The 72,089-nt window shown below is 35.5% G+C and overlaps 1 protein-coding gene across 1 annotated transcript; it reads left to right on the top strand.

Moving 5' to 3' along the window:
* The first annotated feature begins 26,451 nt into the window (after window positions 1–26,451).
* USP38 (ubiquitin specific peptidase 38) lies at window positions 26,452–58,806 on the top strand. The gene is made up of 10 exons (XM_039248217.1): window positions 26,452–27,646; window positions 29,219–29,354; window positions 35,752–35,881; window positions 37,853–37,954; window positions 41,517–41,675; window positions 43,827–44,020; window positions 46,604–46,697; window positions 49,752–49,858; window positions 51,049–52,405; window positions 57,707–58,806. Exons 1-10 carry the CDS (start codon window positions 26,965–26,967, stop codon window positions 57,866–57,868), a joined length of 3,123 nt encoding a protein of 1,040 aa, XP_039104148.1. The 5' UTR covers window positions 26,452–26,964; the 3' UTR covers window positions 57,869–58,806.
* Window positions 58,807–72,089: the final 13,283 nt, after the last annotated feature.

Raw genomic sequence — 72,089 nt, 5'->3', positions numbered from 1 at the left:
CTTCTCTTCCTTCTCCTCCTTCTCTTCCTTCTCCTTCTCCTCTACTCCCTCCTCTTCCTCCTTTTATTCCTTCTCCTCCTCCTCTTCTCTCTCTCTCTCTCTCTCTCTATCATTTAATCCAACAAATATTCATTGAGAATTATACAATGTCAGACATCATGTCAAGCATCATGCCAGGCCCTCTGGCCCAGATTACTGCCAGAGCTCCAGATCCACATAGTCTATTTGACTTCTCTCTATGTGCTTCAAAGGCATCTTACATTCAAGATGTCCAGAACTAAACATATTGCTCTCTAATCCACCAAACATGTTCCTCATTCTGTATTCCTTGGCCCAGAGACAAGCATTATCATTCACCAGGGTGCCCAATCCAGAATCCTAAAATCACACCTGAGCTCCCTGGCATTATACTCTCTGCTTCTAATCAGTTGCTAAATTCTACCTCTTAAATATTTCAGTCTGTTGTATGGTGGTTGTGTGCCTATGTTCTAGAGTCAAATCTCAGGAATACTACTTCCTAATTGCATAACATTAAACATAAATTGCTTAATGTCTCTAGATCTCATTCTTTACTCTATAAAATGGGGATGGATGGAGCCTACTTCATAGAGACATGAGTATTACATGAAACAATCCATGTACACTACATAGCACTATACCCAGCACATAGAAAGTATTCAATAAATAAAAATCATCTTATTAATATCATCCCTATTAACATTATGTTAGTTCAAACCTCTGTCCTTTCTTGGCTAACATCATGACTGGTTTGCAATAACATACTAACTGGTCTCCTTGTATCTTATCTTGTCCTTCATTAGCCCATTCTTCATATTGCTACCCAAAAATCCGATCTAAAAAGAATTAGCATAAAATAGAAATAGAGCAAACTATAAAGTGAACAGTTCATAGTCTCTTAATTAATGATATATGGAGAACAAAAGTCTCCCCATATTGGATCTACCTGAAAATCAGCAAGTAGACTTATAATCAACTTTCAGACAGAAAACACATTCCAAAATATTAGTAAAGTTTCCTCCACAGCAAATATTATTAAATCCATTAAGCTTGCTCTAACCAAAACACGTATGTAAGCTCATTTATTACAAGACTCTAGTTCTTGGTTCTTTGTTGATTGTTTAAAACATAAAGGAAATGAATGTTTATAATTATCTTTAATACCAAGAGAAGTCCACCAATAAGAGTAGCTGGGTAGTACTGAATTCTTGAAAAATAGTGTTAAAACTCTTGTCTTTAAAAATTGTTTTAAATACATAAATGAATAAAACTTAATTTTCAACAACCTGAAGAACTTTGGGAATTGAAAGAAATGCAGGGTGAAAAGATTTACTCAAAACTTATTAGTTTAATGTAAGAATTTAATCATAAAAAGTCTGGGCAATGTTAAATCATATTAGTAAAATAGTTATCATTTGATATATCATGGAAATCTTGTTAAAGAGAAAAATTATACCACTGAATTTTGTGTTCCAATTCTAAAGTGGGAGAGACGTTACAGCAAAAGTTGAAAGAATTCCTCTTAACCTGATAGGCTGGAACAGGCTAATATCATTTGTATCCATTAATACTGATATTAGCCTACCTCTTATTATCTATGATCAATAACATTTTGTCTTGTCTTTATTGGAATATAATAAACTTGTCTCATCTATATCTAATTCTCCTTAAGAAAGGTTTGGTTTGGTTTGGTTTGGTTGGGCTTGGTTTAACAAAGCAAAAGAATTAATCTGAAAGTGTGCAGATAACTAGGAAAATTTAATTAATCTTTTTACCATGTTTTGGAAAAAAATTGCATAAAATGACATTTTCTCTATTATTTATTTAATCATATGTTTAGTCAAACACACACAAATTTAATATTGTTCACTCTTTAAATAAACAAGTCATTGTTACAATCTTGATTCTCAACTCAAAACCGACAGAGAAAGAAATATTCAGAGCACCTTATTTTTCATTGTTGAATCAGCTCTGCTTTGAAAAGATTTTGTAGCATACGTAACTTTACAGAATAAGTAATATCTTCATTACTGCTTTCTTTGGGAATAATTTCAACTGTCATATAATCCCATCTCGAGGTATGTCATTAAGAAGTTATAAAAGGTAGAGATTGGAAGATCAAGATTAGTTTCTTCACAGATGAAACCACAAAATCAATGAAGCAGCATTATTCACACAAAGAAAAGGGAAATGAACTTTTACTGCTATTAGGAAAAAAAAAAAGTTAAAAGGCCGTTTCCATATCATCACACAATAAATCTTGGTCACAAATTAAAGTCATTGTGTGTATACGCATTTGAAGAGTTGGGAAGGGAAATTGTTCAGAGATTTTTTTTAATGGCTAAAGAGCAGAGGCAACTCTAAAGAGAAAAGCATTTTTCAAAATCCTGCCTTACTCCAGTATACAAAAATATTATTTCAAAAAATTATTGGTAAATAATGCAGTGGATTCTTTCTAAAATATTTGGAGCCCAAATTTATATCTTCCTTAGTTCTCTCTAGAATAAATAAATGCACAAATCTAAACATGTAGTGTGTTTGCTTTTAGTACATAGGAAAAAAACTGGTATTTAACTCAAATTAATTTAAACGTGAATATGACTAATAATATACTTAACTTCTGGCTTAACAACAGCAGTTCCCATAAGTGATAACAGAGGAAAAATAGTGGACATAATATGATGAAAGAAATATACATGCATCCATTCCAGATTCCTCTATAGAAGTTGATGAAATTAACAATTCCCTACAAGGCCAACTAAAACTGCTGTTGAAGCTCCCTGAAAGCTTCATAAACCATTCTGAACATTTCAGTTTTGGTCTATCACTATTACATTCTTAAAATCTTTAGGAATAATCGACATTTTCATCTTACTGAGAAAAGAAACTGCAAGAACAGTTCATCTTTCATTTGATATATCAAGTCTATTTCAAATGTACATTCAATCTCTAGAGATAAATTCAATGACATGTCCTCAAGAATAGCCTCTCAGTCAATCTTATCTTCAAACCAAAGATAGCTGTGTTGCCAATATATTGTTGCTATGTTTTGATAAATGGCTATGGTAACATATCATTCCAGTTAAACAGGCTCAACTCACCACATCATCTAACTTTTTGTACCAGTCACCAACATTCACTTCTTAGATTAAACTTTGTATCCTTCACATTCTATACAATATGCACTTGAGAATGAACATTCAATTTTCAACACCATGATTATCATTCCTACCTAACAATATCCTACCAGGGTAGTGTGGTACAGAAGAAATTAGATGACTGTGAAATAAGACAGAACTTGGTTAGAATCCCAAGATCACCCACTCAATATAGGACCTTGAGAAAATTACTTTGAGTCTGTTTCATTATCCATAAAATAGGAAGAATAATACTTCATTTGCAAATTTATTTAGACTTTATTGCATACTTATTTATTGTAAAAATTAGATGTAGTACATATAGAAAGTACCTTTCCTCATCAAATATAAAGGCTTACATTAAAGCAACTAGTTCTCATTCTCTCTTTTTGATCTCCATCTGTCTACACAGCAAGATAATGCTTTTATTAGTATTGCTATTTAATAATGCTAAGAAGGCCTCCATGAATTATTTAATCTCATTCCTCACTCTCCATATTATCATTGACACATTTTCCACCTCTGTTGTTTTCATTCTCACCCAGGTGATCCTATGAGAACTGGAGTCAGATCTAGAATTTTGATATGAAAGGGACTTGGAACAATGATCTGGTAAGGAGACCTCAGAAAAATTGTCTTAAAGTTCAATTGGTACAGTAAGGACATTATTTTAGTTCCAGTGGTGTAAACAGAGGTATTTTTGCATTGATGCTTTGCTTACAAGGAAGGACCCTATTTTCATATAAGTTCAATTTGTACAGCAAGAATATTATTTTAGTTCCAATGTAAATAGAGGGATTTTTTTTTAATGTTTTATTTACTTCTAGGAGAGAGAGAGAGAGAGACAGCGTGAGCAGGGGAGGGGCAGAGAGAGAGGGAGTCACAGACTCTGAAACAGGCTCCAGGCTCTGAGCTGGCAGTCAGCACAGAGACCGACGTGGGGCTCGAACCCACGAACCGCGAGACCATGACCTAAGCGAAAGTCGGACGCTTAACCGACTAAGCCACCCAGGTGCCCCTAAATAGAGGGATTTTTGCATTGATGCTTTGCTTACAAGCAAGGGCCCTGTTTTCACATATGTTATATGTTTCAGGGGTAGTTTTTCAGGGTGCTGGTATAGATACACAAGACCGAGAAATCCCCTTCCACTCACTGTGCCACGCCATCATTTAGCCTATCATCCATTAGCTTCCATGAATACTTTTCAAAATTGCATTCTTAGATCACATTTATATATATATCCAGAACACTTCTTTTCTCATAGCCTATTTCCTCTTCTGTGTCCATGCCTATCCTAAGAGATATTCAAAGTCATAAACTGTTCATTTCCTACCACCTAATTTTTTTAAATGTATATTTATTTTGAGAAAGAGAGTACAAGCAGGGTAGGGGCAGAAAAAGAGAGAGGAAGAGAATCCTAAGCAGGCTCTGCACTGTCAGTGCGGGGCCCGACACAGGGCTCAATCTCACAAACCCCATGAGGTCATGACCTGAACCAAATTCAAGAGTTGAACCAACTGAATCACTCAGGCACCTCTCACCTTCCTAAAGTTTGGAAGTTAATGAATATATAAAGGTTAGCTATTATTAACTTTTATCTAAGTTAAAATGGTACCATCTTATATACATGCAGCATTCATGTAGGCACTTAACCTATATGCAACTGCCACGTAATCAGGCCCTTCAGATATTTAGTAATTAAGTCCCACTGAGTGGTGACCCAAATCCATTCTTTTTCCATTTTTTTATCTGTGTTATTTTTTTCATTAATTCTACATATATTTATTGAGTACTAACCATGTGGCACACACTGCGTGGGAAGCTGAGAATATAACAGTGAATAAAAACAGATTATTGCCCCTTGTGTTGCTTTTGTACAGTGGGGGAGAGCACCACCATTCCAATAATCATAAACCAATAGAAAACATTAACTAGTAAAAATGGTACAATGTGAGGAACATGATGCTGTAAGGCAGCCAATTTGCCAAAAATCAATTTGCAGAAAGTCAATTTGCCAAAAGTCAATTTTCCAAATGACTGATTCACTGAATTCCCTAACAGACAATTCACTGAAAGCAAGTTCGCCAAAAGCCAATTTCTAGAAAATCAATTTGATGAAAAGTAGTCTGCCAAATCATCATTTTACCAAATGATCAATTTGCTGAATTACTGAGGATTTTCTGAAGTCTTCATTTTGCAGAACTTTCAATGCAGTCCTTTCATGACAGTTCTTCAGCCCCAAATTTGACAGACTATCTGGGCTGAATATCAATTTCATGTTTTCACATTTCAAATGCCAACCCCTTCTCTAATGCCCAATGACCTACTGTAAGCAAATGGTGGGCTTCTCTTTAAATGCAGTTTACTGTCTTCATACTTAAGCTTCTGCCTGTCTCTACCTCTTCCAGAAAGACAGCTGCAGAGAACCATCCTAGACCAGGATGATGAACTTGTCATCTGCAGATTGGCTTTTTGCCAAATTTGTTCATTCACAGAATTGAATCTCCCTTAACTGTTTCTCAATGAAATTACCTAAAGTCCATGACTTGAGAGGCTATAAACTGAGGAATTTGACCTTGTCAGACAGGTGGAGGAAGGCTTCATTGAGCAAAAAATAACTGATATCAGAAGGATAACTTTAAAAACATCCCAACAACAGGGAGAGGAACAAATGGAACAGCACATGCAAAAACTATTTGGAAGGAGAAATCATCAAAATTACAAGAGTTTGCAAAATGGCCAGAGTGGCTGGACTACAGAGAACAAGAAGGAGTACAGTGTGAATTAGAAATATAGTTGGGAACTAGCCCAGGTTGTGCCTTACAGACCATAATAAAGACTTCTGTTAGTATGTTAAGATTGAGAATTCTTAATATATTTTAAATAGAGAATGACATGATAAGGTTTTCATTTTGAAAGATCATTTTGCAAGTGGTGTAGAGACTATATTTTAAGAGTGTGCTGGCATTTTTACCTGGAAATGTATAATTGCAATAGTTCAGGAGAGTGAAGATAGTGCTTAGACGAGGGGGCACAGGAAAAGTGGAGTAAAGCAAATCACAGAAGTTTTTTAAACATAGTAGCAAAAGAATATTGGATATGGGGATGAAGAAGAGAAGAGTACCACGGACAACCCCTAGATTTCTGATTTGCAAATGCAGATGGTATTGCCATTCCTGAGAAAGAAAAAACTAGACTAGGTTTGTGTAGTATTCTCTCTCAATGTATTGCTATACATGTTTATAGTTTATGTATTTGTAAGAATATCTTCTTTCAAATTTTAAGTTATTGAGAAGTTAAATGTGAATTTGGTTAAGTATTTATATGCAATTTAGTATTTATATGTAGGTATTTAATAAACCACAATCTTTATGATCCAGGCTCCTTTGTTTACTAGCTGGTTGTCTTTATGCCTAATTTAAAGTCACTGTACCCCAATTCTTCAATCTTCAAATAGGAATAATACTAGTGCCTGCCTGGGAAGAAACTAGCTGGCAATATTCAATCCATTCTCTGCCTTTACTACAGGAAGGCCTCTAGAAAAGCAGGAAGTTGATCAAGTTTAATCTCCTTATGAACATGCTACTGATAAATGTTGCAAACACATTAATTATGCCAAATCATCATTTTACCAAATGATGCTAGTGAGATAGTCCTTGTTATGGACTGGATTGTGTCCCCGCACAAATTCATTTAGGTTAAGCCCTAACCTCTAATATGACTATATTTGGAGACAAGACCTATAAAAAAGTAATAAAGATTAAGTCAGGTTGTTAAGGGTGGGCCTTAATCCAATAGAACTATTGTCATTATAAGAAGAGGAGGAGAGGGGTACCTAGGTGGCTCAATCCATAAAGTGTCTGACTTTGGTTCAGATCATGATCTTATGGTTCATGGGTTCAAGCCCCACATTGGGCTCTACGCTGACAGCATGGAGCCTGCTCAGCATCATCTCTCTCCCTTCTGCCTGTTCCTCCCTGACATGTACTCTCTCTCTCTCAAAATAAATTCCTTGTTGATTAGTGATGTTGAGCACCTTTCTTGTTCTTGTTGGCCATTTGTATGTCTTCTTTTGAAAAATGTCTATTAAAGTCCTCTGCCTAATTTTAATTAGATTTTTTGTTCTCTTCTATTAAGTTGTATGAATTCCATACATATTTTCAATATTAATCCCTTATCAGATATACAGTTCGCAAATATTTTCTCCTAATCCATAGGATGTCTTTTTATTTGGTTGATTGTTTCTTTTAGTATTCAGAAGCTTTTCGGTTTAATGTAGTCTCACTTGTTGTTTTTGCTTTATTGCCTATGTTTTTAGTATCATATCCAAAAAAAAAAATCATTGCCAAGACCAATGTCAAGGGGCTCTTTCCCTATGTTTTCTTCTAAGAGTTTTACAATTTCTGGTCTTACATTGAAATCTTTCATCCATTTTGAGTTCATTTTTGTAAGTAGTATAAGACATTGAAAAATATTCACTTTTGCACATGAATATCCAGTTTTCCCAGCATCATTTACTGAAGAAATTATCCTTTCCTTATTGAGTATTCTTGACCCTCTTGACAAAGATCAGTTGATCATATATACACGGGTTTATTTCTGGGCTCTCAATTCTGTTCCATTTGGTCTATGTGTCTGTTTTATGCTGTATCATACTGTTTTTATTATTAGCTGTTTTTTAAAGTATTGTGGTTTTGTTTGTTTGTTTGAGGGGAGGGAGGAGAGAGAGGGAGAAAGAGAGAGGAGAGAGAGAGAGAGAGAGAGAGAGAGAGAGAGAGAGAGAATCCCAAGCAGGCTCCCTGCTCAGCCCAGAGCCCAATATAGGGCTCAATCCCACAACCCTGGGATCATGACCTGAGCCAAAATCAAGAGTCAGGTGTTCAACTGACTGAGCCACCCATGCGCCCCATTTATTATTAGCTTTGTAACATAGTTTAAAATCAAGAAGTGTAATATCTCCAGTTTTCTCAATATTGCTTGGGTATTTGGGGTCTTTTGTGATTCCAATAAAATTCTAGGATAGTTATTTTTATTTCTGTGGAATATGTCATTGGAATTTCAGTAGAGATTGTATTGAATCTATAGATGGTCTTGAGGAGTAGGGACATTTTAATAATATTAACTCTTCTGATCCATGAACACAAGCTATCTTTCCATTTATCTGTCTTCTGCAGTTTCTTCCATCAATGCTATAGTTTTTGGTGTTCAGATATTTTACTTCCTTGATTAAAATTATTTCTAAGTATTTTATTGTTTCTATTGTATCTAAGTATCTATTATAATTTTCTTTTAATGTTTATTTATTTCTGAGAGAAAGAGAGACACAGTGTGAGCAGGGGAGGGTCAGAGAGAGAGGGAAATACAGAATCTGAAACAGGCTCCAGCCTCTGAGCTAGCTGTCAGCACAGAACCCAGTGCGGGGCTCGAACCCACGAACAGCGAGATCATGACCTGAGCTGAGGTCGGACACTTAACCGACTGAGCCACCCAGGCACCCCTCTAAGTATCTATTGTAAACGGGGTTGTTTTCTTTATTCCTTTTCAGATAAATTATAGTGTATGAAAATGCAACTAATTTTTGTATGTTGATTTTGTATATTGAAACTTTACTGAATTTGTTTAGTAATTCTAACTGTATTTTGTCACCAGCAAACAGGCAGTTTCATTTCTTTCTTTCCAATTTGGCCTTTTATTTCTTTTTCTTGCCTAATTGCTCTGGCTTGGACTTCCAGTACTATGCTGAATAGGAATAGGAATAGTAGGCATTCTTGTCTTGTTCCTAATCTTAGAGGAAAAGCTTTGAATATTTTGAGAATTATGTTAGGTGTGGGCCAGTTATATACAGCCTTTGCTATGTTCTAACATGTTACTTCTAAACTTAATTTATTGAGAGTTTTTTTATCATTAAAGGATGTTGAATTCTGTCAAATGCTCTTTCTACATCTGTTATCATATGATTTTTGTCTTTCATACTTTTAATGTGCTATCTCACATTTACTAATTTGTGTATGTTGTGCCATCCTTTTATCACAGATATAAAGTCCACTTGATCATAGTATATGATCCATTTAATGTGTGGTTGAATTCAGTTTGCTAGTATTTTTTTTTAAATTTTTGCATCTATATTCATCAAGGATACTGTCCCATACTTTTCTTTACTTGAAGTATCAGTGTAATACTGGCTTCATAAAATGAGTTGAGAGTGTTCCCTCCTCTTCAATTCTTTTGGAAGAATTTGAGGAGTACTAGCATTGATTCTTTAAATGTTTGATAAAATTCACCTCTGAAGACATCTGGTCCTGGGCTTTTCTTTGTTGGGAGGTTTTTGATTACTTATTCAATCACCTTACTTGTTATTGGTCTGTTCAATTTTTTTTCTTCATGATTCAGACTTGGTAGGTTGTATTTCTGTCATTTTGCCATTTGTTTTTGTATACCTTATAGCTTTTTTTGTCCCTTATTCCTGCATCACTATTCTCTTCTTTAGTATTTAATTGATTTTTTTTTTCGTAGTGATATATTTAAATTCCTTTCTCATCTCCTTTTGTGTATATTCTGTAGCTATTTTCTTTGTAGTTACCATAGGAATTACATTTAATGACATTAAAAGGGGACATGCTTTGGCTTTGGAAGAACATACTTCTAGATTACATTAAAAGTTCTTATTACAAGCTTAGAAAAAAAAAAGTGCATCACTATCCTTCTTATCTCAAACAAACCAATAAACAAACAAAACAAACAAAAAACGATTTCTAGTCTGCCCACCAATCCTACCACTCTCTTTGCATGGGTCCCTTTGTTATATTGAAACTCTGTAATTAGTACTTGCACCTATATTATAGTCATGAATAATAAATATATTTAACAATCTATTAATTGTTTTCCTCAATGCTTTTATTAAATATTTTCTTCCCAATAAACTTACCAGAACTCCTCAGTTTTCTGAGCTTTCTAAACCAATCCAAGATCCAGATGTGGATAACTAAGAATATATCCCTCATTATTCTCATCCCCTAGTGACTTTCCTCATAAAAACAACTCAAACCACAACCTTTACTTTTCTGATAGAAGGGGGAGAGAAGGAAGGGAGGGAGAGGGGAGAATGGAAGGGAAGGGAGAGAAGGAGGAGACCTGGTCTAAGTGTCAAAGGATATGGCTCAGTAAAATCCTACATCAGTGTTTTTTCTCAGCCAAACCACCAACTAATAGAACAGAGGAAAGAAATATTTGTCATGTGCTATTATGTGTTAAACACTTTATGAACACTGGATTATTTAATCCATAAAACATTCCTAGGAATAAGGTAGTACTACCCTCATTTTGCAGATGAGGAAGCTGAGGTCCAAGTATGTAACTTACCCAAGGCCACACCATAAAAGAGAGGGTAGAGTTGATCCATTTTGGTATGTTTTGAAAAACAGTAATAGTTTTTCTTTACTAATCTGCAACTGAAAGTGGAAAAATACACAACATATTAAAAAACAGAAAGATACTGTGCCCTGCTTTGTTCCTAAGTCTCTGGTGCTTTGTTTGCTACCACTCAGACCTAGAAGGGATACTTCAAGTAAACACTCTGGATTGCCCCTCACATGAAAGTGCATTATAGCTAAACCTGACTCAAGTACCATTTTCCTAAAATACAGATATTTTCTTCTACATTGGAGCCTGTAACAGACTATCACATCTTGGTTTAGCTAAGAAATAAAACTAGCTGGTGATACATCTTTCAGAAAAAGTATGCATTAAGCCTCAGAAATAAGACAATGAAACACTATTTTAAATATTTAATAACCTACAGACTGACAATGTCCACATTCTCTTAAGAAAACTAATATATACATATATGTACCTATATATACATATATACGTATATATACACATATGTGTATGTATGCTCATGTACGTGAATACATATATATTACATATATATATATTCCAGTTACAGCAAAGTTAAAATGCATAATTCCTAAAGATTCCTAATACCACTGAAGAACTTATTTCCTGTCAAATCTCTCTTTAAAAATATTTATTTTTGCCAAATGGCCGTATCCCCAAATGGATCTTGACTAAAACCAAGATTCATTATTTAATAATTGAGTGCCAAGTCCTAGGACATTATTTAATAATTGAGTGCTGGGTGGTGGGTAAGGAGTAGGAATCAAGATAAATATGACCCCTGTCCTCGTGGGACTAAACTCCCAGTGTTGAAGAAAAATATTCAAGAATTACAGAAAAAAATAATTATAATTGTGTTGAGTACTAGAGAGAGATACAGGATGCTCTATTTTACAGTACAACATTAAAGACCTTATCTAAATAATAGAGAAGTTTATTGCAGCCAGAAGACATTATTTTGTTTCTATAACACATTTAAAAATGAATAGGATAATTTCTCAGGAAATTTTTAAGAAAGAAAGTTCCACTTAAGCCAAGCATCAGGCTACGTATCTTGCATATTTTATTTAATTTACTTTTATAAAACTATGAGATACCTATTGACAGACTCTCATTTTATTCTTTCTAAAATTTGCCATGCCAAAGTGTGTCTTGCACACTAATTGTCAAGGCAGAAACTTAAAAAAAAACAAGCAAAAAAAAAAAAAAAAAAACCCCTAGACAGGGAGTGAAAAAATTCTGTCTTGCTCTTCATCTAAATCTTCAAAACCTGTACACAAGCACTGTCCAATTATCCATTCCAGCTCTCTCCTTCTCTTAACAGAAATGTTCAGACTATGCAAAGACCCCAATCACAAAATAAAACTACAACCATGCCATGGCTCCCCACTTTTTTGCTCACTGTTTAATTCCTACTTGTACCATCCTGTGGTCACATGCCTCTATCCAAGCAAGGCAATATCTTGGTTGTTCCTAACCAGAATATTGCTCCCCTTTCAACATTCAACAGTAACAATGGTACTTCTGAGTTCCCATTATAAATAAGTGAAGAGGTGACACAGAGGTCTAGTCTTAGGGAAGGTAAGTGGGTTGACCCAAACAAGAAATACACAAAGCTTAATAGTCCCCCCACCCCACTGTTTTTTCTTGTATTACTTGTGGATGATTCTAGGCAGCATAGGGGGGAAATGTAATAGTTTTTTTTTTTTAATGTACCTATAAACATTTCCGTCCAATTTATAGGGCCATTTTTGGAGTCCCCCTATCATTTCTTTATTTTGAATTTATGTTTAGCCAGTTATAACTGCTTGAATCTTCTGGGATTTTTTAAAATCAAATTTCAAGTTTAAAATTTTGTTTGTGGGGTGCCTAGGTGGCTCACTCGGTTGAACATCCAACTTTGGCTCAGGTCACGATGTGGGTTCAAGCCCCGCATCAGGCTTTGTGCTGACAACTCAGAGCCTGGAGCCTGCTTCAGATTCTGTGTCTCCCTCTCTCTCTTCCTCTCTGACCTGCCCCCCTCCTTGTTCAAACACTCCCCCACTTTCTCTCTTTCTCTCTCAAAAATAAACATTAAAAAATTTTTTTTAACTTTGTTTGAATTTAATAATAGGTAAAATGTCTATAAATCAAAAGATGCTACTGTTACATAAACTCTTCTTAGGTAAGAGGGAAAAAATTATTGCTCAGCTTTTGAGAAAAATCTCCTTATGAGAATGAAAGTCTTTGAGACAGCAGCAATAATTGCCATATGATGTAAATTGAAGGCAATGACTAATAAGACTTGATTACCTTCAACGTCTTCAGATTCCTTCATAACTTCATATACTACCCTGTATCTTTTAGAGGCAGACATTTTGCCAACAGGTATTTCACTCATGAGTCAACTAAGCCCAAATTTGTCCTTGAATAGGCTCCAAGGTTGCACATTTGTTTCATTGTAGCTTCTATTCTGAACTTAAGGCTTCTATCAAAGACTTCCATCAAGATTAATCTCAGAATGCTCTTTATGCCTATTGATTTTAGGTTTTGTTTGTTTGTTTGTTTGTTTGTTTGTTTTGATTTTAGTTTTCACAAAAAGCCAAGGTAAACTCTCATCTTCAGGACTCTAACTCCCATAAGGCTCTGAATATCCCCCTTTCTGGCCCTCCCTTTTTGACCCCATTTATTATCCTTGTCCAACACCCAAAATCTTTCCACTGTGCCTTTTGAGACTCAGTCATCAGCAAAATGGCCTTCTCTGAACATTTTCTTCACTTCTTGCTTTAAAACTTGATCAAGACTGCAGTCCTCTCCTCTGCAGCTCACGTCCTAATTCCACCAGTAGGAGGCCTAGAGGTAGAGAAGATAACATTCTTGTTTCTTGTTGCTCCATACCATTCTTCTTCCCTCCTCCATAAACACATTCCATTTAAATTTCACGACATCAACCTACAGCATTAATTCCCTTTTGCTTGCTGCAGTGCTCAAACAATCTTGTCCTCCTCCATCCTACTCCTTGAAGATTTTAGTTCCCAGCTCCCCAATACCGTCTCACACCCTATTTCTGTCATAATTTTCAGTTGACTTCAGTGTCCACATAGATGATCTACCTAGCACATTGTCATTCAGTGCCTTGACCTCCTCTCCTCCGATGATTTTATCCTCCACCTTACTCCAGCTATTTACTCACATGACCATACCTCCATCTCTGTCATCCCTAATAACTATAGCTTCTCAATCATCTCAATTTAAGGCATCCCACTTTCCGGCCACCATCTCCTCTTTCTAGCTGAACTACCTCTAGTTGGAATCTGAAGAATTCCCACAAGTCTCTGACCCAACCAGAATCTACAATTCATTGGCTCTAACATATTTTCTACAATTCATTGTCTCTCACCCTCTCATACCTTAACTTCTATTCTTATCCTTGTATTGCATGGTCAATCATAATCCCTTCCTTGCACACACCCTTAACTCCCCTGCCCTTCTCTTATCTCCTTCTATTTGGATAAACCACAACCCTATTTATGTCCAATTCTCTGCCTATTCCATACTTGCACCTGTGCATGTAAACATAGCTGGAGGAAACAAATAAACTTACTGGTCTTTTTTACATTCATGATCTTTAATTTCAAATGGGCCCTTAATGGCTGCCTTCAAGTCATGCTGTATTTCCATTCTACTAAACAACAGTTACATAGTTTCATTGACGTCTCTCCTAAAATTTCCAACTCTTCTTTCAGTCTTACCTTCAACTGATGACCTTGCTTTATGTTTTACTGATAAAACAGAAGCATTCAGACAAGAATTTCTGCAAACTCCCACAACCACATTCACCCAAATACCTGCAACTACTGTTTCTCTTACTGAGTGAACTTGTTCATGCTCCTAGCAAAGAGAAACCTCTCCATTTGTATATTAGGTATTTTCCCATTTAGTCCAAGGCATGGTCTCAGCAATTCTTCCTTCTCTCCCCAATATCAATAATTCTCCCTCTTTTCTAGATTTTTTCCGTTTGCTAACAAGCATGCTTTTTCTATTTTCTTAAAATAAAACTTACTTGGTCCTACTTCCCTTTATAGCTACCATCCAATCCATTCCTCTTCACTTTGGCAAATTTCCTTGAAAGACTTTATTATACTTGCTGTCATCAATTTCTTTCCCATTTTCTCTTGAGTCTACTACTATCAAGCTTTAACACTCACTACTCCAACCAACCACTCATCTTAATGTTATTAAACCCAGTACTCAGTTCTCAATCCTCATCATATTAGACCATTTAGCAATATGTTATGCAGCTAATTGTTTTCTTCATATAGTTTCCAGGATACCACCCTCTCTTGGTTTTTTTCCTAACACACTATAGCTTCTACATAGTCTCTTTTGTTGTTTCCTTCTAGTCTTCCAAATGTATTAAGTTGGAGTGTCTAGTTTAAAGGGATTTCTCTTCTTCTAACTATACTAATTTATTTAGCAATCTCAGTCACCCCACAGTGAGCAAATTAGAAATGCCAAACCTACCTTGCTTTAATGCAGAAGAAGGGGCTCAAAGGCTTAGGGAGATTGGAATGTTAAAGTGGACTTGCCATTTAATATCTACTTATCCATACCAGGAAGGTCCATAAAACACACTTTTCACCACTACTGTGAGAAACAAATTTGAGAGAAGAGACCCAGCATCTTTGAAATGTTCAGTGATTGCTGATCTCTATAGGCCAGACCTTACAATGTAGACTGCAGTCACCAAATTAGAAAATCTAAATGTGATGAGAGTAATTGGATCCCAAAGTAGCAGGAGGGAAGTAGCAGCCCTCAACAAAGTCAAGATATGGTTACCATAATGGACAGCACAGTCAAAGCAGCAATCAGAATAGTCTGATTTGCATAGATGTATTACATTGTCTAGTTGATCATGGTATTCTTAGAAGTGAAATAGAGAAAGATAGGAAGCCTACTAAATTCTTACTTGATGTGTATAAACAAGAAGTTTCTAGGTCAGGTAAACAAAAGTCCAACCTGAATCAGAAAGTCATGGTCTCTCAATTAATTCTCAGACTGTGAGCCAGTTTACAGACCCAGAACCCCTTGAATGAAGGAAAGGCTGGGTACCCTTGAGGAAGAACCCCAGGACACTGCCAAAAAAATCATATTGTTAATCTTTCTCCCAGTCTTCCTCAAAGTGACATACAGGATTTTGCCAGGGTTAATGGCATTGCAAGAAAAACAAATAATCAGGGTTTTCAGAGACTACTGGACACTGACTCCAAACTGACACTAATTCTAGAGAATCCAAAACATCATTGTGATCTACCAATCAGAGAAGGAGCTTATAAAGGAACAGAATAACAGAAGTTTAGTTCAGGTCTGTCTCACAGTGGGCACAGTGGGTCCCCTAGCCCATTCTGTGGTTACTCCCCCAGTTTCAGAATTCACAGATGTACTCAACAACTAGGAGAATCCCCATTTTGGTTCCCTGACCTGTGAAGTGAATGTGGAAAAGGCCAAGTGGAATCCATTAGAACTGCTCTTAGATAGGTTTACAATAGTAAACCAAAAGCAATATCACACTCCTGGAAAGACTAAAAGAATAGTGCCACAACCACGGATGTGAAAGTTACAAGAGTGTGATTCATACCACATTCCCATTCAACTCACTTATTCAACCTATGCAGAAGACAGATGATCTTGGAGGATGACAGTGGATTATAACAAGATTAACCAGGTGGAGGCTCCAATTGCTGTTGTTCTACTAGATGTGGTTCTACTGCCTGAGCAAATTAACACAACCCATGGTGTCTGTATGCACCTTTTGATCTGGCCAATGCTTCCTCAATATCTGTCAGGAAAGACCACCAAAAGCAGTTTGCTTCCAGCTAGCAAGCCAGCAATACATCTTCTCTCTCCTTTCTCAAGAGACAATATATTAACTCTCTAACCCTAACATGGAGGTCATAATGTAGTTCACAAGAATCTCGATCACCTTTCCCTTCCACAAGACATCACACTGGTCTGCTACATTGATGACATTATGCTGATTGGATCTGGTGAGCAAAATGGACTTACTGGTAAGACATCTGTATGTCATAAAGTGAGAAATAAATATGCCATATATTCACTTCTACCTCAGTAAGTTCTAGGAATCCAGTGGTATGGGGCATGTTTAGATCTCCCTTCTAAGGTGAAGGATGAGGTGTTGCATCTGCCCCCTTGTGCAACCAAATAAGAGGCAGAACCACTGGTGGGCCTCTTTGTACGTGGGAGAAAACATATTCTTTATTTGGGTTTTTGAATCCATTCGATTTACTCAGTGACCTGATAAGCTGCTAATTTTGACTGCGGTCTGGAACAGAAGGCTCTGCCAAAGGTCCAAGTGGCTGTGCAGGCAGCTCTGCTACTTGTGCCATATGATCTGCCATATCCAATGAGCTTGAAGTGTCAGTGGCAGATAGAGATGGTATTTGGAGCTTTCGGCAGGTCTCTAGAGGTGAACCACAACACATGCCCCTAGGATTTTTGGCGAAATTCTGCCATCTTCTGCAGATACTGACTCTCCTTCTGAAAACAAGCTCCTGGCCTACAACTGGGCCTTCATAGAGACTGAATGTATAACCATGGGCTGCCAGGATAGCATGTGACCTGAGTTGCTCATCATGAACTGGTTGTTATCTGACCCACTAGGCCACAATTGTGGCATGCACAGTGGCACTCCATTATCAAGTGAAAATGGTATATATGTGATTAGGCTTAAGGAGGCCCTGAAGGCACAAGTTACCTGTAAAGTGACCCAAATGCCCATGGTCCTCACTCCTGTCACACTGTCTTCTCTCTCCTAGTCTGCACCTATGGCCTCATGGTAAGCTCCCTACAATCAGTTGACAGAGGAAGAGTCTGGCCTGGTTTCCAGATGGTTTTGGACAATATGCAGACACCACCCAAAAGTGAACAGTTGAAGCACTATAGTCCCTCTTTCTGGGACATCCCTGAAGGACAATGGTGAAGGGATACCCTCCCAGTGGTCAGAACTTTGAGCAGTGAACCTGGTTGTTCACTTTGCTTGGAAGGAGAAATGGCCAGACATATGATTACATACTGATTCACAGACTGTGGCCAATTGCTTTTTCCCCAGCCACTCTGGCATCATCCAACTGTCTCATGAACAAAGTGGTCATGGTGACAGGGATGGAGGTTATCATAGGCTTGGCAACATAGATTTCCACTTACGAAGACTGACCTGGCTATGGCCACAGCTGAGTGTCCAATCTGGCAACAGCAAAGACAACATTAATTCCTGATACAGCACCATTCCCTGAGGTGGTAGCCAGCTACCAGGTGGCAGATTGATTACATTAGACTGCTTCCATCATGGAGGGAGCAGTATTTTGTTCTTACTGGAATAGATACACGGGTTTTCCTTCTCTGCATACAATGCTTCTGCTCAAACAACAATCCATGAACATACAGAATACCTTACCTACCATCATGGTATTCTGTATAGCATTACTTCTGATCAAGGAACTCATTTCACAGCAAACAAAATGTAGCAATGGACCTATGCTCATGGAATTCACCAGTCTTATCTTGTTCCCCCCACCCACCCAGCCATTCCCACATCCTGAAATAGCTGGCTTGACAGATCAGTGGAACGGCTTTTTGAAGACTCATTTACAGTGCCAGTTAGGTGACAGTAACTTGCAGGGCTAAAGCAAAGTTCCCCAATTCAATATCAGATACATGGTGCTTTCTCCCACAGCAAGGATTCACAGGTCCAGAAACCAATGGGTAGAAGTAGGAGGGACACCACTCACTATTACCCTTGGTGACCTACTAGGAAAATCTTTTTATCTCTGTGACCTTATGTTCAGCTGGCTTAGAAGTCTGGTTTCAAATGGAGGAATGTTTTTTCATCAGGAAACTACGATTCCACTAAACTAAGAATTAAGGATGCCACTAGGCCACATTGGACTACTCACACATCAACAGGCAAAGAAGAGAGTTGCTGTGCTGGCTGTGGTGATTGATCTGGACCATGGAGGGAAAATCCGATTGCCAGTCTACATTAGAGATAAAGAATGTCCTTTGTCTGGAAAACAAGAGATACCTTAGGGAATCTCTTAGTATATGCCCTAAGTGATTAAAGCCAGTGGAAATCTTAAGAATAGAATCCAAGCAGGACTACTAATGGCCCAGACTCCTCAGGAATAAAGGTTTGAGTCACTCCAACAAGGCAAAGAGCCACAACCAGATGAAGTGCTTGCTGAAAGCAAAGGGAATAAAGATAGTGAGAAAAGGTTCTTGTAAATACCAGCTATATCCATATGACCAGTTACAGAATTGAGGACTGTAGTTATCGTAAGTATCATAAGCATTTTTTCCTGAATTTGTTAGGTTTGTGTGTGTACTATATTTGCATGATATAATATATAACAAAAGTATTTGCTTAGTATATATATTAATATATGCAGCAAATATTTTTTCTTTCCTCTTATGCCCTATGTAACATAAAATGGAACATAGAGTGTGTGAGTACTCTAAATTTTACCTCAATGGTTAGGGTTTCAAGATATTTTGTAAAATTATCTTGTTATTGTCTTTATTTCGAGATTCAATATGGTTTAAGGAGATGTGTGTGGGTGCCAAGTTGACAAGGTGTGAACTTGTGTAGTTAATTTTGTATTACTCTGGCTGAGCCACAGAGTGCCCATATATTTGGCTGTTATTCTCTGGTGTGTCTGCAAAGATATTTCTGAATGAGATTAACATTTGATTCACTAGACTATATAAAGCAGATTGCTCTACCCAACGTGAGCCTCATCCAATCCAATAAAAGCCTGAAGAGAACAAAAGAGAGAGTAAGAGAGAATTCATTCTCTCTACCTGCCTTCAGACAGACTAGAACTATAGCGTTGACTCTCCTGGGACTCTAGCTTATCAACTTTAGATCCCCTTACTTCTGTTTCTGTAACTGTGTGAGCAAACTCCTTATGAGAAACGTCATATTGTTCTGTTTCTCTACAGAGCCTATACTAACACCTCACAAAACTATCTCAGCACCACAAAAATCAACCTCATGATATCTCTTTATAGTCATACCCACCCTCCTCTTCCCCAACCCCACCATCCCTAACCTCTGGCAACAACTAATCTGTTCCTCATTTCTAAAATTTTCTCATTTTGAGAATGCTATATAAATAGAATCAGACATTATATAACTTTCGAGATTGGTTTCTTTCACTTAACATAATGTCCTTGAGTTCCAACCAAGTTGTGTCTATCAATAATTTGTTACTTTTTATATTGAGTAATATTCCATGGTATGGATGTATCACAATTTGTATAGCCATTCATCTACTGACAAACATTTTGGTTGTTTCTAATTATTGGCTATTATATATTAAAAAAAAGCTATGAACATCTGTGTATGTGTTTTGTATGAACATAGTTCTCATTTCTCTAAAATAAAAAATCTAGTTTGATTTTTCAGTCATAAGGTAATTGCATATTTGTTAAGAAACTGCCAAATAATTTTCCAGAGCAGCTGAATGATTTTGCATTCCTACCGGCATGTATGAGATCCAGCTTTCTCTGCATCTTTGCCAGCACTGGTATTTTCACTATTTTTTTTTTATTTTAGCTGTTCTTATGGGTGTGTAAATGATACCTCGTGGTCTTAATTTATATTTCCCTACTAACTACTGATGTTTAACATCTTTTCTTGTGCTTATGTGCAATCTGTATATCCTCTTCAGTAAAATGTCTTCATGTCTTCTATTTTTTTGTTGGATTGCTTAATTTTTTTACTGCTCATTTTCTAAAAACTTTTTACTGTGGTAATTTTTAAGTGTATAGTTCAATGATATTAAGTACATTCATAATGTTGTGAAATCATCACCACTATCAAATTCCAAACACTTTTACCCTCCCAAACAGAAATCCTATACCCGGTAAACATTAATTCCTAAGTTCCTCCTTCCCCTGATCTCTGGCAACCTCTACTCAACTGTCTCTGAATTTGACTCTTCCAGGTAGCTCACATAAGTGGAATCATATAATTTTTATTCTTTTGTGTCTGGCTTATTTCACTTAGCATAGTGTTTTCAAAGTTGATTGGTATTGTAGTATTTAACTCCTTTTTGAGATTGAATAATATTCTTGGTATACATACCATATTTTGTTTATCCATTCATATGTCAATGAATACTTTGGTTCTTTCCACCTATTGGATACTGTGAATAATGCTGCTATGAACACTGGTATTCAAGTATCTGTTTGAATCCCTGCTTTCAATTCTTTTGGGAATTCCTAAAAGTGGAAATAGTTGATTGGAATACATGGTAATTCTGTTTAACTTGAGCAAATCATCAAATTGTCTCCCACAGCAGCTACACCATTTTACATGCTCATCAGTAATGCACAATTTCTGCACATCCTCACTAACACTTGTTATCTGCACACCCCCATCCACTTTTAAATAGCCATCCTAATAGGTATAAAGTGGTATCTCATTGTGGTCTTGGGTTACATCTCCCTACTGACTAGTGATGCTAAGCATCTTCTCATGTGCTTATTGGTCATTTGTATGTCTGTACATCTTCTTTACAGATATATCTATTCACGTCCTTTGCCCATTTTTCAATTGGGTTGCTTTGTTATAGTTCTTTATATATTCTGGATATTAATCACTTATTAGAAGCAGGCTTTGCAAATATTTTCTCCCATTTTGTTTAGTCTTTTCACTCTCTTGATACTGTCATCTGATACACAAAATTCTTCCACTGTTGCATTCTGAGAGTTCTTTATCCTAGATAACAAGTCTTTTGTCAGATACCTGGTTTACAAATATTTTCTCCTAGTCTATAGCTTGGTTGGTTTTTTTTTTTTTTTTCATTCTTTTAACCAGGTTTTTCAATAAGGAAAAGTTTTTAATTTTGATGAAGTCCAATTTATTGACTTGCTTTTAGTATCATGCCAAAGTACTCTTACCAAGCCCTGGGTCTAAATTTTTTCCCCATGTTTTCTTCTAATAGTGTTATGATTTTATGTTTCACATTTAAATCTATGATCCATTTTGAATTCATTTTTATTTATTAATAATTTTTTATTAATTAATAAGGTGGGAGATTTAGGTCAAGTTTTTTGTTTTCTTTGCCTGTATATATACATTCAGATGTTCCAGCACCATTTGTTGAAAAAGTTATCCTTTCTCCATTGAATGGCTATGCATCTTTGCCAAAATTCAGTTGAGCATATTTACATACATCTATTTCTGGATAGTCTAATCTGTTCCATTGATCTAGGTGTCTATCCCTCTGCTAGTACCACATTGTGTTGTTACTGTAGTATATTACAAGTATTAAATTTGGGTAGAGTGATTATTCCCACTTCATTTTCTTTTCCAAAATTGTTGTTGCTATTCGTTTTTTTGCCTCTCCGTATAAATTTTAATTTTTTAATGTTTAAAAATTTTATTTCTAAGACAGAGAGAGAGCAAGAGCGAGCATGAGCAGGGGAGGGTCAGAGAGAGAGGGAGACACAGAATCTGAAGCAGTCTCCAGGCTCTGAGCTAGCTCTCAGCACAGAGCTCAACACGGGGCTTGAAGCCGCGAACCGTGAGATCACGACCTGAGCTGCAGTTGGACGCTTAACCAACTGAGCCACCCAGGTATCCAAAATTTTAGAATAATCTTGTATCTACAAAAAAAAAAAAAAAATCTTGCTGGGATTATAATAGGAATTATGTTAAACCTGTCTATCAGTTTGGGGACAATTAACATCTTTACCATGAGTTTTCCAATCCATGGACACAATATGTATCTTCATATATTTATATTTTCTTTGATTTCTCTCGTCAGTGTTTTGCTGATTTCAGTTTAATTCCCATGTTTTGTAAGATTTACACCTGAATTATTTTGTTTGGGGGTAACTGGAATGGTGCTATATTTTTTGCACATGTTCATTGCTAGTATATAAAAATATAGTTGATTTTTGTCTCTTATCTTGTACCCTGAGACCTTGCTGACCTCACTAATTCTAGAAGTTATTTTGTAGATTTCTTGGAATTTTTTAAAATATGTGCTTCATTTTGTTTCAAAAAATTAAAAGTTCATTTGTTAGGTTGTTCATGTTGTGCCAAGTACTGTTCTAACTACTAGATACGGAGGTTACTAAGAAAATTAGGATTTCTTGACCTCATGGAACTTAGATTCTACAGGAAATCTGAAAAGAACTGCAGGCAATTAAATAACAATTAAGTTAATTTCACATGGCAGTTAAGTACTAGAAAGAAATAAACAGAGTAACATAATAGAGTGGTAGATAATCTAGAACTGACTCTATGTGTACATAACTTCTGAGCAGAGACTTAAATTATAGTACCCAGAGCAGAATGTTTCTGTAAGTACAGAAGCCCAAAGACCTAAAAAGTTTGACCCGAAGAAGAACATAAGAAGACCAGTGTGGCTCACATAGTAAGAAGGAAAGTGGTAGGAAAAGGCTCAAGAGTCTTGCAGTTAATAGAAGCACTTGACTTTTATTCTAAATAAGATGGAAGGCACTGAAGGCTTTAAAACTGAGTAATTAAGTAGGTTTGGTGGGCATTATGTAAATCATAAAAAATATCATCCCACCATATCAAAGTGATTGGTATATTTCCTTTCACCTTTTTTCTTGCAATTTAAAAAATGTACATGGAACATAAACTGCATAAAGTGATAATTAGTAACTATTCACAAGATGATTTATTAATCACAGCTCTAATCTACACAATGAGTTTGCTTTTGATTCTATAGGATGATATAAACATCCTGAGGAAAAATAACCTCATAGTATTGTTGCTACAGTTGGCCATATCACAAACATACAAACACACACACACACTTTGCACCTAATAGCTATTTATTTAACCTCTCATGCTTTCATTACCTTATCTATAAAATGTAGCTCCTAATACCTACTTCCCAAAGCCAGTGAGAACTAAGGATAATGTATACTATATTGAGTCCCAGGCAAATAGAGGTGCCTATAAATGGTAATTACTTATCCTGAGCTTTTTCTCTTTTACCCCCATCACTGAGCTCCCACTCCCAGATTGAAGACATTTATAAAACCCTTTAATATGCAACTGGGGCCTTAGAGTAAATCTTTATACAAAATTTTAAAGGCTGTAGCAATAGCACCTATTAATTCAATGATTAGTGGCATAACATACTTCAACAAAACCCTTCCATAGACTTCTGAAAATATTTTAACATGTTGAACAAAAACACAGTACTATTATATAACTTTTTGTTGTGGTATAAAACAAATCATATAAAGTTGACCACTTTCAAATGAAATCTTATAACAAAAAGAGCATATTGTGTATTTTTTTTTACCAATGGCAAAACAGGGAAACATGCTTTGAATACTATAGCATAAAAACCTACTAGACATTTTTTGTCATGTACCTATCATTCAGAAAGTACTTTTGAAATACTGAGTCATGGTGCTTTTGGAAGCCTTATAGTATGAAACTATGCTATCTGTATTATGCAGACTGAGAACAACTCACACTATGTTCTGTCACACACTTTATTTTACAACATTCAACTTCTCAAGACATAATTTGACAGAAAAGAGGAAATGTCATTAACGATTTAAAGTTATTTGTCAAGTTTTTAACTAATATTTTTTTCCTGCCTATTTTGGAGTAATTACCTCACTCTGTTGTTCAGAAATCTTGTCATCCTCAATTGGCTCCCTAGCAAATTCTCCACTAAACTAATTCCAAATCTCTGCTATACCTCAAATCCATCATCCTACCATTCATTCCTCTGAATGTTTTACTGTTTACATCATTTTTGTCTTCCAGTGTGGCACCATTCCCAGTAAAGTCAAACTTTTCTCTGTACTCTTACCCTCTATCTATTTGAAAAGGAAGATTTCCAAAGCCATTCCTGTGCTCGAGCAGAATCAATCATTTTATTTCTCTTTTATATTCAATTTCTTCCTACAAATTCAGTCTCAAGTTTCCTCTACTTACCTCTTTTCTCATCTAAACTATTCTTTTTTTTTTTAAGTTTATTTATTTTGAGAGAGAGAGAGAGAACAAGCAGGAGACGGGCAGAGAGAGAAGAGAGAGAACCACAGGCAGGCTCTGATGTGGGGCTCAAGCTCATGAACTGTGAGATTATGACCGGAGCCAAAACCAAGAGTTGGACACTTAACCAACTGAGCCACCCAAGTGCCCCTCATCTAAACTATTCTTAACATTACCTTAATTGGCATGTTAAATATATTGGTGTGATCATTTTGTAAACTGGTAAAAGCAAACCAATATTTAGCAAAGTAAACAACATACAATTTTGTTCATTTTCCTATCATACATCTTAAACCATTTTTTTAAAATGTTGTCACTATTAGAGGCTATTTAAGCCAAATCTCACAATTTTATTAGCCAAACCTGAACTGGGCTATAATTAGGCAATTTCTTCCAATTTAAAATCCTCTCATTAAAACAAAATTCTTATTGTGATTTTTTGGTATTTAACTTAAAAGAGTACAAGCCTGAGGACTGCATCTGTGTACTGTAAACCATGTTCAATGTCAGCATACACACATACAGGCATACATGTTCAATGTCAGCATACACACATACAGGCATACCTCAGAGATACTGCTGGTTCAGTTCCAGACCACTGTAATTATCACAATGGAGTATGAATTCTGGGGTTTCCCAGGGCATGTAAAAGCTAATTTTACAGTACACTGCAGTCTATTAAAGTGTGTAATAGCTTTATCTCTAAAAACATACATACCTTAATTTAAAAATACTCTATTGCTAAAAGATGTCAACCATCATCTGAGCTTCCAGTGAATAATCACAGCTCTCAGATTACCCTAACAAGTAATGATCAAAAAGTTGAAATGTTACAATAACCAAAATGAGACAGAGCCATGAAGTTAGCAAACATGATTAGAAAGCCAAGTGCCAACAGGCTTGCTTGACACAGGGCTGCAACAACCTTCAATTTATAAAAATCCCAGTATCTGCGAAGCACTTTTAAGTGCAACAAAAAGGGGTACTAAACATTGTGAAATTTTCACCCGGTTTTCTATCTTCAAAGTACTCTTTAATACAACATAGGCAAATACATGCCTTTCATTGTTTCTCACTTGCTATTTTCCTTACTCTCCTACCTATTTTGGGGAGGCTTTTAGTTTTTTGGTAGGTCCCAAAAGCTCACTAAAAACAAATTACTTACACGCTTGATGAAGCAAACCTCTACCAATACTGACCATAAAATGTGTATGCAGCTGCCAATACAGTCCTTACTTTAATAAGCACAACACAGGAGAAAGGCATTTAGAAGCCTAATTCATTTCTCGATGAACGAGCCAAGACCTTAAACATTCTCTACTCAATCCCAGTTCTGAGTTCCCCTCCTTACTTTTTCCCCCAAATGCTCTTCTCGCGTTTCCAAAATTTTCTCATTCACAAAATTTTACATAAATAGCACTTCCTCAGGCTTTCACGAGTAACCTGACCCGGACAGAACCTACAGAGACGGGGACGTAGGGATCCTAAAAATCGTGACCACCCCTACAGCCTGCGCTCGCAGCCGCGCCTCCCAGAAAGCCGCCTGTGACTCGACACACGATGCCCACTGACGCGGGCGTCGCCGCGCGACTCGACTGGCAGCGGCCACGCCTGCGCAGCAGCGGCAGGGCGGGGAGGGGTTCCGCGGGTAGCCGGGAGGGAGTCGGCTAGTTGGGGCGGAGGAGTGGGAGAGGGAGAAAGAGGGTAGACGGCGGAGGGACGGAGGGGAGGAGGGGCGAAGGAGCGGAGGGGAAGGAGGGGCGGAGGGGGCGGAGGGGCGAGCCTTTCCGGACGGTCCTTGTCCTTCACTTCCTGTTTGTGGGACCTTCTGAATCCGGGTCAAGGGTGTTCACCTCCTCTTCTTCTCCGAGGCTGACCCGGCACCTTCAGTGACAGCGGCTTCTGACTCAACCAAGGCCGGTTTCGTCTTATGACCTGCTAGAGCCCGGACGCCCACACCTGCTACAGGAAGTGAAGGCGGGCTTCCTCCACCTACTGGCTGGCAGCCCCGGGCCCTGTGTGCCCGCCGCTGCCGAGGGTCCCCGCCATCCCCTGCGCGCTGATGCGGAGAGGGAACGCGGGCCCGGGACGGCGGCGGAGTGCGGGCGTCTGGCTCCTTAGGCCCGCGACGGGCGGTGCCGGCTCTTGACCCTCCCCAGGCTTGCCACCCCCCGCCTGGGCTTGGATGGGCCCCCCTGCCCGATAAATGTGGCTGCTGAGACTGCGGTGGCGGTGGTCGGACCCGCTGCTGCTGCTCCCCTCCAAGTTCCCCTTTGCCGCGGGACTCTCGGGCCCCACGTCGGGACTGTCGGCCCCCGCTCCTAACCCCGTGGCCCTGGCCTTGCAGCTTGGCGACCATGGACAAGATCCTGGAGGGCCTGGTGAGTTCTTCGCACCCACTGCCCCTGAAGCGGGTGATTGTGCGGAAGGTGGTGGAATCGGCAGAGCATTGGCTGGACGAGGCGCAGTGCGAAGCCATGTTTGACCTGACCACCCGGCTCATCCTGGAGGGCCAAGACCCCTTTCAGCGGCAGGTGGGGCACCAAGTGCTGGAGGCCTACGCACGGTACCACCGGCCGGAGTTCGAGTCCTTCTTCAACAAGACGTTCGTGCTGGGCCTCCTTCAGCAGGGCTACCACTCGCTGGACAGGAAGGACGTAGCCATCCTGGACTACATTCACAACGGCCTGAAGCTGATCATGAGCTGCCCGTCGGTGCTGGACCTCTTCAGCCTGCTGCAGGTGGAGGTGCTACGCATGGTGTGTGAGAGGCCGGAGCCGCAGCTGTGTGCCCGACTGAGCGACCTGCTGAGCGACTTCGTGCAGTGCATCCCCAAGGGAAAATTGTCGATCACTTTCTGTCAACAGCTTGTTCGAACGATAGGCCATTTCCAGTGCGTGTCCACCCAGGAGAAGGAGCTGCGGGAATATGTCTCTCAGGTGACAAAAGTGAGTAACTTGCTGCAGAACATCTGGAAGGCCGAGCCCTCCACACTCCTGCCTTCCCTGCAAGAAGTTTTTGCAAGCATTTCTTCCACGGGTAAGTGTTATTATATTCCGAAAAAAAAAAATCTCTTGGAAATTCAGTCTGTCTCTTACACACACACACATGCACGCACCAGGTTTGCGTCTCTGCCCTGAAAACATTTTCAGTGGAAATCAAATCTGAATACTCTCATCCAAAATTTTATTCCTATCCACTACCCTTTTTTAGGCTGTCCCTTTGTGCCTTAAAAAAAGATAGTGTACCTATTTTAAATGTTGAGAACATTGAAGTCAGAGATCTTTGGCAATAAATAAGGTGCTTAATTGCCCAGCCTCTGCTCAAGTTATGGAATGCTTTGAGGATGACAGCTACTATATAAAGCTTCTATTCATTAGTGACTAATGGTAGCATGATAATGTTTATCATGCTATTATCGTACTTTGTCATCTTGTTGTTACGAATTTTTCCCGTTTTTTTAATTTTCCCACTTTTTTATTCATGGGCTGTACGGTTTGTTTTATTACTGAATTATCCCAGCTAACTATGTAGTTTTTAAATATTGACCTTTTTTTTTTTTTTGTCTGCTCTAATGTAGGAATGAGAGAGTACAGGTTGAATGAGGGAAAGAGTATGAGGCCTTAAATAGGTCATTTTGCACCCAGGACATAGCCCTCGAAATACATCCTTAGAAAGTGGAAAGGAGCCAAGTGATAATTGGCAAGAAAATGCTTTCTCACCAGGGATTTTACCTTGTATCTGCATTACTTTTTGGACTTGGAGCTTTCAGCTCTGTAAGTTGTGAAACAGTAGATCAAAAACTGTGTTTACTTCCTCTATACTTGGTACAACCATTCTCCCTGGCTGCTGTTTGCATCAACTTCTGAAGGAGGTGTTTTCCTTTTATCTTGAGAACCAGAAATAAGAGTAGGGTTTAACAAGCTTTATGCATTCTGATGAATTAAATAAGTTTAGGAAAGAATTACCAAGTATATATTTGCAGTGTCTTAGTTGTTTTATTTTTTAACTGTAATTTTTCTTGTATTACCTGTGTTACTAGAATTGTAAGATTTCCCCAGAATTTTTTCAGCTGTAGCAGTAAAGGTGCTCACCTTGAATTTGCTCAATTATTATATAGTTTAAGCAAATCCCCTCAAAATTCACCTTAATTTTTTACTTCGTTGAGATGTTTTTTAAATCTTCCTTAAAGCAATGTAATGACTACTGTAATTAATAGTTATAAGTTACTTTGGAGGGTCTAACGTAGGAATTTAAGTGATACCTTGCATTTCCTTTCTGATCACTGACTTACAAATGAATATTTTAGCACAACAGTAACTTAATATTAAATAATACAGGAAAACAGAGTAACTTATGGAGTAAATATGGCAATAGTGAACCTTAGTTTTTATATTGTAGTAGTTCTCTGTGTAATGAACAATCATTGCTATTCACCCTTCATCTCTCATTTCTGTAATTTAACATCTACCCATGAGGTGGAGCATTGACAACTGCTTCCTGATTAACACCTTTGCTGCCATTACATTTTTTGTAAATTGTTGTTTTTCTCTGAATACTTTACTTGAACCTTCTTACCATATTCCTTTTTCTTTTTAATTAAAAAAATAGATGCATCATTTGAACCTTCTGTAGCATTGGCAAGCCTTGTGCAGCATATTCCTCTTCAGATGATTACAGTTCTCATCAGGAGCCTAACTACGGATCCAAATGTAAAAGATGCAAGTATGACCCAAGCTCTTTGCAGGTACTTCTTCATGACACATTAGATGGTGTTGTAGATTTGGGAGGATGAGACATTTTGTTGTATTGTGTGGGTAATGAAAAACTTAAGATGTGTAAAACTGAAATCATGGAATCAAATACATAAAGATTCTCCAAATTAGTTGGAATGAATTATTTACCTACTATCGGTTTGACAGACATCCCCTTAATTCAGAGTCCATTTTCAACTAAGATTTTTTTAATTCCAAAAATATATGCTTATTGTATATTGGATTATCAATATATTTTACTAATTTATTTACTCATTATTGTTCCTGAAACCTATTTCTTCTCTCTCTGGGTTGTTGTTTTGTTGTTGTTGGGTTTTTTTTTGTTTTTTTAAAGATGAGTATATACTTTTACTTTCTCTTTCAACCAGAATTTCTGGGTAATACACTTGACCTCTGCTTGAAATATGTTTTTTCTTCCTTATTCTTCAGTAGAGGACTTGGTAAGATACGGAATTCTAATTGACAGTCATTTTCTTTTAACATTTGAAAATAAGACTGCATTGCCTTCTGGCAACTATTGTTGCTGATATGGAGTCTGCTGTCAATCCAATTATCCTTCCTTTGAGTAGTTAGGCTTTTCTGCTAATGTTTGTTTTTCTCCTTGATGTTTTGCAGTCTATTCATATATTTCTAGGTGTAAACTTAATATAATTTATCCTTCTCAACATTTTCATGCTTTTATTAATTCAATCATTTATTTATTCAAATCATATTTATTGTACACTTACCGTAGTGCCAGGCAGTGTTTCAAAACCTTCTTGACCAAATGGATAAAATTGTCTGTCTTCATGGGCTTCCTTTCTAGATGGAAAGGCAGACCGTAAACTGGTAACTTATTTTATTGATTCCAAGATGCATCCTGATTTCAGAGATGTTAAAATGTATAAATGCTCAGTCATTTGATGTTGACATGATTTTCCCTGCGTTGGTGGTATATAAACTAATTATATATCCTAAAGTTGATTTTGTTTTAGATTTTATTAAATATGATAATTAAAGTATAATTTAGTATGTTGAATAGTGATGAGTGCTTTCGGAAAAAAGTAGATAGGAAAGACATAAAATATGAGGAAGTGGTTTGGAATTTTAAATAGGATGGATTAGGAAAGCCTCAGTGAGAAGGTGACAATGAGGTAAAGACATAAATGAAATGAGGGAGAAAACCCTGTGGAGAGCTAAATGAAAAAAATCAGAACTGTCTTACAATTCACCATGATTTTTTCTTCAAAGGTACCATTTATGGAGCTTATTCCAGCTATTGTGTTTCTTTATTTCAAAGACTCTATTTTTCTGATTGAGCTTTTCCTCTCTACCTATTTTTAATATCTGCCTGGGGTTTCTTGGTGTGTGTGTGTGTCTGTCTATATGTATTGCACATCTAAACAAAATGCAGTGCTTTGGAACAAAATGGTTTCTGTGTACCTGCTATAAAATTACAGTCATGACATAAACTTAAGTATTTATGTTGGTTTCTCAGAAAGCTACATATATACATATCTGTCTGTCTATAACACAGACTTTGGGGACTTTAATATTTTCTACCTTTTCCCCCTTTTTGTCTAGTGTTTAAAAAGGACTTTCTCTCCTTGCTTTCCTTCTTTTTTCCTTGTGCTCTTAAATTTAACTGAATCAATTTATCTGTAACTATTACTTTCAGATTCTCATTGCTCATTCTCTCCTTAACTTGCATACATATGTGAACATGCTTTGTATATTGAAGAAAAATATATATTAATATTGCTCCTGCTATATGGCCTCTATCCCCACTACTTTTTTTTTTTTAAGTTTATTTATTTTGAGAGAGAGAGAAAGGGAGAGAATTCCAAGCAGATCCCAATATGAGACTCAGTCCCATGAACCATGAGATCATGACCTGAGCCAAAATCCAAAGTCAGGCTCCTAATTGACTGAGCCACCCAGGTGCCCCTATTCCAACTACTTTGTATTTATAGTGATCTCTTTGCCATATTTAGTGGTCTGTATTTTTGTTTTCATCTTCTTGGTATCTTTATATTCATAGTTCTTAAATTTTTCGAAATGCTGTGACACCATACTATTAGGATTTTCTTCATATTGTTTCTCCTTTTAATTTTTACTTTCCCATTTATTCTTATCATTTTATCAATTCTCTTCTATGTATGGTTGATTTCTAAGCCTTTATATAAAGTTCTCATTGTTCATTTATTTTTAAGAAACACTCATATCTCCTCCATCTCTCCATAGAGAAATTCCTTCTGTGTCCTGCTTAGCAGTAATATTCCTTTTTCACTGTGATGAATTTATCTTTCTTTCTCTTTGTGATGAATATATCATAAATTATGTTGTCCTCTAAACAAAATGGGAAGATTCAGAGAATTACAGATTTTAGAGCTTAAAGTGAAATTAGAAATCAATTGGTATGTCACCTTCATTGCTTAGAGAATAATATCCAACATTTTTCATTGTATGCCCTAAGTCATTACAACAGAATCTTCTAGTTGGTCTTTTTGCCAGCAGTGATTTATCTCTCTTCTCTAAATCATCCTGACTTCCTTTTTCCCTTCTGATCAACAAATTACAATGACTACCATCACTTGCTAAATCAAGTGCAAATTCCATTTCTTGGCAGTCAGCACTCTTAGTGTTAATTTTTCAACCTTTTCAAATAGTCATAGTATCCAACTTATCAATTTGTTTTGTTTTTAAAATATATTTATAGAGCACCTGGCTGGCTCAGTAGGAAGAGCATGCAACTCTTCATCTTGGAGTTGTGAGTTTGAGCCCCACATTAGGCGTACAGATTGCTTAAAATGAATTAATTAATTTTTAAAAATAAAATATATTTGATAACTAATTTTTGCCTATTTGTTTCTATGGGACGTTGTGATGCAGTTTTTGTGTTGCATTTCTGATTTATCCTACTTGTTACCATTTAACCTACCTTCTATCTGGAGTAATTACTCTTGTGTTGCAAATGTAAGTGAAAAGGGTAGCTATGTTTAGTTTTATCATTCTCCCACTTTATAATTTCCTATACTCTGTACGTCCCCACACAGAGCACTTACCATGCTTTAACAGTTATTTTCTATAATACTGAGAAATGCAAATACAATACCAGGAACAGATAAGTAACATTAAAGTATGCAATAGGCCGTATGTAACTGAAATAATAAGGAATGGGGTGCACAAGCACCTTATAAAAGAGGAAGCTGATCCTCAACTCCAGTTTTCTTGTGCTACAGGAAATTTGAGTTCAGTGTTGCTGATCTGATTTTTCAGAAGAAACTTGAAAGTTTTTTATGTGAAATTTCCCGATTTTTAAAACGATGTAACAAATAACCCAACTGAGGCTAGATCTAGCTGTGAAGCTGCCTTCTAAAAGTAAAAATTGGTTTTATTCTCCACAAATTATGAATAAATCTATTTTATGTCCTATGTAATATTGCTAATTTTAATGTTAAGATTTTCAAGTTGCATATTTTTTAGCTCTAGAAGGAAATGGTTTTATTTATTCCACAAATTTGAGCTCCTTCTCAGTGCCGAGCACTCTGCTGAATACTGGAGGTCCAAAGATTAAAGATTGAAAAACAAACAAACAAAAGCCAGTAGTAAGATCACTGCTCTTAAGCTCATGGTCTAATGGAGGAAGACTTCAAAGTACATAAATTACAACTATAATTAAATGTTCTTTAAATAGTAAGAAACTGACTTGGTATATCAGGGTTAAGAGTCCTTAAAATTCATGCAGTAACCAATGCATGGTGGACAAGATTACTCTAGTAACCATAAAAATAACTCCTCTTACAATGCCTATGCTTGAAAAGATTTGGGCATATGCTAGTCCAGTCAGATTGAACCAGAACTAGAATATAATTAAAGTATAGCTAAAAGAATTGCATTATTCAACAGCAGACTTTAGTTCAAACAGCAGTACTGCTGTAACTGTGTAACTGTTGACAAGTTTCCTAACTTTTTTTTTTTTACCAATTTGAAAACAGAAATTGTAAACACTATTAAATTTTCAGGATTCAATAGAATACCTGTTTTATAATAGGCACTCAAATGTTTGTTGAGTGAATGGCTTCTAATTCATGGTACTTCTGACTTGAAGTTTCTTTAGGATTGTCAGGAGTTTAGGTACATATGGGATAAGGTAAAGAGTAGAGGGTTATGAGATGGGAAGCTAGAAGTGGGGAGGAGAGGACAAAGCTGATTGGGTGACTAGGTATACTGAAGAACCATGGCCAAACGGAATTTTCTACTCTGCCCCTTGACCTTAGCTAAGGGGAGTTCTGGGCCACAGCCCTGTGTTCCAGGGAGCCCAGGTTCTGTTCTGGCAGTACCATTCCCCACAGGACAGAGTCCACATGTGGAGCCCAGGAGATGTGTTCACATATACTCCTCCTCTAAACCACATCTTTTTTTGTGTGCATATTTGCACTTAAAAAATACACAGTATGTACTCACATGATTTTCTTTGAAATAAGAACAGTTTTTAAAAGACTTACTGGCACTTTTTTTTCTGTTTTAATTAAACAATATTTCAGTTCTTTCCATGTTAGATCCCCATGGATAGATTCATATAGATCAATCTCATCCTTAAAAACTCTACATAAATGTTTCATAGTATATTTAGCTATATCCTTATTGATAGACATTTAGATTGTTTGCATTTTTCCATATCCTAAATACAAGTGCTACGGTGAATTTATTCTTGGTACACAAATGCAAGTGTCTCTTCATGTATGTAGAGTGACTATCAACTTTTATGAAAATCAGCTTAACAATGGTTGGAAGGTGTGGAACAGCTGTCAAGGACTACTTCAATGATTTATAACTATCACTGTTAGAAGATGTCTTGAAAAACAAGAGAGGAAGTAAAATATGTGTAGGAAGGGAGCATAGATATGCTGATTACAGCATATCTGTAATGCATACAGATAACTTGTAGTTAACATGCATTTGGACTTTGGACCACTCTTGATAATCTGATGGAACATTTTAATCTCAAGAGCAAAACCCTTAAAAAAGATAACACTCCAGTGTTAATATAGATAGTTACAATATAGCTGTTGTGAAAATGACCAAGTCAATTTAGAAGTCCATTTTTTAAACATGTTAGTTGCTCTTTTGGTCATATGTTTGTATGCTTAGTATTTATGTTTGACATTTTGTTCAATTATTTACTTATTTCTTTATTGCCACATATGTTAATATTTGGTAGAAAAGAAGCATACACATTGAGTATTTCCAGTGTTGTATATTAACTCATATAGTCTTCATAGCAGCTCTGTAAAATAAGCATGTGTGTCTGTAATCTACAGATGAGAAAACAGACACAGAGGCTAAATAACTTTATCAGGTATCAGGGCCCCCTCCCCAACTAATAAATGATAAGTTGAGATTTTGAAACCAGATCACTCTGACTTAAAAAACCTTTTTTTGCCACTACTATTTTCATATTATGTAATCCCCAAAATTGGACCATTGGATCAAACAGTATAAACATTTGGCCCAAATGCTTTCCAAGAGTTGTACCACTCTTCATTGTGATTGATGTCCCACCCTGCGGACAGTCTCTGTCAAACTCCATGTTACTTTGCCATTATCTCCATTAAACTGGGTTGATTTTCAAGAAGAAAAACACTAATTCAGTATATAGTATATTTAGACTTTCAGTACCCTTTTATCTATTTGAAGCTTCTTTTTTTCTTGGTATAGTAGGATATTGAAAGGGTGAAAAGACCTGTTTCACAATTCAAAATACAGTCTTTTTTAACAGTGTATTTCATATTTAGACTGCAGTTACCAGAAAGAAATTTTGTTTCCATGTATCTTAAAGAACTACATTTGAACTGCTCTTCTTAGAGTAAGTTTGCCTAATAAATTCTAGATTCCACTATGTAACATCAACTTAAAACTTTACTTTTACGTGAAATGACCCTTTATTGGAAATTCTTTTTATTGAGATATGTGAGAAACTGTCAGCTTACAAGATTGGAAACTCCTTGAGTACAAGCTCCCATTACACTCATTTCTACATCCTATAATTTGATTTGATTTTTTAATGTTTATTTACTTTGAGAGAGGGAGAGTACACAAGCAGGGGCGGGGCAGAGAGAGAGAGGGAGAGAGAATCCCAAGTAGGCTCCGGACTGTCAGTGCAGAGCTGGCGTGGGGCTCTCACATCCATGAGATCATGGCCTACGCTGAAATCAAGAGTAGGACGTTTAACCAACTGAGCCACTCGGGTGCCCCTTATTTCTGCATCTTAAACAATGCTCTATTGAGTCACAAAGGGAGTGGTTATCTACTCTAACCCTTGTTATTTCCAACTAAAAGATGTTGAAAATATTTTCAAGATTAATAGTTTTGTTTTTCAATTTTCAGAATGATTGACTGGCTGTCCTGGCCATTGGCTCAGCATGTGGATACATGGGTGATTGCACTCCTGAAGGGACTGGCAGCTGTCCAGAAGTTTACTATTTTGATAGATGTTACTTTACTGAAAATAGAACTGGTAAGTGGGAGTACTGAAATCTCTTAAAATGAATGGTCTCCTAATCAGTGCTTTTGTCTTTGAGTTGTCCCTATAAAGTATCAAATGTTGAATATGTTCTAATTTTGGGTTTTCTTTTGAATAATAATTTTGAAACAGCTTTTAGAAATTGAAAATGGTATTTAAGTATAGGTAATTAAAATAATTTTGCTGTTTTCAAGTATCAAATATAAAAGCATATTCCTCCCATTATTCCCCAAAAAATGTTTAGTATTTTGAGTGAGAGAGAGTGCATGTGCAAGTGCACACACGTGTGTGCACATGGGGGAGGCCAGAGAGAGAGGGAGAGAGAGAACCCCAAGCAGGCTCCACACTGTGAGCGCTAAACCTGATATGGGGCTCAAGCTCACAAACTGAGATCACGATCTGAGCCGAAATCAAGAGATGGACACAAAACTGACTGAGCCACCCAGGCGCCCTTCCTATTATCTTTTGTATCCAGCTAATCTAGCCTGTACCACCATTATTCAACCAACACTGTCTTTGACACCAGTGCTTTCCAGTATTGCTAAACTCGGAGTTATTTATCAGTCCTCCTCTCATTTATCCTATCAGCGGCATTTGACAGTTGATCACTCCCTCTTGAAACACTTTCCTCGCTTACTTTTTGTCCCAGTTCTCTTCTTTTTTTTTTTTCCTCTGGTCACTAGTATCTCAGTCTCTTGTAGTGGATCTTTCTAACTTTAGAGTGCTTTAGAGTTCCTTTCATTTTTGATCAGTTTTCTTCTCAGTCCATACTCACAGCATATATGTTCCATGGCTTTAAATAATGTTTCTAAGTTAACAACTGCCAGGTTCCTATTTCTTGTTCATTATTTTCCCATGAACTCCATATTTATGTATCCAACCGTCCATACTTGGGTCTCAGATTCAACTTTTTCATTTCATTTCATTTTCATTTCTCTGATTTTTCCCTCCCAGGCCTGGTCTTCCCCATCTTATATAGTTACTCTATCCTTCCACTCGCTCAGGCCAAAACGTTGAAGCTGTCCTTCTCTTACTCTCTCAGCCGTTATCCTACAAATCCTATTGACTCCACATTTAAAATATATCCAGAATCCTATCACTTTTAACTGGCTACATCACTACCACTTTGATCCAAAGTCATTATCATGCCTTGCGGTACTGATTGCAGTAGCCTCCCTGCTCCTGCCCTTGGTCCCCCACAGATGTCACATAAGTCCTATATGGTCTCGCCCACTGCTGCTTCTCTCATCGAGTCTCCTGCTATCATTGCCTCAGTCCTTTTGCTTTGCTTACACTGCCCTCTTTGCTGTACCTCTAGTATACCAAGCTACAGGCCTCAAGGTCTTTGTAGTGCTTGACATTTGCCTTCCTTATTATGCTCTTCTCCCAGGTACCTGCCAGGCTTATTCTCATTTCCTTCAGTGTTTTATAGTCAGATGTCACCTTTTACATGAGGAATTTTTTGAATACCCAAATAAAATAGCAGACCCCTTTGTTACTCAGCAGCCTGTGTTCTTCATACTCCGTTCTTCATAGCACTTGTCTCCATGTTACTTTTTATTGTCTACCCACCCTGTAGACAGTAAGCCCTATCAGATCAGAGATTTTCTTTTAATCCACCTTTTTATCCTCAGTGCCTAGAACAATGCCGAGCAGTAGTAAGTACTCAGTAAGTATTTATTGAATGAAGTGTGGGCCAAGGAACTATCACTTTGTAAATAAGATTTGACAGATTTTTATTTGATCAGAGGGTTTTAAGAGTTGTTTAGGCCACTACATTCCCTTGACTCAGTCATGTTGTTCTCTCTCACCTTTCTCTCTCCCAAAGTTTAATAACATGTTATGATAGACCTTTCCAGGAAGGGGTAGTCACATACATATTTTTGTTCCAAGGAAAATAACCACTGGTTGCGTTAATGATTTCCCTACAAACTCTTTAAGATGGATATCTTGTCTTTTTTGAAGGTTTTTAATCGACTTTGGTTTCCTCTTGTGAGACCTGGTGCTCTTGCAGTTCTTTCTCATATGCTGCTTAGTTTTCAGCATTCTCCAGAGGCGTTCCATTTGGTAAGTTGGGACACAAGCTTTCTACGTTGAAAAGCTTTGTTTTAAAATTTTAGTTTAATATTGAGTCACATTTATATATAGTCAAAAGATTGTAGGTTAGTCCTGAATCTATTTTCTTGTAGCTTTATGATGTCTTAGAAAATTGAGGTTATGGGATTTCCCTCCAAAGAATTTATTTCCAGAATGTCTGAGTATCACCAAAACTGTTCCACTTGCAACCACTACCAGCAACTGAAGTTACTGCTCTACACGAGAGACGTCACATGTCTGCATCACTGATGGTTGTCGGTTGCACATGTGAACTGTGTAGAAGAAAAAAAATGGTTTAAAGCCACTGACTGCTTTAGAATTTCAGAAACATGAAAACATCAATTGTTTTATAGCCCCAGAACTAAGACTTTATTCTCTCCCAACCTGCAACCTACAAATCCTACTGACTCTACCTTTAAAATATATACGGAATCCTACCACTTACAATAAGCTACATCGCTGGTTTTGATTTGATTTGATTTCAGTTATTTGATTATCATTTATTACAGGTGGAAATGACAAAATGTTATTCAGAGAACCTGTCCACTTATCTGTCTAGCACATCACAGAAAGGCAGTGCTTTATGTGGTTACTTGCTTCCTCCAGGATCTGATACTCAGTTTTATAGGACTGGAACCTCATTATCAATCCACCCACAATGTAAAACTCTTAGGAATGTGGACCTACTACAAGCAAATTCAAAGGAGACTGATGAATAAGTGCTGAATCCCAGTTGTTGATTGTTAGCTAGTAATATAACTAGCCTCAGAGAACCATCTACATACATAGGCTGCTCATTGCCCCACTGCCACTGAAGGAAAAGCGGCAGGCTTTGTAGAAAGTAAACCTTACCAACAAGTAATTACATTATGCATTGTCACTTAGGATGTGTTATTCCAAGAATTTCTACAGTTAATTGCCTAATTAGTGATCTTGACCATCAACGAATAACTTTGTTACACAAACAAAACAAAACTCAAAACTTGAGCTGATATAGCAGGTGTACTAGCAGAGTCTAATGAGAATTTCTACAGTTAACAGTCCAATTGGTGATCTTGACCATGAGCCAATAACCTTATATCTGCTGGTTATACAAACAAAACTCAACTTGGACTAATATAGCATGATAAGTAGCAATGTTTAACAAGGTAAAGAACATCAGTTATTTGTGTCTGTCTTCAGGCATAGTCATGTGTGGGCCATTTGAGAAAAGGTTTCTTTTCAGAATTTCTGGGAAGGAGATTCTCTAACATAACTTAGTCATCCATTCTAATGTTTATTGCTTCTCACACTGAGAACATTTGTTAATCTCTCTGATTAGTCTTTTATGCCATACTCTAAACCTATTTGTTTGTTCACAGTTTTTTAAAAGATGGAAGATACTCCATATGTTGTATTGCTTTTATTTTCTGAAAAAAAATAATAGTTTTAAAAAAAGTTTGACTTTGAAATATTTATTGAAATATGAATCATTTATTTAAGAAATCGTTAGATCTGAAATTGAAAGTTGTCATCTGGCTTAAGTAAATTCTAAAAACTAAGATCTAATTATTGCTTACATACTGTGGATAGCCTAACCAGCTACTCAGCTAAAATGAACTTGGGCATCTAGTGGCAGATCATGTGGTAGTTAAATCAACTGTAACTAATTCAGTGACGAAGTCAGGTTTAGAAGTTGTTAAGTATAAGCAATAATCTGGAATCACCAACATCACTATTCATCATATTACATGTTTATACTATTTTAGAGCAAACCAATATTGATGTTATAATGTATTTATAGATCAAATCACTTTTCTTAAGCTTTTTATAAGTGGAGAGAAATTTATTTTATACAAAAGAAAAATATCAAAGCTTCTAATAAGTTATCTACATTTTCTCAAATAGTAACTTTAATGAGTATTACAGTAATGTCTATAAATATTTAGATTTGCTCATTCAAAAAATATCAACTTTGAGGCATTTAGAAGGTAATAGCCTGCTTGTACATATATCTATGCCTATGAAAAACTTAGTCTCATTTCTATGGCAGTGATAATTTTAACCATATAGGATGTAGTAGTAGACAACTATATTACCTGATTGCAAAGACCAAATCTACACTTGGAAAGCTTTTAGAAGATTTGGAAGTAAATTAAATAATCATTTTTTTTTATTATGTTCTCTTCTCTTCCACTTCTCTCTCTCTCTTTTCACCTGTGAGGAAACAAAATAATTTTGGATTTCTGACTATTTTAGCAAGAGAGTATCTAATAGAAATGGCTTTATGGAGCAAAATTATAATTCAGCTCTGCCTAGAAATGTAGAGATACTAGGAGAGTGAACTCATTAGGAACTGATGGTTTCATGATCAAATTAATACCTTTGATGGAGGTAGGATTGAAGAAGGTAGTGCAAAAGCTAAAATGTCATTTTAAGACCTCAAGCATAGAATGAGAGCAAAATGAGAATAGCAGTGTTAAGAATATCATTGTTCTTTTTAGGAAGAAGGAAAGAAAGTTGATGTGATACTACTGTAATTGTTGTTTGAAGATCATAGAGCTTTAACTTCACTTTGATTACAACTAGGCAAACAAAAAACTGTTCTAGAAGTAGAACATAATATTCTTAGACGCCTTTTACACATGAAGTATAAATGTATAGTAATAGATTATAATTAATAATTAGTTGGAACAAGGATACCACTGTACTAATGGAATGAGCCATTTCAGTAAAACAGGGTTTATTTTGTTAATATCATCTTGAATATGTAATGGCTGTGTATTGACTTTAGCCTGATTTTATAATGAAAGGACACATCTGTGCTTATTATCAATACTGTTTTCTATGTGTTTTTGAGCAAATGAGCATTTTAGATTTCTCTTTTATATTTAACCCATTTCTTAAAAATAATAGAAATTTCTGATTCCATTTATTTTTAGAACCATCTCCTCTTTTTGGAGGTGGGGAATGGGAGTTGTTAATAAGGATAACCATGCTAACATAAGACATCATCTCTTTGCTTATCTAAAAGAAAGTTAATCCTATAGCCTGAGCTGTAATATTAGTTACTTCACTTTCTTGAAGTAGACTTTAATATGCAAAGTATATATAGCATTTAATTCTTTCAAGTGAAAAAATCTAAAACTCACACTAGATGGAGCCCTTAAGCTAATTTTCAGTTCATCTTTTAAAAGTTTGTTCCTATTGTGAACAATCTGGTAAATATTATAGTCGTAACATTTTTCAACTTAAGGCATTTTTTAGAATGGCAGGAGTGACTAAACCTTCTATTTTATACCTTAGTTTGTTTTAGATAGAGTATAAGGATGAGGAGAGGGGTCTCATGGAATTAAAATTATATGTGACTTTGAAACTAGATTTACCTTGATATTCTAGAAATTTTTAACTTCATAGCTTTTTTAGACAAAGGCTATGACTGAACATACAGAAAAGTATTTGCTGATCATGTAACCTTTCCATTCCATTTGTAGGCTAGAGAATTTTTGCCAATTTGTAAAAATTAAAGAATGTTTGTCTTTTTTCTCTTCAGATTGTTCCTCATGTGGTTAATTTGGTTCACTCCTTCAAAAGTGATGGTCTCCCTTCCAGTACAGCCTTCTTAGTGCAGTTAACAGAATTGATACACTGTATGATGTATCATTATTCTGGATTTCCAGATCTCTACGAACCTATTCTGGAAGCAATAAAGGTATGATAGTAGTTGCACCAGTATTTGTACAGCCACAGACCATGATGTGATAGATGAATGTAGTGAAACATTTCTATAATTAGCTATTCAATTTACTATTCTATGATAGTATGCATTTTATTTGAAAAATATAACTGGAATCAGGATTCATTAATATTTAGGAAGTAATCTCTTATTTGTTATAACTAATCTAAGTTAATAACCATATTTCTTCAGTTCTACATTGCCATCAATTATGAGGCATATCTTTAAATTTATAACAGCCTTTGGGGCACCTGAGTGGCTCAGTCAGTTAAGCATCCAGCTCTTGATTTTGGCTCAGATCATGATCTCACAGGTTCGTGAGTTCAAGCCCTGCATAGGGCTCTGTGCTGACAGTGCAGAGCGTGCTTGGGATTCTGTCTCTCTCCCTCTCTTTCTATTCCTCCCTTGTTCATTCTCTCTCTTTCTCCTCAAAATAAATAAATTAAACTTAAAAAAATTTATAACAGCTTTTGGGGAAATTTGTTAAACAAGAAAGGCTACACAATTGCTTCTCGGCCTTTGGGCTAAGATCAAGTGTAAAAAGAAATGCTACGTTAAGTAAATACATACATCACCGATGTATCCCAATATCAAAAGTGTTAAAATATGTAAGAATATCTTAGACTCCAGAAAGGCAATTTAATAAAATATTTGACTTTATTTCCTTACCTGTTTTATTCCATTTTTCTATGGGCTCTTCATGAATATCCATATTTTATAGAATCTTTACTTGAGTTATTTGTGAACTTACCTTCCTTTTCAACTTTATTTAGTCATTAGACCTAAGAAGCACTGATTCTGTTTGTCTGAAGAATGGGTCACAGTGTGTACACTTTACTCTTAGTAGACTTACTGCATGGTCAGGTTATAGCAAAAGAAATGGAGAACTTGCCTCAGCCAAAATAATCAGAAGTTATTAGAAATCAGTTATATTAATAATGTTTTTTTGAGATCTTAAATACAAGATAAATCTCATTATCTTTATTACTTCGTCTATAGCTGAAATGAACCCAAAGCTTATTCTTTTTACTATATGGGTAGTTAAAGTCAAACGTTTTGGTTGAACCCAGAGCACAAGATTGTTGCGCAATTAATGTATACCACTGGTTTGACACTTTGAAACGTATCATAGGTTTTTATCATAGAGTTAATAGTAACGTTAATCTCTTTCTACAGTGTCTTTCTGTGTCCATAAATGAAACCTCTTGCTGTTGATTATTATTTTGCAGTGATTTACATGTTGAAAATTCTGATAACTGAACTAGGCTCAGAAGAAGCAAGGTTCTCACTCTTAACCTAAGGGAAGCACTTTTTTGTTAGCTGGCAACAATAACAAGAAAATCAGGAGATTAAAATTCCTTCAGAAAATGTTTGTTTTCTAAGGTCTAAGTACCAGGTGGTAATAGCAGTCCAAAAAAGGTTTAATGCTGTTACCAACTTTCATTATTTTCCACTCTATTCGTGCTTGAAATCATGTTGATTTAAAATTGTCTCTTATATGTCATAGAGCACATAAGAATCTGTATCTTGTAATAATTTTCTCTATTGTTAAACACAAGATTGAGTTTTGTTTTTTGAAGTCCGAGGTCATTGTGCTTAGATGCTTTTTATTTTTCATCCTTAGATTACTTTGAACTTTTATTTCTAAAGGTTAATATTGAATAAATATTAGTCGTAAATGAAAAAGATATTTTTTATTTTCACTTGAAAATTTGAAAGCAAATTGTTTAGATTATTCAATTATGTGTTAATTTAAAACCTCTTTCTGTTGCCTTTGAGTAGCACTACAGTATACCCTCATCTCAAAGTTTTATTTTGAAATACCCTTCTGACAAATTGGAAACATAAATATAGTTTAAATGTGATTTGAATACCTTGTCCTTAAACATTTCTCAACTTGACAAACTCTACCTTTAGGATGTATATATTTATTTTAGGACACAGTTGTTTTTTTCCTTGTAAAATAATGTAATTTTTTGATGACTGGTCAAGTACTATAGGTGATTTCAAAACTAAGTGGAAGGAAAGAAAGGTTAAATGTCAGCAGAAGAATCTTCTTCATGGTGTTAATTTAGTAACAAAAATGGTTTATATTTTTAAACTATTTCTCCTCTTCATGATCTACAGGATTTTCCTAAGCCTAGTGAAGAGAAGATTAAATTAATTCTCAATCAAAGTGCCTGGACTTCTCAATCCAATTCTTTGGCATCTTGCTTGTCTAGACTTTCTGGAAAATCTGAAACTGGGAAAACTGGTCTCATTAATCTAGGAAATACATGTTATATGAACAGTGTTATACAAGCATTGTTTATGGCCACAGAGTAAGTTAAAATTTGAACATTTTTTTTTTAACTCTAGAAATTGATGCATACTGATGAAATGTAAGATAGTGGTATTATCTTCACACTATTTCTTATAAATGGGAGAAATTTTAATATTTTTATATAATTCCCTTATTCAGAAATTAAATTGCTCTTAGTGCTCAGGAACTATTAAATGTTAACTTATATACATTCTGCTTTACATTTATATTATGTTTTGCATTTAGAATATTCTGAATGATTCTGGCTTAGATATTTTATAGTAGAACAGAGGGATTAAGTGAGCATATTCCAAAGAGTTTAAGTGTCCTCAAGTACTAATTTATTATTCTGTAAGACAGTGTATTTTTTTTAACTTATATGTCTTTTAAGGGAATTATGTTTAGTTTTTTCTGCTTGCAGATATTTTGCTATTAGATTAATAACTTCTTTGTTGTTGTTAAAGAAGTTTAAGCTCTATTTCCCAACTCAAGTTGATAAATACTAAACAAATCTATAAATATATACATTCCTTTGCCCTCTTATAGATTTACTTTCAAATTCATTTTCTTTTGCAGCCAAGCAAATAGAAAATCAGAGGTTGTTAACTATGTGAGTGCTATCTGGAAAGGTACAAAATAATGACAAACTTTTCCTAAAGGTGAAAACATGGTTGAATTTTTCTCTTCAGTACCCATAGAGTATTTATGGAACTCGACCACAGCTCTTTACCAATTGAGTTCCAAGCCTTTGTAAGTTTATGCCTACCTAGAGGAATCACAAACTAAAACATGAAGAAGAGTTAGGTGTATTTTCTTTTCTGGCCCCAGAATCTACTATCAACACTAAGATGTTTTTTGTTTGGCTTAGTGTTTTATTTTTTTAATTTGTTTGTATTTGAAATTTTTAATTTAAAAAAAAAATGTATTCTCTTCAACACAAGTAATACTAAGCATAAAACTAAATTCAAAACTCTGTCTCACCACCAGAGGTCATCTAGTCCAGCTGTCTCATTTTATAGATGATAGTGAAAGGAGAGACTCAAAGCAATTATAACTTGGAACAGCAATTCAAAGAGCCGTCTTCTTGTATAGGCCCATGACACTATCTAAGAAAAGGCAGATAGTATATTTTATTCCTTTAGTAATAATGTAAATTCTTCGGGGTTTAAAAAACATAAGTTTAGAAGTATATAAAAATCAGACATGAAGAAAAATCCCATCCCTAAAAGTAATTTGTTAGCAGTTTTGTGTACATCATTTCAGCCCTGTTTTTTACATTTACAAGATTTTATCTAGAACAAGAACAAATGCTTTTTAAAAAAAATTTTAACACTATCATCCTATTTTTAAATGTTTTTTAAAAATATTTATAATTCTGTTTATATTTTTCTTTTTCCCAGGACTTGCTTTTATCTCATATTGATTCCTGTTGGAAATATTCCCTTGATAGGGTAGTGACAGAACTGTCATCCCGAATAAATAGATGTACTATACATTTTATTTAACCATACTCCTATTGATGAATATTAGGTTATTTTACTCGTAATTAACATCTCTCTGCCCATGTGCAGATGTATAGGATTTGCTTTGAATAGGGTATGCCAAATTCCCCTCCTGAGAGACTGTCGCATTTGAACTTGCATACTAGTATATAATTGTACCTGTGAGCCCATACTTTTAGCAATACTTGATATAATTAGTCTTTGAAATTTTTTCTTATCAGGGGAAAAATATCTTTTTGCTTTAATTTGCAATATCGCTGACCATTATAGTTTTCCCTTCCTATTTTTCTTTGTTCATTTGTGTTTGTTTTCTGAATCATCTATTCTTTCCTTCTGTGCATGTTTCTATTGGATCTTTTTCTTTTTCATAGTGATTTATATGTACTCTGGATGGTAATCTTTTATTACATACTCTCTTCCTGTCAGTTTGATTCAAATCTGTAGTGTTTCACTTATAATTCTTTATTCTATACTGCGAGATCTGTTATTTCTCATTTGTAGTGTCTGAATTATAGGAAGTCTTCCCCTTTTCCACTTCCCCCCTTTTTTCTTTTAAGTACTTCAGTAGTTCCATATTTCACATTTAGCTCATTACTCCTCTGTAGCATTTGTAATAATATAAAATTTTATCTAATTCCATTTTTTTTCCAAATGGATACCCAATTTTTCCTGTTATGTTTGTTGAATAATTTCTCCTTTTCCCACCCTGTACTTCTACCACACCCTTTAAATCACTCTAACTTTACAGTATGTTTTGTTAACAACACATTTTTTAATTTCATGCTGGTATGAAAGAATTTAAAGGTTGTTATTTAAGTTATTGATATTTTAATCCATTTCTATTTGCTGATCCAGAAAGTAGGAATAACAACAGCACATGGGCCATTGCACGGTCCCATAGTAACTTAATTTATTGTCATTCTCCCCTTCCTTCTCCACTTCATTGTAAGTAGTAACTTTCTTAAGTGAAGGGCCATCAAATGAGTCAAGTTTTACTTTGAGGATAATAAGTTCTTAAACTAGTTTCCTTTTCGCTTTTAATAAATGCATGTGTATATACACATGTATACAAAAAATCACTATGTTTCATTCTCTTTCAGTTTCAGGAGGCAAGTATTATCTTTAAATCTAAATGGATGCAATTCATTAATGAAAAAATTACAGCATCTTTTTGCCTTTTTGGCACATACACAGGTGAGTTGTGTGTGTAGTTATGTATATGTTAACTTCCTTGCACATAATACCAAACTTGGTGAATCTTTTTAAATAATATGTATTTCACCATTTAATATCTATTAAATTCACTTAGATGTACTAAAGAAATCCTGCATAAAATCAGGATATGCTCTGAATTTTTATTTCTTCCTCCTTTTCTCCATTCTTATACATGAATATTGTATTAACCTTTTGTTCTAATATTATAGATAAAATCTGATTTTCTATCCAATAAATAAGCTTCTACATAAAGAAGCCGTTTTAAATGCATCTTTAATAGTTTATAGATACTAAATTGATAGATTTTTCACAATAGTGAACAATTAAAATAATTTTATGGTACATTGGCTTCTTTTTTCTCCTGTTTCTAATATATGTTCCTTCTCATTATGACCAAAATTTTAAGCTCAAGAACTTAATGGATAAACAATTTCATCTGTTATGTTCTAGGGCCTAAAATTTTATGATGATCTTTTACGTCCACAAATTAATCCAAGGAAATGAATTTATGCTACTGGCAAGAAAGTCACATATAGTAAACATTCATTCAAGAGACATTTATTGAGAGACACAATATGGAGTCTGATAAGTATTCAAAGAGAAATCCTTATGCTCTAGGAACTTTAAGATTTGAGCAATACATATTGAATAATATAGATATCGTTTATAAATAATGCATATTATTTCCTGATTTTACTCTGATTGTCTTATTTTCACCGAAGTCTAAAGGAGTAGATAGGTAGAGCCAGAAAAGATAGCTTCAAGATTGGTGAGATTGAATTGATAAGAATGCCTTGTTTTTTATATACAAGCTATGAAATATCTCAAGTATAACTTTTTAAATGGAAAAAATTAACATATGAGTGATGGCATGTAAGTAGCTATATACTCAAAGAGATAATTTATTATTCACTTTCTGAAGGAAGTGTTCACAAGTTAAATTTAACATGTGGTGCCTGAGTGGTTCAGTCGGTTGAGCATCCAACTTCTTTGGCTCAGGTCATGATCTCACAGGTTTGTGGGTTTGAGCCCCACGTCGGGCTCTGTGCCAACAGCTAGCTCAGAGCCTGGAGCCTCCTTCAGATTCTATGTCTCCCTCTCTCTCTGACCCTCCCCTGCTCATGCTGTGTCTCTCTCAGAAATAAATAAAAAATAAAACAATAAAAATAAATTTAAAAAACAATTATATTTAACATCTCAGGACCAAGGGAGATGAAATATCTACCCTCTATTTGGCAAACATTATTTTTCCAAGTAAATTGACTTCTGTATTTGTTTTATCACTAGTCCTCATTTACTGCATACTAGGTATAATATACAAGTATCTGTGTGTGTATATGTAGGCATTATATATACTATATTATATACTATAGTACGTTATTAAATCAGCAAGTTAGAAAAACACCATAGGAGGGTTCCATGTTCCCAAGAAAAGAAGAAAGGAATACATAAGAGAACCTAATTAAAGTTCTGTCACAGTTGAGACCCTGTCTGTAGCAAGCCAACAAGAATTGTTGTAGGTAGGTAGATTGCCCCATATAATTGCAAAGGCTTTTGTTTTGTTTTGTTTGATAAAGCTAACATTTAGTGAGCATTTAAATTTGCCTAGCTTCTGGGCTGAGTAGTTTACATGTATTATCTCTTAATTCTCAAAAACTATCTATGAGGTAATAAGATAGTAGCCTTATTTTATAGATGAAGAAACTGGGTTTACATTACATTCTTTTACATGGGTCATGCAAACAAGTGACAAGTGGGGATGTGAACCACATGACTCTAGAACTCATGCTCAGTCAGTATGCTAAAATTCCTTCCTTCAAAATGCTATCAATACCCCTATTTTGTTTTTGTTTTTTTTTTTTTTTAATTTTTTTTTTTTTAATGTTTTATTTATTTCTAGGAGAGAGAGAGAGACAGCGTGAGCAGAGGAGGGTCAGAGAGAGAGGGAGTCACAGACTGAAACAGGCTCCAGGCTCTGAGCTGGCAGTCAGCACAGAGCTCGACGCGGGGCTCGAACCCATGAACCGCGAGATCATGACCTAAGCGAAAGTCGGACGCTTAACCGACTAAGCCACCCAGGCGCCCCATCAATACCCCTATTTTGATAAAATTTTTCTTAACTGAGGACTCTCCTGAGTACCACACATTCAAAATGTCAGAATTCTAGATTTTCAAGTTATAATCACATGTTTTCAGATGCCTTTTCAGTTCCTTTTTGTTGTTGCAGAATCTAGGACTTGAACCAAGATTGCTACAGTCCATGAGCAACCACTTCACTAAATGGCCTCCATACTAAAAAAATAAAATCAGCAAGGACCCTAAACAATGTGCTTACATTCTGTACATTTATGAAATGTATACCTGGTCAAAGAAATTTTCACCCAAAGTAGATATGCATGGCCCTGTAGAGTTTTCCCTTTATTACTTTATCCAAAATATGTATTCATTAACATGTCTTTCTCAAATGTGGTTTTTCAAAAATTTACAGACTCAAGCACATGACTGTCATAGGAGGGATAATGCCAGTAACATTATATTAAGTGTTCAAGAGACCTGGGTTCTAATTGACTGCCTCTGGCCCTAATTTAGCTCTATGACCTTGGGCAAGTCACATGTTTCTTTAGGTGATAATTTTTAAAAAAGTTTTTAATGTTGTTTATTTTTGAGAGAGAGAGCTTGAATGGAGGAGGAGCAGAGAGAAAGGAAGACAGAATCCAAAGCAGGCTCCAGGCTCTGAGCTGTCAGTACAGAGCCCGACGCAGGGCTCAGACCCAGAACCTTGAGATCATGACCTGAGCCAAAGTCGGACACTTAACTGACTGAGCCACCCAGATGCCCCACTAGATGATAATTCCTATTTGCAGAATGAGAAGTTATAAATGAAGATTACCTAAATTTAGTTTTGGCACTTTGTAGTAGGGTTAAGCACAATGTAATTTTAAGTAATCTTTATTAAACATATATTAAGATTTCAGTTATTTGATTCATGGTGTGAGAATCTTTTCCTTGTGTTTTCTCTACTGATATCAAAAGAGAGAAGCATATGCACCTCGGGTGTTCTTTGAGGCTTCCAGACCTCCATGGTTTACCCCTAGATCACAGCAAGACTGTTCTGAATACCTCAGGTTTCTGCTAGACAGGTAAAAAGCATTTTTAAAGTTATTTAAATTGTTTTCTTTCATAACATTATTTCTATAGCATTGGTTTTGCCTTTAAAAATATATTTCAAGTGTTAATCTTTAGAATACCTTGCATTCATTGAATATATTTAAGTGTTCTTTTCTTTTTAATTTGGTTTCTTTTTTTGATTTTCTTACTTTGAAACAGCTGTTCTGGGAGTGTAGTACAAAGACCCCCTGTGGGTCCCCAAACATTTTCAGGGGTCTTCCCTTTTCTAACTCTATCTGTGGATCTGTAATTGAGGCCAGATTTTCTTCATATGCTTCATCCAGAACAATATATATAGATTGACTGGTGTGAGGATCCAGCTGTCTTCTCTTAACCCGGACACTTAAAATATTTGCAAAATTTAAAACAGTGCCATTCTTCTCACTAAATTTTTTGGTTTATAATGAATACTATTAATAATAATGTATGAATATTATTAATATAATGAATATTATCAATAATATTATTAGCATGTAATGGCTTTATTACTGTTTTTAAATGTATTATTTTATTCTTGGGTTTTGAATACAGTAAATATTGGTGGATATAACCACACGAATGAAAGCTCTTGGGTTCCTCATTTACTTTTAAGAGTATTAAAGGGTCCTGAGACCAAAAAATTTAATATTTGCTCCTTTAGACCAGTTCATAAGTAGATGTGTTTGGTATATTTGATGGTCTCCTTACCACTTAGTTAATAAAACCTTTATCTTCTTCCTTCTCTTTGTGATTGTCTCCCTTCTGTTACGTATGTGACCAGTAAAGTTAGTTGAACTCAACATGTGCAATCTTCTGTTGATTCAGCGAAGGACACGTTGCATTGTTTCTTTATTCTAGACTTTCTATGACATGTCAAGCAGACAAAGAGTTAGAAGATAATTTGTGGAAATATATAATTCACTACAATGTAGAAGTGCTAGAAAGTAGCAGTATGAAGAAAGAATGAGTGTATAGGGTAGTGATAGCCCCTAGCTTGTAATCTACATTCTCAAACTATTCAGTGGCCCTCTTGATTGAAAGAGAAGAAACTTGATTTTTTACGTTAGACATTAAACATTTGATAAAAATAAGTTGGCTGTTTATATAAGCCACCAATATTTTTAAATAAGAGTGACATTTAAACTTAAGTAAAGTAGCTATATAATGATATACTCTCCTGCAGGCTACATGAAGAAGAAAAGGTCTTGCAAGTTCAGCCCTCACACAAGTCTTCTGCAAGTCTGGAGTGCAATGAGACTTCTTTCCAGGAAGTAGCCAGTAAGGCAGCTGTACTAACAGAGAGCCCTTGCACAAGTGAGGGTGAGAAGACTTTAATAGAAAGAATGTTTGGAGGAAAACTACGAACTCACATATGTTGTTTGAACTGCAGGAGTACCTCACAAAAAGTGGAAGCCTTTACTGATCTTTCATTGGCCTTTTGTCCTTCCTCTTCTGTCGAAAACTTATCTTTTCAAGATCTAGCATCGTCACCCAGTACACAAGATGGTGATCTAATGCAAGCCAGTATACCTTCAGAAGAACCAGGAGTTTATAGTCCGGCAACAGCTGCCTTTGTTTGTGACTCAGCTGTGAATGAAACAGTGTCAGGCAGTCCTCCTGATCAGTTTTGCTGTACTGGTACCACTTCTGTCCCTCATGAGTCTAGCAAGATTCTTGTTAATAAAGATGTACCTCAGAGACCAGGAGGCGGAAGCACACCTTCAGTAACCGACTTACTAAATTATTTTTTGGCTCCAGAGATTCTTACTGGCGACAACCAGTATTATTGTGAAAACTGTGCCTCTCTGCAGAATGCCGAGAAAACTATGCAAATCACAGAGGAGCCTGAATACCTTATTCTTACTCTCCTGAGATTTTCATATGATCAGAAGTATCATGTGAGAAGAAAAATCTTAGACAATGTGTCCCTGCCACTGGTTTTGGAGTTGCCAGTTAAAAGAACTACTTCTTTCTCTTCATTGTCAGAAAGTTGGTCTATAAATGTTGACTTCACTGATATTAGTGAGAACCTAGCTAAAAAATTAAAGTCTTCTGGAACTGAAGAAGCTTGCTGCTCCAGATTGGTGCCTTATCTGTTAAGTTCCGTTGTCGTTCACTCTGGTATATCCTCTGAAAGTGGGCATTACTATTCTTATGCCAGAAACATCACGGGTACAGAGTCCTCATACCAGATGTGCCACCAGTCTGAAACTCTGGCATTAGCGTCCTCCCAGAGTCATTTACTAGGGAGAAATAGTCCCAGTGCAGTTATTGGACAAGATTTAGAAAATAAGGAAATGTCAAAAGAATGGTTTTTATTTAATGACAGCAGAGTGACATTTACTTCATTTCAGTCAGTGCAAAAAATTACGAGTAGGTTTCCAAAGGACACAGCGTATGTGCTTCTGTATAAAAAACAGAATAGCACTAATAGTTTAAGTGGTAACAATTCAACCAGTGGACTCTGGGTAAATGGAGACCCACCTCTACAGAAAGAACTTATGGATGCTATAACAAAAGACAATAAACTATATTTACAGGTAAGTTGGAAACATAAGCTTCATCATTTGTGGAAAATGTTTAACCAATTGACAGAGGTGAAATGAGTGCCCTAATTTTAAAACCCAACTTCTACATTTTTAAGAAATTTACAGAATGGTAATTCTGAATTTGAGTCTGAGTTTATATGAAATGGGTTCAGCCTATATAAATTTTCTTGCTTTCTAATGTTATGAATTAATTATTAAAAGTTGTAGTTAGATGCAGTGCAAAGGACCCCACTTGTGTTTAATATACCAAAGATATGATCATTATAAATCATTCCATACTGAAATACAGGAAGTTCCCTCTCCCCTTCAGTCCCACTTACCAGGGGAAACAATGACTGAATTTGGTATTTATTCCTTCTTGACTATTGTATAAATATTTTAAGGAGCTTTACTTACATTTGGGTGGATAAAAAACCCTGAAAGGTAGAATATGTGTAAAAAAAAAAAAAAATTGTTAAAGACCAGAGCAATAAAACCAAGATAATAGAATATAGAATAGTGTATAAAAAGCCATGAAACAAAGGTTTCATATGAGCCTAATTTACTTACAAATATACTTTTTTCAGGGTGTTAGTGATTTTATTATTCAAAAGTTAATAAAGATCTTGTTGCAAGTGTTTTTCTCTGAATCCTGCCAACTTGTTATCAGCATAAGAACCAAACCTAAATTATCATTGAAATTGTAGGCATATTCATTGTGTAGTCCTTGTGATTTTATGAATTTACATACATAAGTAAGCACTAAAAATTGTGCGTTTGAAACTCAGAAAGCTGAAAGATACAGATGGAGTAAGAGAAGAATTAAATTGGGTCAGTGTAGTATTGATTTTGAGAGAAAAGTTTTCTGAAAAGTTTTCAAATTGGCCATATCATAAAATATTCAAATAATTTATACATGATACATTGTTAAAGGAGTATGGCAATGTTCTAGAGTAACACAAAAATAATAAATTTCACAGAAAAAAAATTAGAAATTCAGAATATTTATTAAGCCTGATTTACCACCAAAGATTCTTACATCCAGTCAGAAGGCTTATGGTCAAGATGATAGAATGTATTGAACCATATCCTTCTTACTAGACTTCAGATAAACACTAGATATTTTTTTTTTTTTTTACAAATAGTTTATTGTCAAATTAGTTTCCACATAACACTCAGTGCTCATCCCCATAAGTGTCCTCCTCTATGCCCATCCCCCCCTCCCCCCCACATCCATCAGTCCTCAGTTTTTGTCAGCATTCAAGAGTCTCTCATGGTTTGCCTCTCTCCCTCTCCCCCTTCATTTTCCCCTTTCTTCTCCCCAATGGTCCTCCATTAAGTTCCTCCTAATCCTCCTATACGTGCAAACATATGATATTTGTCCTTCTCTGCCTGACTTATTTCGCTCAGCATAACACCCTCAAGGTCCATCCATGTTGCTACACATGGCCAGATTTCATTTTTTCTCATTGCCATGTAGTATTCCATGGTATTGATTAACCACATCTTCTTGATCCATTTATCTGTTGATGGACACTTAGGCTCTTTCCATGTTTTAGCTATTGTGGAGAGTGCTGCTATGAACATTGGGGTACATGTGCTCCTATGCCTCAGCATTTCTGTATCCCTTGGGTAAATTCCTAGCAGCAGATAAACACTAGATATTAATCATGATTCTTGAAGATTAGAAAATAGGAGTAAAGGTAAGAGGATTAGGTTGAAATAGGAATTTTCTGTAATTTAAAATGTGGAAAATAAGGCCCAGTGCAGTCAATTTATAGAACTATGCAGAATATTATATATCAATGATTAGGTAAAATAGCATATTTATCAAAGGAGAGACATGGATTTTAAAAAGAAATAGAGCAGTTCTGTGATTGGATTGCCAAAAACTCTTATAACCATAACAACTACTTTACTACAGCCTACCTCTAAATGATTTTCTTATTCTTACTATTTACCCCATTACCATATTTATAGTATCTGAGTGTGATGAGCCATTCTTTTCATTATTGTTTTAAGCCTTTATGTCACTATAAAGGAGAGCATTATGTACCTTGTTAATTCACTTTTTCAGTGTTTGCATTTGTTCTAAATTCCATCTTAAGTCTCAGATTGGCAAATTGTTTAATGTAAAAATGATATTGCCAAGTTTTACATTAAGATTTTTATGTTCCTGTATTAAGACAGGCTATTAAGTCAACGCTGATTACCAAAGTACCTTTTTAAAGCAAATTATAATAATAAATACTCAGCTCTTATTTAGAAACTTAAACATTTATACTTTGTCTTATTTACTTTTAATAGTGCAATATGTGCTGGTTTGAACTGTGATGGTTCTCACTCATACTATTTAACTGAATCATTCTAGTATTTTAAGTTTGTGTTAAGAAACTGTTGTTTTGAACACATGGAACGTGTATATATATATGTTTTTGTTTTTACATTTTTAAAGTATAGTTCAACTTCTGTGCTCATTTCATAGTAATAATGCTTTAAAATAGATTGCTGTGTCAAGAATACGTTAGTTTTAAGATACAGCTTTATACCTATTTGTAAAACAATTATAAAAACTTAATCCAGTCTAAGTAAGGATGTAGAGTGAATATTTTTGAGTTCCTTTGCTCTTAAGTAGAACTGCAAATGAATTTACCATTTTAGTACATATCAGGGTAGCTACTTATTCTTCACATTACATTAGAAATTCATCTTGTATAATTTTAACAAGCTCTTTTTGGGATTCCATTTTTAAATTTTACTAAAATCACATCGAGATTGACATGTGTCAGAAAGAAACTTGTGAGATTAGTGGTTTTGAAAAGTAAGGGCGAAAAGTCCTGTATGAGCAAACCGTTTTTTGTGTGTGTCATAGCCTGACACATTGGATAGCAGTGCAGATTGTGGATCTTGAAGTAAATTTGGGGAAGGAGTTTTTTCTTACTCCTTTGGGTAAGGAGTATCTTTATTATTTTAGTGTCTGGGCTACAAAAGTTATGCTTTTGTTTAGAAGCCAATGAGAGAAAGATTGTGAAAGTAGTGCCAGCGTGGCACTGTGAGGACCCCCAGCTATCCCCACGTGTCCTGCATCAACCATACAGAGCTTCTGTCCTGTGCTGTTTGCTTGCTTTCCTTTGTTTCTTTGGAGGCCACTTTTTCGCTTAAGGTCTTAGCATTTTTCTTTATTGTACATCCAGAAGAGTATACATAATATATTTGTGCAGTTTAAAGAGAAATAAAAGGTGGATTATTTTAATATTAACATTTACTTGACTGAGAGATTTAAATGTTCTGAGTTATTTATCCCAAAGCAGCGGTAACTCCAAGCCTGTAGTCTACTTCTGAAATAAGAACTGATTTTAATACTTGATGTAAAATTATAGATGCTGTGATGAGAATCGTAATTTTTGACATTATACACAGTGCTCTCATCTATATTAAAAGAAAATGAAAAGCAGTTTTCCCTGCATCTGTCCATTAAGCTTATCTTCTGCAAACAGAATATCCTACATTTTTCTCTGTCAGCCATGTATTTATATAAGGAGATAAGAAAGCAAAAAAGGAATATTCCTTCCTTGGGAAGCTCTGTCTTGAAATATAATACAATTTTCATGTGTCTCAGAAGCAATGGAGTTAATTTTGTATTATGTGTGTCCTTTAACACTGCTTCTGAGGGAGTGGGAATACTTTTTAACAAAATTTGCCTATCTTTTGGGAACAGAACTTCTTGACCTCTACTTTGCATATTCAGTGTTATTTATTTCATTAGGGAACATGATCTATATCTGGAGCCGGACCTTAGACACAGAGTCATATTTTCATTGCTTGCTTGGATAGTTTAATAGGATAGAGCTAGAGCAATGAGGATTTGTTCCTTATTTTGTATCTATTTCTTACATATCTATAGCTTTTATTTTCTATCTGTAAAACTAAAAATTTTGTTTTCTATTTGAAATTCTTATTTTTACAGATTAAAAAATAAAGTATCTCTTGAAAAACACTATACAGAGAAACCAGCACAGTAAATGAAAAAAAAAAAAAAAGGTTTTGAGAAGTATCTTGGCAAATTCAGTTTTAAAAACCCCTCTAAGCCCTGCCAGAGACTGGTTAATTAGACCATTCTGTTACAAGGATTTCTTATCTAAGGTCACATTCAGCTATAAAAGTATGTGACTCTTGATCAGTTTTTCTATAGGGAATTGCACAGCTGTTGCTTTATGCTACTGAGAAATTAGGTGTTCATAATGTGAGAAATAGATGTTCAAGTAAGCCTGGGTTTTACTCCATAAGAAAACATTGGGCATCTTGTGAAGACTAACACTACCTTGCCAGTTGGAGCAAAGTAACCGGGCTTAGTTGAAAATTGGAAATAGTATCGTTTTCATGAGTACTATTAAATGTATTTTTAAGTTCTTCAGAATGATTATGCCTAACACGTTAAGAGTGGCTTTTAGACCTTATCAATACTGACTTCATTTGAAAGTTACAGACCGTTTCCCAGGAAAATGGGCATATGCCAGAATACTTTGTGTTTTCTTCCAAGGAGTTTGTACCAGTTTCCCAATGTGGTTTGACACCTAGCCAAATGAATTTGCCATTATTTATTTACATTTGCTTCTTTTGATGCTAAGTAGCTAATAGTGTTCTAAGCTGTGATCATTAATATTTACTGAGCACCTAATATGTGTCTGGCACATAAATGAATATGACTGGTTCTTGATTAAAGTTCTGATACTGGTAGGGAAAAGTTTTAAGTAATACTATAAGGAGATAGGCTCCATTTTCTTTAGCAATGTTATTGAAATCTTACTTTTATTTACTGAGAAGTATTCTAAGGGTAGAAAACATTTAGCCTTTTTTCATTATTTGTACCTTTTATCACCCACTTACAAAACAGCCCCACTTGATAAAGAGTAGATAATCCTTCGCCATAAGCTTTAAATTCTACATTCTGTATATAGAAAGGAAATCTGTTCCCATATGTGTTGATGAGTATTTGCAAGAACACTCATTTTTCCTTAGAGGAATTTTAAGATATGGGGCTTCAGTTTTCTCTTCTGCAAACTGAGATACTGAACAGAAAGGCCGTTAGGGCCTGTCATTCTGTAGAGTTACACCAGGATTTTGCTCTCTTATTTGTTCCATCTGTGATTATGTACTTCAGTAAGATTTGACAGGGATTAGTATAGTCAATATTTTTTAAATTACTGAAATTTAAGGGATGCTTATTATGGATTAAGTCAGTTTTAATGTAGATGATATACTCATCCACTGTGTTTAGGGTTTTAATTTTATAAAAATTCTTTTTAAATTTAGGAACAAGAGTTGAACGCTCGTGCCCGGGCCCTACAAGCTGCATCTGCCTCATGTTCATTTCGGCCCAATGGATTTGATGACAATGACCCACCAGGAAGCTGTGGACCAACTGGTGGAGGGGGTGGAGGAGGATTTAATACAGTTGGCAGACTCGTATTTTAATCCTGAGAGAATCCAAAATGCACTGGTCACAAAACATCTATTACTATGACTGTTAAAATGTCAGACTGTAACAAATGTATCTATCTTTTATTTTTCTTTTCATTAGACCCTTATACTTTAAGAAAACACATTCAGTGCTTGTTTTTATTTTCTTGACAATACATTTATTAACAGATGCATCATGGGAAAAAAATCTACCTCTTAAAATTCCACTTACTTTTATGGTTAGACATGCTTGACCAAAAATTTTCAGAGGAAAGTATGTACCTGTTCCCTAATTAAGCTGCAAAAAATTTAGAAGAGGCATTTAAATGGTCTCGTTCTCAGTTTTACTAAACAAAAGGTTTAATTCATTTAGTCTCTTTATTATTAAATAATTGATACTAGAAATGATGGAAGTATTGTTTAAAAGGAAAGAAAAAATTTTGTTTCCTGTATAATGCCCCATTATTAAATTCAAATCTTTTAAAATGCTAAAGATAATACAGTCTCTAATGAAGGCAATAACAGAATTTTATCAACTATAGTACTTTTCAGGTTTTTGTTTAGTGCTGTCTTCAGCATCACTGTATCTGCATTTCAAGTACAAATGTTTTAAAAAAGGATTATTTATACATATATGCTGAATTGATTTTAAGAAAGGTGCATGATCCTGTAGGAACAACATTTTTACCTAAAAATTGCTAACTTTGTAGTATTTCTAATTGTTTAAGGATTTTAAAATTCTATTTCAGGGAGTATATCTTCTCTGTGTTTTGAAGGAGGTGAGTTCTGTATGTGCCTTGCAGTACTGTAATTCAAAAATAGTAATCTTTGACTGCGGAAAAGTTTTTTAAAAATGAAATGTTAGGAAGTAATTTTTTGTGTTAACATTAAAATTATAACTTTTTGAAAGGTATTAGATTTTCCTGAAGTAAAATCTGATGGTTCTAAATCAATACGTGTGATAGATTATTTTTAAATCTTAGAAGGATTCAGAGGAAATGAACCTTGTCAAGTAAAAAATCTTTGATTTTCTTTATCTTCAGATTATTAAACATCAATTGCATATTTCTAGAGTTGTACATTTGGGTTTTTTTTTTTTTTCCTTTTGAATCTTGTGTTTTGCACAGTTGTTTCTATTTCATAGTTTCAGATAAAGCGGTGAAATGTCAGACCTTACCATCCCACATTTTCTTTTACCAGGGAATGGGAAACAAGTCAATTCTCCTGGGTCTTGATTGTACATATTCAAGAGTTTTGCCAGTTGTCCCCTTTCCTAAAGGTTTTAACTTATCCATGATTGTACAATCATTGTTCTGAAATTGGCCTCATATTTATTTTGAAAACATTTTAAGGAAAGAGTGTTCTTTGGTGATTGGGAGTTTATCTTTTTCCCAAGCTTTTAGTGGTGTAGTTAAAAGCAGAACGCCTCATCTTCGTTCCACTATGTCCCAGTCCTAATTTGTTTTCAGTCACCAGGAACATTAGGAAAACTGATTGGATTAAAACTGGAAATTCTTTGCAGAATTTGTTGAGATTTGTCTTTTCTATAAATGAATGAAACAGACAAATTTTTATCACACTGTCCTTCCTGTGATCTTCTTCTTACCTCAGTAGTGAATTCCTAAGCTACCCTGTGTGATCAGTTTATCCACTGGCTAATTGTTTATTATCAGATTATATCAGTGTTAGCATTTATTGAAAGTAGTGAGGTCATTTAATACTTGCTATATTAATATTGGGTTCAGCTGCCTCCAGGAACTTTAAGATAGACCTACATATGATTTCATTTGTGAATACCAAATAATTCAAGGATTTTATGTGTGTATATATATATATATATATATATATATATATATCAAGGTAATATATATTGAATTTTCAATATTGAATTGATATATATATCAAGGTAATATATATTGAATTTTCAAAATGATAAAAAGATAAAATTTTAGTTATATAATAATACTGAGACTATTCAGATGATCATTTCATACCAATACCAAAGGCTTGAAATGAAAGACTTTTAAGATTAAAAAATATAATAACATTAATCATTTGCTGAAATTGAAACCAGAATAACCAGAAGCTCCATTTCCCATATTCCTAACCCTTGTGCTTTCCTCTTCCTCTTGCAAATTCTAGGGGGTCTGATTCTGCTAGAGTACTATTGCCACTTCTCCAGTTCATTCCAAGGTAATCAATTCAAATGAAGCTGGTCATTAGGCCTCAGCACTAACAAAAATGAAAAGCTGGAAATCTATGTCTGTTTCATTCAAACATCTTTGACACATTGAGGAACATTAAAAATTTTTTCAGAGCGATACGCAGAAAAGAAAATAAACAATGTGGTCAGTCATGCAAGCCCTTGTACTCCATTCACTAAGCAGGTGCCTGTGCAACTCTGAGTCATGACATTTACATGGCTCAAGTTGGAGAAAGGACTCTAACTCATTCTTCATTCAAGCTTCTTCCCACCACCTGTCTTCAAGCTGAGTTATCAGAAACAAAGCAACATTGGGCTAGAGATCTCTGACTTTTGCCTCCATTCCTTAAGATTCCAGAAGAATCTTTTGGATGTAGAAATAAAGATCTCTCATGATGTCTAGAAGCATTGGGGGTCGTTGTAACAGGCTCAAAAAGCCTATTAATAACTCATATGTAAAAAGAACAAAAAAATATTTAAAAACGAACTTGTAAGCTCATCTAACAATCTTTCTCAATTAGTTTTGTTCTTTTTATGATAATGTTATTTACAAAAGTAGTTATTTTTTCATATACTACCTCTTTTAAAAGCTTTTTGCTACCTTGTCATAAGAGGAGGCTAAATGCTTCTTGAGTGTGCAGGACAGTTGAAGAAAAGCAAAATTGGCACAGTCTCTCTAGTATACAGATCATAATGGAAATTACCATTTTGATGTCATGTACTTTGTTACAGTTCTTGATTCTCAGTATATCTTTTTCCTGTGATTGTGTACTTCACGTAATACACTCTATTCCTTTTTGAGACAGAGCATGAGTGGGGGATGGTCAGAGAGAGTGGGGAGACACAGAATCCAAAACAAGCTCCAGGCTCTGAGCTGCCAGCACAGAACCCGACGCGGGGCTCAAACCCACGAACCAGGAGATCATGACCTGAGCTGAAGCTGGACACTCAACCGACTAAGCCACCCAGGCTCCCCATAATATACTCTATTCAAAGAGAGCTTTTTAAGTGGCTGTTTCAGAAGAAATAATACTGCACATTTATGTATGGCACCTTTTCTCATATGAAAGCTATACTTTGTATATCCTTTCATCCTCTGCTTTTTTTCTAATGAGTTTAGATTTGTAAAACTATTATCAAAGTAAAGAAGGATAAGTTATTCACATTTTATAAAAACTTATTAGGTAGTCTTAGCTGACTTCTATTAACTCAGTAACGTCATCGGGAGAAGTAAGGTTAAACCTTGGATAATGTAATCTAAGAGGTTAAAGTACAACAGCTAGCAAATTTAAATTAGAAATTATCTCAATGAAGCTTAAAAAATAAATCTGAAAAGAAGTTGATCCATGTATACATTCTTAAGCATGTACCAAACTGTCATTTTCCATCATAGTGTTACCTTTATTTCATTTTTCTAATTAATTTTCTTAAAGAGTTCTTTTTAGAAGTGAATGAATCTCAAAATGGATGGGGGAATTAAAAAACAAAGATATAAAGTAAACGGTGCTTTATTAAAAAGCTATCTTATAAAGAAATTGCTATAGAAATAATGTTTAAAGAAATAAAATCAACAACCTGGGCTTTACAAATTCAAAGAGGTTCATTATGTAAAACCTTTAGCCCCAATGTTATATAACCAGTGTGGATTCGACATTGAAAACAGAATCTAAGAAGTCAGCCAAGTGTGTTGCCAGCACTCCTCAGTGTCAGTTATGGCCTGCAGTTGTTTTTCTCGTAATAGATCTCATGTTTTCACATTTTGCTTTGTTTGCTAGACACACACACACACACACACACACACACACACACACACCCCTTGATTTCAGAGAAATGAAAAAGTCGTCCCTATCTAGATCAGTTTTCAACGTTGCATTCATGTTAAAATCACTTGGAGAGTTTATAAAAAATAATAGCCTATCCAGTCCTCACCCCACACCAATTAAATTATGTAGGGACTGAGCATCAATATTTTTTGAAGTTCTTCGTGTGATTTTGATGTGCATCTTTAGTTGAGAACTTCTAAGCTAGAAAAGGAGTTTTTTCCTGGGCTTTCTATCCAAAAGGTCTAACATGTTGAGTGTCTACCATGTGCTGGAGACTGGTTGACATTTCTGTGTGTTTTTGCTCATAACTTTGCTCTCCCTAACCTCTTTACAGTTGAATAAATAAAGTCTTATTAAGGAATTTGCTCAAAATCATGCAGCTAAAAACTTTTTAATTGAGATTTTTAAAAATCAGAATTGAGATCTTAACCCAAGGCTTAAGAACTCCAAAGTCAGTACTCTAATGGAGAGAGAGTAACAAACGGGAGAAAAATGTGAGCAAAAGACTTCTGCAAATTACATATTAATAAAGGCTTCCAATAAATTTTATGAAATAAAATTTCTGTTTCACTTCTGTACCCTTCAAATATGATTCAAAACAAGGAAAAGTGAGATCTGTTTTGTTAAAACTTACAGATAATGATCTAAATGGTTGAGCAAACTCATTTCCTAGACCAGTTAAATTCTGCTTCCTTTACTAGCTTCATCTCTTCCATTTTTCCCTTTCTGTCTTCCCTCAGTCCTATTGGATCTTGCATAGTTCTATTCAAATATCATGTACTTGCCATCTCTAGGCTTTTGTATATGCAAATGTCAGTAGAGCCTACCATTCCCTTTGCTTTACTTTCCCCTCCCTGCTCTCTGTTGACTCATTTCTGCTCACCTTTCACTAGGCTCAAGTCTTCTCGTTCTAAGCTGCCAAACTGATTAGTCTCCCATTTTATCCTGAGTTGTGTCTTATGCTTCTGCTTGAAAAGGCCATGACTTAGTTGTGGAATAAAATTATTCCTAGAGAAAAGGCTGATCATTTACACCCAACAAAGATTAAAATTAAGACTTGAAAGGATCAAACGCATCTTTGAATAATTTAATTGCAGTACAAACACAGACTCCAGCACTTTACAATATACCTCACATTTAAGAAAGTAAAATTCCAGAGGCACCTGGGCGGTTCAGTTGGTTGAGCATGTGACTCTTGATTTCAGCTCAGGTCATGATCCCACGATAATAGGATCAATCCCTACATCAGCATGGAGCCTACTTGGGATTTCTCTCTCTCTCTCTCTCTCTCTCTTTCTCTCTTTCTCTCTTTCTCTCTCTCTCTGCCCTTCTCCCCTGCTTGAGCATGCTTGCTCTCTAAAACTAATCTTTTTAAAAAGAAAGTAAAATTCCAGCATCTGATAAAAAAATTATTAAACATTCAAAGGAGGAAAATATACCCAAGGGGGGAAGAAAGCAGTTTCAGAAATTATGAAAGGGAATTGACAAACTAGGAGTTTAAAAGAATATAGGGGCACCTGGGTTAAAATGTCCAACTCTTGGTTTCATGATCTCACAGTACATAGGATCAAGCCCCTACATCAGTCTCCACACTGATGCTCCATATGCACTCTGTCTCTCTCAAAATAAGTAAATGAACTTTAAAAAAAGAATGTAAAGAAAAATGTGAACAGAATGAAGAAAGTGGAAAATTCAAGAAGCTCAACCCTAGCAGAATAATATAAATGAAATCACACAAGACATCATAACCAAATTACTTAAAAACAGTGATAAATTCTTAAAAGCAGCCAAAAAAAAAAAAACACGTTCCATATAAAACAGAGGTCAGCAAAGTATATACAACCCTCCGGCCAAATCTGTCCTGCCTCCATTTTTTTTCATGAAGTTTTATTGGAACTCTGCTACACCTACTTGTTTACCTACTGTCTGTGGCTGTTTTCACACTACAAAAGGCAGAGTTGAGTAGTTGTCACAAAGACTATTATGGCCAGGAAGCCAAAAATATTTACTAGAACACATTATCAAAAAAAAAAAATAGGGGCTCCTGGGTGGCTCAGTCGGTTAAGCATCTGACTTCAGCTCAGGTCATGATCCCACAGTTCGTGGGTTCGAGCCCCACATCGGGCTCTGTGCTGACAGCCAGCTCAGAGCCTGGAGCCTGTTTCAGATTCTGTATCTCCCTCTCTCTCTCTGACCCTCCACTGCTCATGCTGTATCTCTCTCTCTCTCAGAAATAAATAAAACATTTAAAAAAATTAAAAATATAGTGACTCCTGATTTAAAAAAAAAAAACAGAAGAAAAAGAGTCTTATAAGAAAATATGCAAGCTGGAAGGCAATGCAATGACTTAGATCTACAAAGTGCAGAAGGAAAAAAATTGTGAACCTGTGAATAAATATTCACTGTATCAATGAAAATATTCAAAATGAAGGTGAAATACTTAGACAACAGCAAGAATTTTTCCTTGAATATTTGCACCCCATGATACGTTAAAAAAAAAATCTTCAGGCTTAAGAATACCAAATGGAAAATTGGATCTACATAAATGAATGAAGAGTTCTGGGAATAGATTTGGCACCACTGACTCAGTTTACAGACTGTTAAGGAAAGGAGGAACAGCTTTGGAATAGCTCAAGACCCACACTGCCCAGGAGCAGCAATTCGGATCTTCTCCTGCATCCACCATGCATTTAGCACATACCATAGAGACAAGAGGCTCCCTTCCAGGAAAAAAAAAGTATCAACATGGACTAAAACAAGGTTTGGCAAACTATACCCTGTAAGAGCCAGCCACTTACTTGAAAATCCAAAATAATATAAGAATGTTACATATAACTTACATAGAAACTTTTAGAATTAATAAGTTTAACAAGTTCCCTGAATATAAAGCCAATATATTAAATTCAAGTGATATCTATACAACAGGAATAAGTATTAGAATATACAATTTAATAATGATATTATATACAATAATACAAAAAATTTTTTAACCTAATGATGTCTAAGACCTCCACACAAAATGCTATAAAACATTTAGGAAATTAAAGAATACCCAAATAAATTATGGCTTAGAAAGCTCAATATTATAAAAACTTAATTTTCTCAAACTGATATATAGAATCAAAGCATTCCTAACCTTAGGATTCTTTTTTTTCTTTTTTTTTTTTTTGAATTAATTGAGAAGCTGATTCTAAAATAAGAATGGAAAATTTATAAAAATTAGCCAAGATTCTTGAAAATGAAGAACAAGTTAGGATGACTTTCTTTACAGGATAATAAGGCTCATTATAAAGCTAAAACAAAGACAGAATGGGCTGCTTATTCTGTTCAGAAGAAAGAATTGAGAAATAGACCCATACTTCTATGCACATATGATTTATGACAAAAGTAAAATGACCATACATCCCAGTTTGCCTGAGACTGAAGCTGTCCCCAGGTCACAGAACATACAGAGCTAAAATTGGGAAAATTAGGACAATTGGGTTGAGTTGGTCACCCTAGACAACAGTGGTGCTTTAGAGTGGTAGGGAAAAGATGGTATTTACAATAAATTATAGTGGGGCTATTGCATAATCAGGTAAAATGAAAGAAATTTAGCCCTCACCACACACTATATACAAAAACATACTTCATGTGGATCTTAAATCTAAACTAAAAGGCAGAAAGATAACACTTCTAAAAGATTACTTAGAATATCTTCAAAACTTAGGAATAAAAATTTCTTAAATAGGACCCAAAAAGCCTGTGTTGTGAAGGAAAACGATAAAATGGATAACAAAATAAAAACATGTTCATCAAAGACCCCATTAATAATGAAAATGGGGCACCTGGATGGCTTAGTCGGTTAAGCGTCCGACTTTCGCTTAGGTCATGATCTCACGGTTCGTGGGTTCGAGCCCAACGTCGGGCTCTGTGCTGACTGCCAGCTCAGAGCCTGGAGCCTGTTTCAGTCTGTGACTCTCTCTCTCTCTGACCCTCCCCTGCGCACGCTCTCTCTCTCTCTCTCTCCTAGAAATAAATAAAATATTTTTAAAAAATAATAAAATAAAAATGGAGCTTTACAAGTGTTCTCCTTAAAAAAAAAAAAAAAAAAAAAAGAATGAAAATGACAAGCCTGAGTGGATCAGTTAATCATCCATCTCTTGATTTTGGTTCAGGTCATGATCTCACAGTTCATGAGATTGAATTCTCAGTCAGGCCCTGCCCTGACATTGTGGAGCCTGCTTGGGATTCTCTTCTTTCACATGCTCACACTCTTTGTCTCTCAAAATAAATAAACTTTTAAAAAAAGAATGGAGGGGCACCTGAGTGGCTCAGTCGGCTAAGCATCTGACTTCAGCTCAGGTCATGGTCTCACAATTCATGGGTTCTAGCCCCGTGTCAGGCTCTGTGCTGACAGCTAGCTCAGAGCCTGGAGTCTGTTTCCGATTCTCTGTCTCCCTCTCTCTCTGACCATCTCCTCTGCTCATACTGTCTCTCTCTCTCTCTCTCTCTCTCTCTCAGAAATAAATTTTTAAAAAATTAAAAAATTTTTTAAAAAGAATGGAAAAGAAGGTCATGGAATGGAAGATATTTGCAACTCATAAGTGAATATATAATTCAATGCAGCAAATCAATAAAAATAGACAATTCATAGAAAAATGAGAAAATGACTTGAGCAAACAGTTCAAAAGACAACAAATTTCTAATACAAAAAATGCTGAACTCTATTAATCATCAAGAAATGTAAATAAACATAGACTGGTCATCCTTTAAATGTTCACAGAATAAATAAATGTAAAAAGGTTGACAAATCCAGAATGGCTATAATTAATAACACAAGAAGCAACTGGCGTTGGCAAGGATGAAGGGAAAGAGGAACCCTCTTGCACTGTTGGTGGGAATGCAAACTGGTGCAGCCACTCTGGAGAACAGTATGGAGGTTCCTCAAGAAACTAAAAGTAGAGCTACCCTATGATATAGCAATTGCATTATTAGGTATTTACTCAAAGGATACAAAAATACAGATTCAAAGGGATACATGCACCCCAATGCTTATAGCAGAATTGCAACAATAGCCAAACTATGGAGGGAAACTAAACTTCTATCAACTAATGAATAGATAAAGATGTGGTGTGTTTACATATTTTTTATATATAATGGAGTATATATAATACATCATGGAATATTACTCAGCCAGCAAAAAAGAGTGAAATCTTGCCATTTGCCATGACATGGATAGAGCTAGAATATTTTACACTAAGCGAAATAAATCAGAGAAAAATAAATACCATATGATTTCACTGTCGTATGTGGAATTTAAGAAACACAACAGATAAACATATGGGAACTGGAGGTGGTGGGGGAAGAGAAGAGAAGGAAACAAACCACAAGAGACTCTTAATGTTAGAGAACAAACTATGGAATGATGGAAGGAGATGTGTGGAAGATGGTGATGGGTGCTAAAGAGGGCACTTGTGATGAGCACTGGGTGTCAGATGTAGGTGATGGATGAATCACTGAATTCTGCTCCTGAAACCAATATTACACTGTATGTTAACTAAGTAAAATTTAAATGAAAAAATTAAATTAAAAATTCTAAAAACCCACAAAAACTAATGAAGGAAATTTTTTGGATATGATGTAAAAAAAAATAAAGATTGTCAAATCAGGGATGCCTGGGTGTGTCAGTTGGTTAGGCCTCTGACTCCAGCTAAGGTCTTGATCTCACTATTCATGCGTTGGAGCCCCGCACCAGTCTCTCTGCTGTTGGCACAGAGCCCACTTCAGGTCCTCTGTCCCCCTCCCTCTCTGTTCCTTCTCTGCTCTTGCTCTCTCAAAAATAATCATTAAAAAAATAGATTAACAAATCAAACACTGATGAGGATGTAGAATGGAAGCTCTCATATACTATTTATAGGAATGTGAACTGATAAAAACTACTTTGGAAAACTATTTGGCATTATCTTCCAAAACTGGACATATGCATAGTCTACTAGCCAGTAACTCACTTCTAGGAATAGATTGTACAGAAATGTGTGCACAAGGGGTGCCTGGGTGGCTGGTTGAGTGTCTGATTTCAGCTCAGGTCACGACCTTGTGGTTCACAAGTTCAAGCCCCACGTTGGGCTCTGTGCTGACACCTGACACCTGAGAGCTTGGAGCCTGCTTCAGATTCTGTGTCTCCCCCTCTCTCTGCCCCTCCCCCTGCTCACCCTCTGCCTCTGTCTCTCTGTCTCTGTCTCAAAAAATAAATAAGCATTAAAAAATTAAAAATTTAAAAAATATGTGTACAAAACAAAATTTTAAATGTTCTAAATAGTATTATTCGTGATGCCTAAAACTTGAAATATCCAAAGGCTGTATGAAGAGTAGAATAGGTAAATCATGGTATATTCATATATTAAATTCCTGCACAGCAGTGAAAATGAATGAAGTACAGATATACATCATAATATGGGTGAATTCCACAAGCATAATATTGAGGAAAATAAACCAGACACAATGGAATGCATAATCATATAATTCCATTTATATAAAATAGGTCATTTGTAGATGTAAGAAGTGAGGATGTTACCTTTGGAGAAAAGGAAAAGGGAAGTGATCAGAAGGGATCATTAAAAGGAACTTCTGCAGTGTGATTTTATCTGGTTGTTCGTTTACCAGTTGTGTTCATTTTATGATATAATGTATCAAACTGTATACTTATAATTTTGTACTTTTCTGTATGTCTTTTTTATATCTCAAGAAAAGTTTGAAAATTTAATTATAATTGAAAGTTCTTTTGAGACTAGCCTAGCAGAGTAGAGCATAAGACTAGAGGCAAAGGGACCTTGGGTGGCTCAGTTGGTTAAATGCCGACTTCTGCTCAGGTCAAGATCTCAGGGGTTCATGAGTTTGAGCCCCACACGGGGCTCTCTGCTGTCAGTGCAGAGCCCTCTTTGGATCCTCTGTCTTTCTCTTTCTCTGTCTCTCTCTCTCCCCCTCACTCTCTCTCTCTCTCTCTCATACACACACACACACACTCTCTCTCTCTCTCTCTCTCTCTCTCTCTCTCAACAATAAACATTAAAAAAAAAAAAAAAAGACTAGAGGTCAGAAAGCAGTTAAGAAACTATTGCAAGAGCCCCAGTGATGAATGACGGGCTCAAACTAAGAGGAGAGTTGCAGAAAATTGGAGAGGATGAAAATGAATTGTTTACATATATTTAAGTTGAGTATTTTTAAATTTAAATTAAATTAAAATATCTGTTTCTCAGGTGCATTAGCCATATTTTAAGTGATCAGTGGTCCCAGGTGGCCATGGCTACCATAATGGACATGACCTACTGGTGGTAAACCACAGTTTGTAATTTTATGCCTCATTCCCAACCTGGATACCCATTATCTAGGTACCCTTTTAAAAAATTAGATACATAACTATTCTCTGATTATGAAATAAATCAAAATACTTTAAAAAATCACCCTGAGCACCCATCCTTCTGGAAATTTCAGGCTTAATCCTACTTAGAAAATGGACTATGACTTCTAAAAGAGGAACTTAAAACAATATTAATGACTTCTCAAGTATTAATGCTACAAAGCAATAGACTTATTTTAATGCTGTTTCTGTTGACCACTTATTAACCATTCTGCCCATGGCTATATGAAAGGAAATAGCTCAGAATGCTTCCTTGCCCTATTAGAACATCTTGTCCTCTTTTTAAGTTTATTTTTATTTCTTTGGGTTTGTGATTATACTCTCTCCTCCACCTGCTAGCACTGATCCTAGTTTCTTTGAGCAGACAATACCAGAAGTGAATATTTTTCAGGATGTCTGCTTTGTGATCTCAAAATCACAGCATGACAGTAGAGAGCACTGCTGCCATTCAATTTCTCTAGGATGATCTATACTTGATCAAGTCCAAAGCACATGACTGATTATAAATACTACTCATGCTATATTTTTGAGGGCTTATATTTCCAGAGAACTTCACTTTCAGGTGTGAAAGGCAGGCTTGACCTTCATTTGGTTCTGGCTGGAGCAGTTTGTTTTCCAACAGTGTCCAGAGTTAATGAGGAAAATATTGAAATCGAGGTTCAAAACATGGAAAAGTAATTTGCTTTGGTAATTGATGGTACACCTCTGTATGTCTCTATCGAATTATTTCTTGCCTTGGATAATATCCACCTTCTCGGTTTTCAGTAATAACAGAAGCAACAGCATAATCAAATTAGCCAATGATCAGAGACAAGTTTATTACTTTCCTTACCCATAGCTAAGATAAGTACAAAACTAAAAGTGAAAGAATAATAATGATAATAATACAAAACTTGCCTTTCAGTCTCCACTGGCCTCCCCTAAATCCTGCCAAAATAGTAATAAAGAAAACATTCCTAGCTAAACTAAGAATCTTGCTTTGGGAAATGATTGCCATTTTGTCTATTTTGTCTTCAGCAAGGACACTGGCTGCCAGTATAAACAAGTCAGTGATTGTCTGAAACAGTTACAGAACACTCACTATCCCTTGTCGGAACATCATGGTTAGACACTTGTAAGTATATAAGTTTGTATTAAATATTAGAAACAAAAGAATAGATTGGCTGCCATTTGGCAAATAAATCATCTTCCCAGATCTACTGTTGACTCAAAATAAGTGCGTTAAAAAATCCATATCTCCATTTTCTAGGCAACCCAGTGTTGGTTAACAACACCTAGTATATGGGAGGCTTCGTTTTGAAGAAGAGCAAGAGAGTGTTAATAGTGTCTTTTTATAAAGAGGATCTCCATAAAAACACATAATCACAATTGGCAAGACTTCAGTGATAAGCCCCAAAGGCGTTTACAGTAGTTGGTGACTTACATTACTGTCTCCATAGGAATTTGAACAGAGCTGCTAGCAAGGAGTTACATGACTAACCTAAATATACTGGAGCTTTGCTCTAACCTTCATTTCCTGTCTCCTTCTAGCCATCTTTTAGAGTAATTTTAATTAAGTAATAAAGTACCCTAAAAATAGGGAACAGAAAAATGGAAAAATTAAGGGTCTGAATCATCTATAGATCCAATCATCAAGTACTTAGAAGAACGAGTTGGTTTGCTTCATCACTAGGAAAATTTGTTAACAAATGAGGGTGTTTTTATGGTTGTCAAATAATTTTAAACATCAATCATTAATGTATTGAGCTATTTGTAAACATTCTCTGGTACACCATTTTTAGGTGGGAATTTGTTTTTAATTTTCACATTTCAAGTAAATTGATTAATGTAATTTTTTTGCCATTATAGGTTTTAATATGTATTTAACACCATCCCCGTTAAAGTGTTGAGTACATGAAGACAGTCAACCGCTAACTCTATTTATTTGAAAATATGACTGTCTGAACTAGATTGAATTCCCTCTGAAGGAATCCCTTCATCTTGCATCCCAGTGTCTACAATAGCACCTGACATTTAGTGGGTTTTTCAAGACCAAAGAAAAATACAAATGTGAGGCAAACATGTTTTCAGAATTGTTTTGCTGAGCTGGCTGTGTAAATGATAATTCAGAAATAAAAATAAGCCCTAAAAAAGCACAGATTAGGAAAAGTTAAAAACTATTCAATAATTATATTTCATTTTCTACCATTTGTGATGTGTAATTATATTTTCTGCAAATATATTTATAGTATCTCAAGAAATGCACAATAAACTGTTAGTATTTTTTACAAACATCCTTTTTTTTTTTTTAATGTTTATTTATTTATTTTGAGAGAATGGATCTCAAGCAGGCTCCACACTGTCAGCACAGAACCCAACACAAACCTCAAACCCACAAACCATGAGATTATGATCTAGGCCAAGATCAAGAGTGGGATGATTAACTGACAGAGCCACCCAGGCACCCTTAAACTGTTAGCATTAATGCTTCCAGAGAGAGAACTGGGAGACTAGAGGTAAAAGGGAGACTTGTTTATTACAGTACACTTTTTGTACTTTCTGAATTTTATGTCATGTGTATATAATTCCATTTTTTCAATTTGTTCTTTAAAAAATCACCATTTACCTAACTAGACAAAAAGCCTAAATAAGTTTTGATCATTGGTGTAAAATGTTTTTAATCAATAGTGTCTCTCCATTCTATGACTTTTTTGCTTAGACCTTTTTTACACATTTATGTTTAGGAAGGTCTTCCATGTGTTTGCTATAGAGATGATTCTATTCTGTTAGCTTTATGCTATAGGAAAAAATAATAAGGTAATGACTATAATA

This window comes from Hyaena hyaena, unplaced genomic scaffold (genome assembly GCF_003009895.1).
Source record: "Hyaena hyaena isolate Hyena2069 unplaced genomic scaffold, ASM300989v1 scaffold_304, whole genome shotgun sequence".
Taxonomy (NCBI): domain Eukaryota; kingdom Metazoa; phylum Chordata; class Mammalia; order Carnivora; family Hyaenidae; genus Hyaena; species Hyaena hyaena.
This window is presented reverse-complemented; position numbering and strand designations above follow the sequence as displayed.

Coding starts and splice junctions, on each gene's coding strand:
- USP38 (XM_039248217.1), top strand. CDS start 26,965: ATGGACAAGATCCTGGAGGGCCTGGTGAGTTCTTCGCACCCACTGCCC. Junction 41,676..43,826: donor CTATTCTGGAAGCAATAAAG/GTATGATAGTAG, acceptor CATGATCTACAG/GATTTTCCTAAGCCTAGTGA. Junction 44,021..46,603: donor GCATTGTTTATGGCCACAGA/GTAAGTTAAAAT, acceptor ATTCTCTTTCAG/TTTCAGGAGGCAAGTATTAT.